Below are 70,573 nucleotides of genomic sequence, written 5' to 3' on the forward strand. Positions count from 1 at the left end.
ATACCACATACATCCTAACATTTGTGGAAATTGACTTGGTTAACACAGTTGCATGTCTTTATTGTCTGTAAGCACCTGGAGGTCTATTCTTTTTTGTTTGTTTTGGGACCACACCCAGTGGTACTTAAGGGTCTCTCCTGGTGGGGCTCGGGGGACCATATGTAGTGGGGGAGGGGTGGATAGAACTGCCCGTTGGCCACGTAGAAGACAACCTGCTGCACAATCTCTTCATTCCTCAGAGGGCTATTTGAACCTTTTTGCTTGTTTGTTTTGCTTTTGGACCACACCTGGCTTTGTTCAGAGTTGCTGCTGCTGAAGGAACGGGCTTGGAGAAGCCAGGTGACAGCCTGGCTTCTGTACTGCTGGTTTTGTACTCAGAAATTATCTGTGGCAGTGCTTGGGAGACTCTAAGGGATGCTCAAGATCAAACCACGGTTGGCCGCATGCAAGGCAAATTTCCTACCCACTATACTATTGCTCTGGTCACCCAAAGAGGACTCTTTTTTTTTTTTCCCCTGTCTTGATTGAATTTAAGTTTTAAATTTATTGGATCACTGTTAAAGTTACATAGTTAGAAAGTTGTTCGTGATTGAGTTTCAGTCATACAATGCTCCCAGTTTTCCTCCTGCCCAGCCCACCTTTATGGCAGACACTTTTCTTCTCTCTCTCTAAGAGGGCTATTCTTTCTTTTTTTAAACTATGGAGTTTATTTTTTAATTTTTTTTTTTTGGCTTTTTGGGTCACACTTGGCAATACACAGGGGTTACTCCTGGCTCATGCACTCAGGAATTACTTCTGGTGGTGCTCAGGGGACCATATGGGATGCTGGGAATTGAACCCGGGTCTGCCGCGTGCAAGGAAAACACCCTACTTGCCGTGCTATGGCTCCAGCCCCAATCTCGAAGATCAGTTGACGCAGAGCAGGCCCTCCAAAGCTACTCTAAATAAATGTTCATCTCTTCTGGTACCTCTGGGGCAGCCAGAGACCCTCTGGGGACCCTGCCTGGGTCAGGAGTGGTTATAGCTGCTGAGTGGGGCCTGGGAAAGGAGGGAGGCCAGTCCTATGCTGGGGAGGCCGGCCAGCCCATCGTGCCCAGAACCTCCTTGTCTGAGACCGGTGGAATTTCCTTGGCAAAGGCCTGCCTGCCTGCGTTTGGTCTCCTGAACAAGGCAGTGCTCTGTGAAGTCCACGGTGTGAATTAGCGCTTTGACAGCCCTCTGGCCCCTCTCCTGGGCACCAAGGAATGTTTCCTTCAGGGAGGCCTTGACTCTGTAGGGTCCACTTTAGTCCTGCGGGGGAACACTCCCCCCTGCCTCCCCCCTCCCCCCCGGCCGCTCAGACTCAGCAGTTGGCCCTGCCTGATGGTAAGGCTGCCCTTGCCTGATTGGGGGCCCCCACCCCATAGGCAAGGGTGAGGTTGGGCTGGGCCCCCAATGCAGCACTCCCAGCCCTCATCAAGTCTCTGTGTCCTCAGAGGGGACCAAGGTCAACCTGGCCCCACAGCTCAGCAGGGCTTCACCTCTGGGGTCTGTCAACCTAAAGCTCTTTCAACCCACATCTAGAAAATCTATACTAATTTTCCTCTGGAAAAAAGCAACATTGAGAACTAACAGGAAAAGTTCTGAAAAGGGGAAGGACCGGTCTCACACCAAACTCAGAAGTCTTTAAAGTAGAAGGTCGATGATCAAATGGGAGAGTGGAAAATGTAAAAATCCAGGGGCCAGGGCTGATCCTGGGTTGATCCTGGCACCAAGAAGTCAGAAAAGAGCAAAGACATACCTGAATGGAGAAAATCAGCAAAAACCAAAATGAAACCCTACAAAAAACGAAATCTCAGCTATACACTGGGAAAATGATTCATGTCAAATTTAGATAAAGAATCAAGCTCTATTATCTTCACATTTGAGAAATCAGTACTTTTATTAAAAGGATAATTAAATGGGGCCAGAGAGATAGTATAGTGGTAAGGCACTGTATACGCCTTGCATGCTGCTCACCCAGGTTTTATCCCTTGGCAATACATGTGGTCTATAGGCGCACCAAGAGAGAGACCTGAACTCAGAGCCAGGAATAAGCCTGGATTACTGTTGGGTATATCCTCCAAAAGAAAAAAAAAAACACTAAAAAAGACTATTGAATGGGCAAGCAAGTAGAAAATACATAGGGAAAGAACTTTTTTTCCTCCCCCCTTGGGGAATCACACCTAGTTGTGCTCAGGGCTTGCTCCTGGCTCTGTATGCTCAGGGATCACTCCTGGCAAGCTTGGGGGACCATGTGGGGTTCTGGAAGTCAAATCCGGGTCATTCCCATGCAAGAGAAATAAATGTCTTGCCTACTATACTATTTCTCCTTCCCAGTAAAGAAAACATTTTTATAAGAATAGTAAGTATGGGGCTGAAGTAATAGTACAGCGGGTAGGGTGTTTGCCTTGCAGCAGCCAACCCGGATTCAATCCCTGGCATTCCATATGGTACCATGAGCACCCACCAGGAATAATTCCTAAATGCAGAGTCTGAGTATCACTGGGTATGACACCCCCCCCAAAAAAAAAAAAACCCAAAATAGTAAGTACATAAAAAAAAGCTCAACTTCACCTTTTTTTTCCTTTTTGGGTCACACCTGGCGTTGCACAGGAGTTACTTCCAGCTCTGCACCCAGGAATTACTCCTGGTGGTGCTCGGGGGAGCATATGGGATCCTGGGAATCGAACCTGGGTTGGCCGCGTGCAAGGCAAACGCCCTACCGGCTGCACTATTGGTCCAGCCCCTCAGTTTCAGTTTTTTAAAAAATTTTATTTTATTTTTTGCTTTTTGGGTCACACTCAGCAATGCTCAGGGGCTACTCTTGGCTCTGCACTAAAGAATTACCCCTGGCAGGGCTTGGAGGACCATATGGGATGCTGGGGATTGAACCCGGGTCAGCTGTATGCAATGCAAACGCCCTCCCCCCTGGACTATCGCTCCGGTCCCTCAGCTTCACTTATAAAGGCACACAACAGGGGTCGGTGCAATGATACAGTGGGAAGGACACTTTACCTTGCATGAAACCAACCTGGGTTTTATCCCTGGCATCCCATATGGTCAGGAATAGTTTCTGAGCTCAGAACCCGGAGGAACCTCTGACCATGGCAGGCTGTGCTGCCCCAAAATGAATACAAAGAAAATAATTAAAAAAAAAAAAAACAAAATAACAGTGAAATAACATTTTTTAATGGCTTGATCAGAAACAATGACAGTGTTTTACAATGTTTGTCTTTGGTGAAGATGGAAAGAAAGATGGACCCACAAACTCTCCTGACCCACAAAATCATGAGTTAAAGAATGGTCCAGGGGTCTGAGCAATAGTACAGTTGATAGGGCACTTGCAGGTTTCACTTCTGAGCAGGTTTCAACCCCCGGCACCATATACAGTCCTCCGAGTCCACCAGGAGTGATCCCTGACCTCAGAGCCGGGTATAAGCCCTGAGCACCCCTGGGTGTGGCACCCCAACAGAACAAAACAAAACAAAACAAAGCACTGAGTTTCAAGGTGGTTTGGAATCCTGCAGTAAGTATCCAGATCAATTGTCCAAATGTAAGTCCCTTCCTGGAGTCAGCCACTGCACTAATGCGACTCTATCCTACTGAAATAAATACTTGCAAAGTCCTAATATCCAGACAAAGACGCCAACCTAGCATTGCTTTGTTTGGGGGTCATGCTGGGCAGTGCTTAGGAGCGATTCCCACGTTGCTGCTCTGGGATTGCTCCCAGAGGAGTATCGGATACCCTCTGCAATACAGGTACTTGAACCCGGGACTCCTGCATGTAAAGCATGTGCTATAGCCTCACAAAACCGGGGACCGTCTAGCGCCTTCATCCAGGGAATTGTCACTGTCACTGTTACTGCCCTCCCGTTGTTCATCAATTTGCTTGAACAGGCCCAGTAACATTGTGAGACTTGTTACTGTGTTTGGCATATTGAATATGTCACGGGTATCTTGCTAGGCTTTGCCGTGGGGAAGAGATACTCTCAGTAGCTTGCTGGGCTCTCTGAGAGGGGCAGAGGAATCGAACTCAGGTCGGCCATGTTGGCTGCGTGCAAGGCAAATGCCCTACCCACTGTGCTATAGCTCCAGCCCATCCAGGGAATAGTGAAACAAATCCACTACATCAGACTGAATTAATTAGAATATATTAATCTGTTTATTTAACATATTAGCACTGTATCACTGTCCTCCCCGTTGTTCATTGATTTGCTTGAGCGGGCACCAGTAACATCTCCACTGTGAGATGTGTTGTTACTGTTTTTGGTTTATTGAATATACCACAGGGAGCTTGCCAGGTTCTGCCATGTGGGTGGGATACTCTCGGTAGCTTGCCGGGTTCTCCGAGAGGGGCAGAGGAATTGAACCTGGGTCAGCTGCGTGCAAGGCAAATGCCCTTCCTGCTGTGCTATTGCTCTAGCCCAACATATTAATTAATATTAATATATTAATGATTCAGATAGCATCGGCTGAAAATCCACGACAAGAAAAAAGTCCATTGGCAGGTCCTGAGAGCCTGAAGGAGCAGTCAAGAGCAGGTAGTAAAGCATGGGCTTGACCATGGATCCCTGTGTGACTCTGAAGAACTGTTTGACTTCTCTGCTGGACTGTTTTTTTTTTCTTTTTGGGTCACACCCAGTGATGCTCAGGGGTTACTCCTGGCTTTGCACTCAGGAATTACTCCTGGCGGTGCTCGGGGGACCATATGGGATGCTGGGAATTGAACCCGGGTCGGCCGCGTGCAAGGCAAACGCCCTACCCGCTGTGCTATCGCTCCAGCCCCTCTCTGCTGGATCCTGGAGCCTAGGTGACAAGGGCTGAGGTGAGAAATAAGTATCCAGATGCCAAGTCTGTGATGCAGCATTGGATTGAAGCTGCAGGAGTTTGGAGTTTGATTGGATCAGCCCGGAGGTTTAGTATTTGGATGGGATTACAAAAGCCCAGGGTTGGCCAGAGGTCGGATGTGACAAGGGTTTGAAGGCAGTGAAAATGGGTGCAACACTTTTTTTTAAAAAAAGAAATGGACTCAGACCAGTGACTTCCTGTCCTGCCTCTTGCTATCTTTTAAGCAGCTGGGCAGGCACAGACTCATTGCTTTTCTAACCGCAGTTCAGCTCTACTCATTGTCTGCTGGACTCCTTTTCTTTCACCTCCCCTACTGAGAGATTCTTGGCTGGGGGCCAGGTCTTAGTGCAATTAGAAACAAACAACCGGGAGCCAAACGTCCTTGGGCATTTATCTTTGCCCCATCTCTGCCATCACTTCTGCGAATGAATTCCTAGAAATGGGTTTGCTGAGAAGAAAGTGTAAGAACATTTGAAACATCTGATAACTCTGCTCAATTTATTTCAAATGGTTCGAATGGTCCTCTTCCACCCTTTCACTGCTCTTATTTTTATAACTTTGCGGTCTGTGCATGCTTATTTGTTCCAAATGAACTCGAATGTCCTTGTACCGAGTCTTATCAGGCCTGGTATTCGAATGAACTCAGTTATCAGGTCTGCCCTGTACGCTTCGGTCTTCTGGCAAGACGGGCTGAGTGTGGGGGAGACAGGAGTACCTGCTGATACTGGGGATCTGCCACCCCCTGAAAGCAGCAGCATTTGGGGCCTGGGGCAGTCAGGGAGGCCTCCTCAGAGGGGGTTTCTTGCCAAGTCTTTGCCTGGTCACTAGAACATGAATTCTCACAACAGCCCTTCTCATTAGGGAGCATTATCTCCACCTTCCCGATGAGGAAAACTGAAGTCTGGGGAATGAAGACCTTGCCCAGCCTCCCAGCTCTGAATTCTTCTTTTCCCTTCTCTCTGCTCCGGTTCCAGTTTATCTCCCCTCCCTGCCCCTCACCCCCTTCCTGTGGGCTCACTCCTTGCTCTGCACTCAGGGGTCACTACTGGCAGGGCTCAGGGGACTACATGGGGTGCTGGGGACTGAACCCAGATCAGCGGGATGCGGGATGCGAGGCGAGTGTTTTCACCCTGCGCTACCCTTCCTCTCTCTCCCTGCAGGGCTACTCTGACAGAGCAGGGTACTGGCCCACGTGACCGGGCCCTGGCTTCACTGCAGAAAGGACAGCGTGTGCTCCCGCCTCCATCTCAGGAAGACACTGTTCCCCAGCCGGTTCCTGCAGCCCTTCTCCAACAAGCGCCTCTTGACGAGGGGCCGTGGAGCATTCTCCACCTTTAAAGCCTGAACATGGTTCCAACAGGAACTCAGAGTGCTTAGGGAGACCTGATGTCCTCAGTGAATGAAGTGAAGGGGTCAAGGACCTCAGCCCCCAGTGACTCAGTTTCCCACTGCAGTGTTCCCTTCCTGGGCTCACCTGACCTTCAGGAGATGGTTAAGACTATCAGTCTCTGGGGCTGGAGCGACAGTACAGCGAGTAGGGCAATTGCTTTGTTCGTGCTGACCCAGGTTCGATCCCCAGCATCCCATATAGTCCCCCAAGCACCGCCAGGACTAATTCCTGAGTGCAGAGCCAGGCGACACCCTTGAGCATTGCCGAGTGTAACCCCCCAAAAAAGAAAAAAAGACTCTCAGTCCGGAGGACATCTGGGATCAGACCGTCAGGAGGCGGTATGCCAAGGATCTGACTGGGCGAACCCCCACCTCGCGCCCGACTGGCCTTCCCAGAGGAGGGACAACGCAGCTTCCCGAAGGCCGCCTTGCATCTGGCGCTCTCGCGCGGCCACAATCGGAACTGCAGACGCGCCGCAGCGGCTGCGCTGCCGCCCCCAGAAGCAGGCGTCCCCATCCGCCTGCAAGTGGCTGGTGACCCTGAGTAGCGACTACTGTGGTCACTTGAGAGAGACACATTGGAGGCCATTCATAGCTGTCTCCTGCCGCTGTGTGTCCCTGGGCGAGTCACGAACCTCTCTGAGCTTCACATGACATCTTTTGTAAAGTGGAGCTTGGACTTAAGAACATTTGCCGCCCTGCTAACATAATGGCACATTCACTGCGTGTCAGGGATACTCTGGACATTCTGAAACGCCCCCATTAAAATAAGTATCTTCCACAGATGAAGAATTGAGCCTGGGCCTGGAACAATAGTACAGCAGGGAGGGCACTTGCTTTGCACAGGGCCAACCTGGGTGCTATCCCAGGTACCTCAGAAGGTCCAACAAGCACTATACCAGGAGTAGCCCCTGAGCATCACTGGGTGTGTTCCAAGACCAAAATAAATAATAAAGGATTGAGGCTGAGGGATGGGTTGCCCAGGGCCACACAGAGGGCAAGGCTTGGGACTGGACTCAGAAGGACACAGCGCTAAGGAAGTGCCATGAAGGGCCAACATTTGCCAGTTTGGAGTTTGTCCAGTGGCCTGAAAATACCCGTTAGGTCATTAATCAGAGCTTGCTTTCTTCAGTGAATATAAGATTCTAGAATTAGCTAATTAATTCTATAATTAGATAATTATATGATGCTTTTGTGACCAGCACTTGAAAGATCATCCAGATGTGCAAACTCCATTGATGTGCTAACAAAGAGAAAGGGAGGCTCCGTCCCAGTTTCTCCTTCCATTACATATTGGGAGGAGGGCCACACCTGGCTGTCCAGAGGGCTGACTCCTGACTACACTCAGGGTTCACTTTTCTTAAGGCTTGGCAGTCCATATGTAGTGCCGGAGATTGAATCCTGGTTGGCTGCATGCAAATCTCTTTTTTTTTTTTAATTTTTGGGTCACACCCAGCGATGGCCAGGGTTACTCCTGGCTCTGCACTCAGGAATTACTCCTAGCAGTGCTTGGGGACCATATGGGATGCTGGGAATCGAACTCGGGTCAGCTGCGTGCAAGGAAAATGCCCTACTTGCTCTACTATCGCTCTGGCCTCCTGCAAGCAAGTCTTATACCCTGTACTATCTCTGTGGCCTCTGGTGAAAATACCTTAAAATTAAGTGGTAATGATTCTGCAATTGGACAGTACTAAAAATATTAGAATTGTAGACTTAACTGAGTTTTGTATGGCCTATGACTTATACCATAAAAAGACAAGGTGAGGGGCTGGAGCGATAGTACAGTGAGCAGGGCGTTTGCCTTGCATGCAGCTGACCCGAGTTTGATTTCCAGCATTCCATACGGTCGCCCAAGCACTACCAGGAGTAATTCCTGAGCGCAAAGCCAGGAGTAACCCCTGAGCATCGATGGGTGTGACCCAAAAAGGAGAAAAAAAAAGACAAGGTGAGAAAATTGTGTACAGTATGTGACTATAAAAAGGGGTGAAGAAATTTGATATGGGCCAGGGAGATAGCTCAAAGGGCACATGCTTTGCAGTCAGGAAGCCTACGTTCGATTCTCTGTATACCAATTGGGAAAAACTCTGGAACATCACTTACTGTGGCCCAGAAATCAAAAAGAAAATACAAACAGAGAGCCTGAGAGATAGTGTAGGGGTTAAGGCAGTCACCAGGCTGGCTGCCAACCCCAGCTGGAATCCCTGCACTGCTCCATGTGGCCCTGCCACTGAACTACTGCTCTGACCCTGCGAGGAAAGAAGTTCTTTTATTTTTCTTTTCTTTGGGGGTCACCCCTGGCAATACACAGGGGTTACTACTGGCTCTTCACTCAGGAATTACTCCTGGCAGTGCTTGGGGGACCATATGGAATGCTGGGAATCAAACCCAGCACGTGCAAGGCAAACGCCCTACCTGCTATGCTATTGCTCCAGCCCTGAAGAGAGAAGTTCTTAAAATAAAAGGAAAGAGGCCAGAGAGTTGGTAAGTGGGTAGGCACTGACCATGTGTGTAGTGGACCTGAGTTCAGTCCCCAGCACCATGTATGTTCCCTTCTGAGCCCCGACAGGAGCGATACCTGAGTGCAGAGCCAGGAGGCAGTCCAGAAATAAAGCCAGATGTGGGAGAAAAGCAGAAATTAAAGGAAAATCTAAATAGACCTACACAAATATGAAAGTGTGTTTTATCCTAAACATTAGCTTGTGTTTATGAATTTGCTTTTAAAAAATATTCAGGGGGCTAGAAAGAGAATATCCGGATAAGGTTCTTGCCTTGAATGTGGCAGACTTGGGTTTTATTTCTGATGTTCTGTATGGTATCCGGTACCCCTTGCCAAGGGTAAACCCTGAGCATAGCTGGGGTGGCTCAAAAACAAATATGCAGGAGGGCCAGAGATAGGGCTCAGCACTTGCTGTGCATATGTGAGGCCATGGGTCCCAACCTCAGCACAGCAAAACAATTCAGGAGGGGGAGGAAGTGAGCCTTCCATGGGTCACTTGTGCACTTTTTCTCCCTCTGTCTCTCTCTGGATTGGTTGGTTGATTTATTGGGGGCTGAAGATTGAAGCCCTCGGATCACAGAATTTAATACAAGTTGATGCTATCAACTGAGCCACATCCTGATCACCTTCCTGGAACTGAACAGTGAACAAAAGTCCCTCGAGGGAAGTGGAGGCAATAGATAAGAAGCAATAAGCCACAAAATAGATAATTCTTTGCCTGCTCAAAAGGATTAAGCTGTGTTGGTCAGGCAGGACCTTGGAAGGAGGTGATGAGCTGGCTGGGGGCATTCCTTAGAGCCTGTGTGGAAGTGGGGCAGATTCTGCTGGGTTGTGAACCCACAGAATATTCTCTGGAGCTGGGAGAGACTCAAGAGGCTGGAGGCTTTGCCTTCAATCCTGAATCTCAGGGTCTTTTGAGCACTGCCTGGAGCCACCTCTGATCATGTCTGGGAGTGTCCCAATCCCTCTCCCAATAACTTAAAAAAAAAAAAGATGGGAAGAGGGTGTTAGGGTTTAGAGGGAGCAGGAAACAGGGTGCTGTAAGGTGGGTTGACCCTGAAGGAAAGAGAAGCTGAAGTCAATATTTCTGTTTGGTTTTATTTTCATTGGGTGATTGTTGGGAGATTCTGGGGTCCCCAGGACCACACCCAGAGGTGCTCAGGCAGCAGATACAGTCAGAGCTTGCACCCAAGGCATTGTTCATGCCAGTGTTCTGGGTGATTGTGGATACCCGGTTTGAGACACAAAGACTAGGACATCTCAGAAGGGGAAGTGGACTGAGAGGCTGCATGCCCCACTTTTTTGAGGCCCAATGCCAGTGTTGTTCTGGAGAAAGTGCATGGTATGCAGCTGCCTCTGAGGGCCCCAGGGCCATCAGGACTGAGCTGGAGGCAGGTCTGTGCGGCTCCTCTGCAGATGCTCAGAGACACACAGAAACCCAGAGACACACAGCCTTGTCTTCACTGAGAGCCGCTGTGTGGCCAACATCTGAGGCAGGAACAGGGTCACCAGGTCTGTGTCCGACCAGGAAAACAGCTGGTCTCTGTGTGTGTCCATAATGACAACAGATCTCTGTGTCTGTCCAGGGCGATGGGGGTCAGGGGGTTGGCTCTGTAATGGTCCACAGTTCCAGGTTCTTCAATATTTCCAAGAAGAATAAAAAATATCGAGTATAAAGATGCTCAAGCTTAACTTTTCAGTATCTGTATTGCAAACCACAATGCCCAAAAGGGGAGGGGAGGATAGGGAAGGAGAGAGAGAGGAGAGAGAGATACGTAATAACGCCTGCCATAGGGGCTGGATTGATAGTACAGTGGGTAGGGCGTTTTTTGCCTTGCACGCAGCCAACCTGGGTTCGATCCCTGGCATCCCATGTGGTCTCCCAAGCACCACTAGGAGTAATTCCTGAGTGCAGAGCCAGGAGGAACCCTGCAGCATTGCTGGGTGTGACCCAAAAATCAAAAATGGAGGGATGGGCGTTGAAACACTGTATGACTGAAACCTAATCATGAACATCTCTGTAAAGGTCTATCTCACAGTGATTCAATTAAAAAAAAACTTTAGAAAAAAAAAGATGCTCAAATTCAGAATTAGATAATAGGGGTAAGGACAATAATACAAGGGGAAGGCACTAACATGGTGCCCCAAGCACTACCAGGAGTGATTCCTGAGTGCAGTCAGGAGTAAGCCCTGAGTACGGCCAGGTGGGGCCCAAAGGCCAAAGAAAGAAAGAGAAAGAGAGGAAGAGAACTAGAGGAAGGAAGCAAGGAAGTGAGGGTGGGAGGGAGGGAAAGAAAAATAAAGAAAAAAGAGAAAGAAGGAAGGAAGGAAGGAAGGAAAGAAAGAAAGAAAGAAAGAAAGAAAGAAAGAAAGAAAGAATTTTTTTTTCTTGGAAAGTAGATGATAAAAAAAACTCCTCAGCCTGGGAATACTTAACTTTGTCCAACACTGTCTTTTAGTATAGGATTAAGTTAAGTATGGCTCAGTTTGTGGGTTTTTATAGGAAAACTGGGTCTTTGTGTGACTTGTCATGTGACAAGAATGTTAAGGAGGATACCAGGATTTCACAGGATGTTTGACTAGTTCAGGCCCTGTCCACTTATCTGTGACCATTTGCCTGGCATTGACCCTGTCTCTTAGTTTCCTGGAGCTTCAGGTCTCCTCTGGGGCAGAATCTAGGATATTGGGAAATTATTAATGTGTGGTTCTCAGAGAAAGCCCAGGAACTTTCAGGAACCTTTTAAACAGAGATGGCCAAAATGGAGCCACTGGCAGCAGCTGGCATGGGGAAACTGAGGCTTTCTCTTTCAAGGATGGACACACTGGGATGCAGGTGGGTACTCAGCTTGGGACCTCTCAGGCTGTGCACCCATTTTCTCCCTTGAAAGGAAGATGTACCCAGAGGGAAGGAGGCTGGGAGAGAAACCTCACAGCTGGTGTTCAACCCCCAGCAGCAGCTCAGAGAGATGGAAGAAAAGGACTGGCTTGAGAGGTGAGAAGTGGCCTGCCTTTTCTTTTCTTTTTTTCTTTATTTATTTTTGTTTGTTTTTGAGTCACACCCAGGGATGCACAAGGGCCACTGCTGGCTCATGCACTCAGGAATTACTCCTGGCGGTGCTCAGGGGACCACATGGAATGCTGGGAATCGAACCCGGGTCAACCACGTGCAAGTCAAACACCCTCCCTGCTGTGCTATTGCTCCCGCCCCTCTTTTCTTTTTTTAATTTTTATTAGTGTAACACCATGAGGTGCAGTTGTGGACATTACAAGTTTTTGTGCTTGGGTTTCAGTTATACAATGATCGAGTACCCATCCATCCACCAGTGCCCATTCTTCTCTACCAATGCATCAATGATCCCAGTATCCCTCCCCCTCCCCAACCCCCCTGCCCCCATACCATGCCGCCTCTGTGGCAGGGCATTCCCTTTTGTTCTCTCTCTCCTTTTGGGTGCTGAGGTTTGCAAAAGAGGCATTGACTGGCAATCATGTTCGGTCTATAGTCTACTTTCAGCATGCATCTCCCATCCTGGGAGGATCCTCACAACACCCTTTACTTGGTGTTCCCTTCTCTATCTGAGCTACCTTTCCCCCTAGCAGGTGCAGCTGGCCTTCAAGCCATGGAGTGAACCTCCTGGTACTTATCTCGACTATTCTTGGATGTTAGTCTCCTACTTTGCTACTTTTTATTCCCCAGATGAACGCAATATTTCTATGTCTGTCCCTCTCTTTCTGACTCATTTCACTTAGCATGATACTTTCCATGTAGTACCACTTTATGTAAATTTCATGACTTCATCTTTTCTAACAGCTGCATAGTACTCCATTGTATAGATGTACCAAAGTTTCTTTAACCAGTCATCTGTTCTCGGGCACTCAGGTTTTTTCCAGATTTTGGCTATTGTGAACAGTGCAGCAATGAACATCGAAGTGCAGATGTCATTTTGACTATACTTTTTTTTTGCCTCTCCAGGATATATTCCCAGAAGTGGTATTGCTGTGTCAAATGGGAGCTCAATTTCTAATTTTTTGAGTATCGCCCATACTGTTTTCCAAAAGGGCTGAACCAGTCAGCATTCCCACCAACAGTGAAGGAGAGTCCCTTTCTCGCCACATCCGCGCCAGCACCGGTTGCTTTTGTTCTTTTGGATGTGGGCCAGTCTCTGTGGTGTGAGATGATGTTTCATTGTTGTTTTGATCTGCAGCTCCCCAATGATTAGTGATGTAGAGCATTTTCTCAGTGCTTTTTAGCCATTTGGACTTCTTCTTTGAGAAAGTTTCTATTCATTTCATCACTCCATTTTTAGATGGGGTTGGATGTTTTCTTCTTATGGAGTTCAACCAGTGCTTTGTATATCCTTGATATCAACCCCTTATCAGATGGGTATTGGGTGACTATCCTTTCCCATTCTGTAGATTGTCTTTGTATTCTGGTCACTGTATCTTTGCCTTTTTGACAAATCCACCCATCAGCAAGGAAGGTGGTAAGCAGGAGCCCCAATCCTGATGTGCAAGACGGGGAGGCTGGAGAGAAAATTGCAACCTCAGCCAGGAGCACAGAGCTGTTACAGGAAGAAAGATGGTGGTGGTGGTGATGGAATTCCAGGATTGGAGATGTGGCGAGACCCCCAGGGAGAGAGGCTGGACCGGAAGCCAGGAGAATATCAAAGGAAATCCATCAACCACTTCCCCTTGGCAACCAGCCTAGCAATGGAATATGGGTAAGACATTTAAAGGAAACTGCATATAAATTAATGTGGTTGAGGCTGAGGACAAGGCACTCACATGCTAGCATCTCCTCTTGAGATGTGCATTTAGCCTTTGCCTTGCCTGCATCTGCCTGAGTGCATTTCTTTAGGGTGCATTTCCCTGCTTGGGCTGTGCTGACTTTAGGGTGCATTTCTCTGCTTGGGATGTGTATTTGCTTCTTCCACTTTGGAGAAGTCCTTGTCTCTCTTGATTACTTTCTTGATTAATCACATAACTTCATCAACCTCTCTCCTTCCCTCCTTTTATGTCCTGGGTAAATTTTTTATACGGAAATTCTTTTCTGTGAGGGAAAGGAGATGGATCCAAAAAGCCTTGCCTTTCCTTTCCTGCAAAGAGAAATTTCCCTGTGACAACCTGAGTCCATGGGCCCCTGAGAAATCTAGTGGGAGGATCATTTCCCATGCTGTGCAGAACCAGTGGACCCTAGGTGCAGCTGAAAGACTGGTCATGAGGCTGGTGAGACATGAAGTCGGTACCTTGCGGGGGCTCATCACAGATGCTCATCAGTTCTAGATTCCCCAGCCACTTCCCTGGGGTAATCAAGGTAGGGAGAGAGGGAAGCAGATTTCCTTCTGAAGTCTGCCACCTCTCTTCCTCTTCCTCTTCCTCTTCCTCTTCCTCTTCCTCTTCCTTTTCCTCTTCCTCCTCCTCCTCCTCCTCTTCTTCTTCTTCTTCTTCTTCTTCTTCTTCTTCTTCTTCTTCTTCTTCTTCTTCTTCTTCTTCTTCGTCTCCTTTCTGCTTTTTGGGTCACACCCAGCAATGCTTGGGGTTACTTCTGGCTCTGCTCTCAGGAATTACTCCTGGCAGTGCTCGGGGGACCATATGGGATGCTGGGAATCGAACCCAGGTCGGCCGCATACAAGGCAAACGCCCTACCGCTGTGCTATTGCTCCAGCCCCATCTCTTCTCCCTATTTGACATAACCCCCCTGGGGAATCCTACTCCACTGCTGGTGGGGGGGTCAGTGTCTCCCACCTGCAGCAAAACCACCAAACCCAGATAGCCCACCTCTGATGGCGCCATCTCACAGAGGAGAAGACTGAGGCCCCCCGCTGGCTAGAGCTAGTTCAGGCCACCAGTAGCCTGAACTACTGTGCCCTCCTGGGAAATCCTTCCGACAGGCCATGGTTAAAGGAATGCTGTCAAGTTATGCCTGACGTCAAGGAGAGACAAGGCTGATGGCATCCAAAGATCTGAGGCTCCACCCGCTTTCCCAGGTTTAAGGTGTCTCTGCAGATGTTTGGGCATCTGTTGCTTGTGGTTCTCTCCCCGCTATAGATCTTAGAAATGGGGAGGGAGGCCTGAGTGACAGTACAATGAGTAAGGAACTTGCCTTGCACGTGGCCGACCAGGCTTTGATTCCCCAACATCCTGCATGGTCCCCTGAGCATAGCCAGGAGTAACCCCTGAGCACTATCAGGTGTGGCCCAAAAAACAAAACAAAACAAAACAAAAAAAATAGAAAGAAATGGGTGAGGAATTGCCCTCATTTAGTCATGATGCTTGTGCAAACCAGTTATGGTGTTCATACACGTGAGCACTTGTGTGTGTGTGTGTGTGTGTGTGTGTGTGTGTGTGAGAGAGAGAGAGAGAGAGAGAGAGAGATCAGTTTACAGATCTGATCTTGTGATCTGATTGGGTTTCATGCTTCTCTTTCAGGCCTGGGTGCTAAATCAATGCTCGTCATCCCCCTCCAATCCCCATATTTTTAGATTTTTTTGTTTGTTTGTTTGATTTTTTGTTTGGTTTTGGGTGAACCTGGCTGTTCTCCGAGGTTATTCCTGGATCTGAACTCAGGAATTGTTCCTGGTCGGGCTCAGGGGACCATAAGGATGCTAGGAATCAAAGGTTGGCAGTATGCAAGGCAAGTGCCCTCCCACTGTACTATGCCTCCAGCCCCTCTGTTGTTCGTTTTTGGACCACACTCCAAACCTCGCTCTAGTTCTGTACTCAAGGAACACCCCCTGGTGGGGCTCAGGGAATCATCGGTTGGTGCAGGGTGTCAAACCTGTGTTTCAGGCAAGGCAAGTGTCAAGAGTACCAGCTCTATCATCTCCCTGCCCCGCTTGCTTCAGGGATGCACGCGGTCCCTTTCTTCCCATGACACAGCACCCCATTTTATCTGTCCCACACTGAAGCTGCTTCAATCCCCCAGGTACCACAGGGCCACACAGTCAAGCATCCTCTCTATGGCCCCAAGCCTGAGGAAGGTCCTGGCTGCAGGGTACTTGGCTCTGTTACTGAGGGCGGGGTCCCAGCTGCAGGGTCCCTTATTGCCAGGGTGTGTTCCAGAAAGCTCATCACAGCATGCTCTGGCTGAGAGCGCCCCCATTCACAATCAGCATCCAATTGGCTCTTTGTAATTGTTGTCTTTTTGGGGTTGTTTTATTGGCCATGTGTAGGAATTACTCCTGGCAGGGCTCCAGGGGACCATATGGGATGCCAGGGTTCAACCAGGGTCTCCCTGAGCAAGGGAAACACCCTACCCGCGCTACTATCGCTCCTGCCCCTCACAGTAGATTTTATATTTTATTTATGCAACTAATCAAAAAAAATAAAGAAAAATTGACCTGTTTCAAACTACTCTTTTTGCCTTGTCCAATTTATCAGTAAATCTTAATCTATGGTCACCCAGAAGCGTTTCAACAGAAACAGAAACTGACACTCAGTTTCTTGTTTGTTTGGGGGCCGCATCTAGTTGGGGGCTCAGGGGCGACTCCAGCGTCTGAGCTCAGAGGTCACCCGAGGTGGCGGAGAGGAGAGGCGGGGCCGAGGGCGGGTCGGGCTCGCGCGCAGGAACGTGCGGTGGGTCTGGCTGGCTGGAGGCGGCGCCCGCGGGGAGCCGAGCCTGGAGCTGCGGCCGCTGGTACCCGCGACCCTGGTACCCGCGACCCGAATCGTCAGGGAGGATGGGGGAGACGTCGCGGACCGCGGGCGCCAGCGGCCGTGAGTGAGGGCGGGCGCGGGTGGACGCGGTGGGCCCGGGGGCGGGGTGGACGCGGTGGGTCGGGGCGCGGGGTGGACGTGGTGGGCCCGGGGCGCGGAATGGACGCGGTGGGCCCGGGGGCGGGGTGGACGCGGTGGGCCGGGGCGCGGGATGGACCCGGGGGGCGGGGTGGATGCAGTGGGGGCGGGATGAACGCTGTGGGCCTGGGCGCGGGATGGACGTGGTGGGCCCGGGGCGCGGGGTTGACGCGGTGGGCCCGGGGGCGGGGTGGACGCGGTGGGCCCGGGGGCGGGATGGACGTGGTGGGCCCAGGGCGCGGGGTGAACCCGGTGGGCCAAGGGGCGGGGTGGACGCAGGGGGCCCGGGGTGCGAGATGGACCCGGTGGGCCCGGGCACAGGGTGGACGCAGGGGGCTCGGGGCACAGGATGGACGCGGTGGGCCCGGGGGCGGGGTAGACCCGGTGGGCCCGGGGGCAGGGTGGGCCCGTTGTCGCACCGCGCGGCTCCGGGGTCCCTGCGCGTCTGTCCCTAAGAGCCCCTTTGAACCGGGGAAGAATATCACGAGGGCTCATGTGGGGGTGCTCCGGTAACTCTGGGGTGCTGAGACTGAGCCCGTGCTGGGCCCTGCAGCCTCCTTTGGCCCCTGAGCTGCCTTCAGAGAATGAACGGATTGGGGGAGAGGGATGAGGGAAACGAATCCCGGCCAGGAACCCCCGAGACCACAAAGCCATGCAGGGCTGAGGAAGGGGAGACAGGTCACTTGAGACCGCTGGTGTCTGGGCCTGCACCCCACTAGGACTCTGGCTGTGCCCCTTCTAGGTCAGGGAAGACTGAGGGGTCAGTGCTGGGCAGGATCTGGGCTGCCTACTTGATTCTCCTGGTCATTTAGAAACATTGTTGCGGGAGGGGGGCTGGAGCTATAGCTCGCAGATACGGCGTTTGCTTTGCACTTGACTTCGATTCCCAACATCCCATATGGCATATGGTCCCCCAAATACGGCCAGGAGTAATTATTAAGTGCATGAGCCAGGAGTAACCCCTGTGCAACGCTGGTGTGACCCAAAAAGCAAAAAAAAAAAAAAAGAAAAGAAACATTGTTGGGGAACCCCGGGCTATTCCTGGGGGTGCTCAGGGCCCACCTGGCAGTACTGGGACCCGGTGCTGTTTCTGAGGATCTGCCAGGCCTGTGACCCACCACTTGAACCAAAACTGAGCCCTCCCTGCTCAGTTTTACAGTGAGATCCGGGACCTAGCCCCAGACTCTGTTGCCAGGAGGGGCCTGAGTGGGAGACAGGAGGCCTTCTTCTCTAAGATCACCTCAAAACACCCCCCTCTCAGAAACTACTTACCAGGGTCTAGACACAAGATTCAGGAAGGGAAGGTGTGGGGGGTCATAGTGGTGCCTGGAGAAGTTGGGGTTCTAAGTAGCTCTCAGGTAGCGTGTGTTAGCTTGGAGAGAGAGCAGACCTTTGGGGCTCAGTGGGGCTGGTGTTCCCTTGTCCCCTGAGTATCATATGAAGCCTCTTCCAGGAGCCTTTTTCCTGCTTTTGAGCATATGTTTCAGTTTTTGGAGAAATAAGAATTTTTTTTCTTTTTTCTTTCTTTCTTTTTTGTTTTTTCCTTTCTGGGTCACATCTGGCGATGCTCAGGGATTACTCCTGGCTCTGCACTCAGGAATTACTCCTGGCGGTGCTTGGGGGTCTATATGAGATGCCGGGGATTGAACCCAGGTCGGCTGCGTGCAAGGCAAACACCCTACCTGCTGTGCTATCGCTCCGGCCCCAGAGCTAAGAGTTTTAACTGGGGCTGAATCTTTCTTTCTTTCTTTCTTTCTTTCTTTCTTTCTTTCTTCCTTCCTTCCTTTCTTTCTTTCTTTCTTTCTCTCTTTCTTTCTTGGCGGAGGACAGTTGAGACCACACCCAGCTGTGCTTAGGGATTACTCTGGCTCTGTGCTCCAGGGACTCTGGAATAAAGGGATGGAAGGAACTGCGGTTGGCTGTACAAGGCAAGCACCTTAGCCCCAGACTATCTCTCTAGCCTCAAGATAATTTGCTTTGGGCACCGGGATGGTTCGGTGACAGAGGACCTGCTCTGTATGCCATGAGGCTGCGAGTTAGACCCCTGACACACCCTGCATGAGCAGCAGTGTAACCCTGGCTCTGCTGCTGTGACCCTTGACCCCACACCTAAGAGTGTTCTACTCACAGTGAGCACCACTGTGAGTGGTGCGTTGTGAGGGCCCAGCACACACCACCACACTGGCAACTGAGGGAAGAGGCACATGAAACCAAAGCTCCTGGGGCTGGAGCGACAGCACAGCGGGGAGTTACCTTGCATACAGCTGTCCTGGGTTTAATCCCTAGCATCTCACATGGTTCCCAGAGCCCTGCTAGGCGTGATTCCTGAGTGCGGAGCTGGGAGTAAGCCCTGAATACCACTGGGTTTGATGCAAAAACCAGAAGAAGAAAAAAGAAAAAACGAGAGAAAAGTGGAAGTGAATCCCTAAGGGCAGTCCTGGGGTCCCAAGAAGGGGGTGACTTGCCTGGCTCCCCAGGTAGGTCTGGCTGGTGTCCACCCATCTTTTGGGTTTATCAGATCTTACTCATTTGAACACATCATGAGCTTAGGGAAAATCACTCTTTCCTGGAGGGAGGAGGTGCAGCCTCTCGCTGCTTCCCGGAGGGGAGGCCCTGGCCTGAGGAAGGCTCCAGGCTGGGGAGTTCCTTATTCCTCATTTTTTGGAAGTGGGGGAGCACAGCCAGTGATGTTCAGGGGTTGCTCCTGGCTCTGCACTCAGGAATTACTCCTGGGTGGTGCTCGAGGAAATCATATGGAGTGCCGGGATCAGTAGTTTTGTTTTGTTTTGTTTTGGTTTGATTTTTGGTTTGGGGGCAACATCCAGCGATGCTCAGAGGTTACTCCTGGCTTTGCACTCAGGAAGTACTCCTGGCTTGGGGGACCGTGTGGAATACAGGGGATCGAATCCGGGTTGGCTTCATGCAAGGCAAACACTCTCCCCATTGTGCTATCACTCCCACCCCTTTTACCCCTCATGATGTGAGCAGGGCTTTTGGTCACATTTCTCCCCACAGTGCTCCCTCTGGAGAGGCAGCTGCATGAGGCTGCCAGGCAGAACAACGTGTGCAGGATGAAGGAGCTGGTGGCCAGGAAAGTGAACGTCAGGGCCAGAAACCACGTGAGTGACTAGCTCCTCCAGTGGGGTACCAGGGAGGGGAGTGCAGTGTGGAGGTGCCCCACAGAAGGGACCTTGCAGGGGTCCACACTTGGCATGTGTCTTATGGACTCGGGCAGCTCCAGAGACCTGTAACCCCAGTCCCCACCCCAAATGTGCCCAAGAAACCTGGGCTGGAATTGAGAGGGCAGGGGTCAGAGGTGAGGGGTCAGAGCTGTCAGGAGGATAGACTCAGGCTCATCCCAGCATTGAGAGAGATTGCACAGTTAGGGGGCAGCTCCCGGCCTGCTAGGGGGACAAACCACTGGTCAGGCCTCAGGGAAGCCTGTAGGTGGCAACCCCGTCCGTGCGGGGGAGAAGAGAAAAGCCTTTCCTTCTGGTGGGGACACCCAGGAGGGACCTGATGTCTCCTGAGGTGGCTCCTTTCTGCCTGGGCAGCAGCTGGCAGGAGTTTCTTGAGAAGATGCTGAAGCTTGGGGTGGCAGCAAGGCCAGAGACATAACTACAGCACCCTCCCTCTGGGCGATGGGGGAGTCAGGCTGAATCTCCAGAAATCACTCCTGGTGGGGCTGGGGAGACTTTCTGGGGTGTCAGGGATTGGACCCGAGTCTCCCGCATGGAAAGCATGAGCACTAGCCCTTTAACATGTCTCCCGATGCTGGAGTTCTCTCTTTCCCTCACTTTTCCCTCGCTCTCACTCGCTCACTCTCCTGCTGCCTCTCTCACACTCTCCCTCACCATCACACTCACTCTCACACTCTCACTCTCAGAGCGCTCTCTCTCTCACATGCATACACACACACCACACCGCACACACACATCACACACACCACATACGCACACACCACACCACACACACACACAGTCACACACACACCACGCCATCACACACACAGGCCACACACGCACACACACACGCACATACACACCATACACCACACATACGCACACACACACATGCACGCACACCACACATCACATATACGTACACACACACACACCCTCGCTTTCTCTCTCTCTCTCTCTCACACACACCACACACACGCGCACACACATACACACACATGCACATACATACATACTCTCTCTCTCTCTCTCACACACACACACACACACACACACACACACACACACACACACTGTGGGCCCCATCCTCTCAGCTCACAGTCATCGGGAGACCGGCAGGGCGGCTCATTCCTGCTGGGCCGGGTGAAGGTGTGCGGGACTGTTGGGGTGCAGGGAGCAGGGATGGCTCCCCAAGGAAGTGGCATTTTGACTAAGGGGTGGTGACCCAGACAGAGGGTACATTATGGACCCAAGGATGGAAAAAAGTGTTGATTCCCAGAGGACCACAGAGAGAACCCATTTGAGATTTTTCCAGAAACCATGGGGGTCAGAGTCCAACATCCCCGGGGTGTCCTGAGGGTCGAGAGCATGAGACCTACCAGAGTGGGCAGCCACTGAGGTGGGGGTCAGTCACCTCCATCCTTGGGGAAGGGAGAGTTATCCTGGGGCCCCCTGGCACAGGACAGAGATGAGGGAGGCCAGTCACAGGGAGTGAGGACGCCCTGCCACCGTCCCCAGGGTTCCTAAATTTCCTCTGCTAGTTCTGGGCAGGGGTGAGTGGGCCCTGCGGTCTTATGGTTGTCCATCCTCTGGCAGGAGGGCAGGGTAGCCCTGCACTGGGCCGTGGCCGCTGGACACGAGGAGGCGGTGCAGCTGCTACTGGAACGAGCGGCAGCCGTGGACGACGAAGATGTGGTAGGAACCATCATGAGGCGTTCTGTCTGTCTCTGTCTGTCTGTCCATCCTTGGCACCGTGAACCAGCGTTGTTGCTGCTTAGCAGAAGTGGGGAAGCAGGTGAAGAAGGTGGTCACAGTGCCAGGGGCCAGGGATACCTCCTGACTCCATTCTCCCTGGCACCGTCACGAAGGGCAACAAAGAGAAAGAATGTTCCTGCCCCTGCCAAGAGGTGAACATGAGGATACTGAGTCTGGGACCCTTTGGGTTTAAAATTAAACACTGGATGGGACCAGAGAGATCAACCTGGGGAGGCCTTGCCTTGCACCCTGCCAACTTAGGTTTGATCCCCGGCACCACTCTGGGTCCCCTGGGCCTTGCCAGGAGCGATGAATAAGCCCTGAGCACTGCTTGGAGTGCCCCCAACCAAACAAACCCCAATAAAACACTGGAAACTCTTACATCAGTTTTTTACCCCCAAGACCCCAAAATCACCTTGTGTTTTTCCAGAGGAACTGAGTGAAAAATATCTAGAGGCCCCAAGGTGTGACTTATATGGCAGGCGGTTCCGGGTTCAATTCTGGCCCCAGTGGCCCCCATTCCCAGCAGCGTAGTGGGGCCTGGTGCAGGTGTGGCCCTTCCTAAATCCTTTTGTTGTTGTTGTTGTTGTTGTTCTTCTTCTTCTTCTTCTTCTTCTCCTTTTTTTTTTTTTTGGCTTTTTGAGTCACATCCGGCGATGCTCAGGGGTTATTCCTGGCTCTGCACTCAGGAATTACTCCTGGCGGTGCTCAGGGCACCATCATATAAGATGCTGGGAATAGAACCCGTATCGGCTGGGTGCAAGGCAAATGCCCTACCGACTGTGCTATCACTCTAGCCCCAATCCTGTTTCCTCTGCAGCCAGCACTCTGCAGCCTTGGGAGACAAAGGCAGGCTTGGGGATGACCTATAGCCATGGGGCGGGGGCACCTCCAACCCAAAGCCTCCGCCTTTGCTCTCCCACCCTGTGGGGCTTCCTGTGCTCAGCTTCTCTCCTCCCCTCCTAGGCTGGGTTCTCTCTGGGCTGGGTTCTGAGCCTGTCCATCTCCTGCAGCTTTGCTGTGGCCCAGGCCAGCACCTGCCTCTGAGATGCCATGACAGGTCCCGCTCTTTCCCCAAGATTCCAGATTATGAGCACACTTTTTTTTTTTTTTTGGCTTTTTTGGGCACACCCAGCAATACACAGGTGTTGCTCCTGGCTCATGCACTCAGGAATTACCCCTGGCGGTGCTCAGGGGACTATATGGGATGCTGGGAATCGAACCCCAGTCGGCCGCATGCAAGGCAAACGTCCTACCTGCTGTGCTATTGCTCTAGCCCCACATTTTTTCTTGTCTTACTTTTTTTTGGGGGGTTGGGGGGAGGGCATACCTGGCAGTGCTCAGAGCTGACTCCTGGGTCTGCACTCGGGGATCAGTCCCAGCGTGGCTTGGGTAACCCTACAGGGTGCTGGGGATCAAACCTGGGCGAGTTGTGTCTGAGACAAGTGCACCACCTGTTGAACTGTTTCCTGGACTGGGTTTTATCTTTTACCCAAACCACTTTTACCCCAACACGTTTCGGTCCTGAAGGGGAACTCTGGAGGTTTCTTTTCGTGGTTTCTCTCAGAAGAGTCTTGGTGAACCCGGGGGCCGTGAACTCCATGCCAGGGTACTTCAGGCAGCTGCCAGGGCAGCCAGCTCCAGCTCTCCCAGCTCTGGGACCTTCCATGAATGCTGAGTGGTTATTTTCTTAAAACTCCAGGGTGAGGGGCTGGAGCAATAGCACAGTGGATACGGCGTTTGCCTCGCACACACGCAGCCAACATGGCCGACCCGAGTTCGATTCCTCCGCCCCTCTCAGAGAACCTGGCAAGCTACTGAGAGTATCTCGCCTGCATGGCAAAGCCTGGCAAGCTACCTGTGATGATATGCCAAACACAGTAACAACAAAGTCTCATGATGGAGACGTTACTGGGCCCGCTCGAGCAAATTGATGAACAATGGGAGGACAGTGACAACAACAGTGACAGTGATTTGTTTTTCTGTAGGGTCATATCTCGGAGAGCCTGGCAAGCTACCCGTGACATACTCGATATGCCAAACACAGTAACAACAAAGTCTCCAATGGAGACGTTACTGGGCCTGCTCGAGCAAATCGATGAACAACGGGAGGACAGTGACAGTGACAGGGTCATATCCAGATGTGCTGCCGGGAAGGAGCAGGAGTACAATGGAGAGGGCGCTCACCTCGGGCACTTGGCTGACCCGGGTTCAATCCTCAGGACCCCACATATCCCCTAAGCACCACCAGAAGTAATTCAGATGTTTCTGAAATAATGCTGAATATAGTGGCAACTGATTCATCTTTAATGATCATGTAACAAAAAGCAAGAACAAAATTGGCATTGTATAATTTGTGTGTGGATTTAAATACCTAAAACCGAGCTCCCTAGAATGGGGGTCCTGATGCTCCTATGCTCTAGGATTCTATATGCCTCACTCTCACCCCCCTCACCCGTGTCCTCTCCCCAGTTCGGAATGAATGCGTTGCTTTTGGCTGCCTGCTATGGCCACTTGCATATCCTGCAGATCCTGGTCAGTTCTGGAGCCAACATCCACTGTGAGAACAAGGTAAGTCCCCCAGGCTCATTTTGTTGTTTTGCTTCTGGTTTTTGGTCCACACCCAGCGATGCTCAGGGCTTACTCCTGGCTCTTCCTGCCGGAATTTCTCCTGGTGAGGCTCAGGAGACCTATGGGATGCTGGGGATTAAACCCAGGTTGGCCACATGCAAAGCAAGCCCTCTGCCCGCTGTACTATTCCCTGCCCTCTCCACTTTTTAAAATGGAAGATTCTATGACCGGTTTGATGAAATCCTGGGCCTTTGGTGACTGATTCAACCTCCATCTCTTCCTCCCCTGCGTGGGTGGTTAAGTGGGTGATGCTGTAAACGCCAATTGAATCCACAGCTGGTTTCCATAGCAACCAGCCTCTCTCCTAGAGCTACCTGGGGGTGTCCAAGTCACCTCGTTAGCATAACAAATGACACCTTTCTCCCAGGATTCCTGTGCCAGGGATGAGCCCTAACCTGTGACACTGTCGCTGGGTTACCTGGTGTGGATCAGGCTTGGCCTTTGGCATTTCCAGTTTTAGAATCTCTTCCTGGTTTTATTTTGCTTTTCAATAGAGGTTAATGTCAGAGATCATTTCATATGCTTTTCTCCCCCCACCTGAAAAACATCTTATTTGGGTGTCCAAATTAGTTCCTAAACATGCTGTTTAATTGATCAGTTTTTAGTCTCCCATATATTTGGGTAGGCTTAATTGTTTATTTATTTAGGTTTGGGGGTCACTTGGGGCCATATTCAAGGATTACTCCTGGCTCTACACCCAGGAACTAATCCTGTGATGCTGGGGGACCATATGGGATGCTGGGGGATCGAATCCGGGTTGGCCTCATGCAAAGCTAATGTCCCACCTGCTATACTCTATCTCTCCGGTCCTTGGATGTATTTGAAAATAGTGGGTTTTTTGGTTGTTGTTGTTGTTGTTTGTTTTGTTTTATGGGCCACACCCAGCAGTTCTCAGGGCTTACTCCTGGCTCTGTTCTGAAGGATCACCCTATGGGGGTGTGGGGGAACATATGGGGTGCTGAGAACCAAACCCCATCAGCCATGTGCAAGGCAAATGCCCTACCTGCTAAACTATCGCTCTGGCCCCATTGGTCTTTGTTTTGGTTGGGGGTCATATCTGAGTTGTTGAAGGCTCCTAGGAGGTGACCCCTGAAAGTGCTCAGGGTACCTTGTGCTGTCAGGGGTCAAACTGGGGCTTCAGTCAGAGAGCTCCAACCCCTGGCCCTGGAATGCACACAGCTTCCGTGTTTATTTGGATTTGGTAGGTGGGCAGCATAGATGACAGTCAGGAGGGGCAGAGCCACTCTATTCTTTTATAGCCTACTCACGGGCATGATCTTTTTTATTTTATTTATTTTTTTTATTGAATCACCGTGAGATTACAAAGCTTTCATATTTGAGTTTTGGTCATACAATGAATGATCAAACACCCATCCCTTCACCAGTGCACATTTTCTACCACCAAAGTCCTCAGTATCCCTCTGCCCCCATTACAACCCTTCTCCTGACTGTGTGGTAGACAGTTTCCACAATATTCTCTCTTTACTTTGATTACATTCAATATTTTAACACTAGTCCCACCATTATTTGGAATTTTCCTGCCACCACTCAAACCTGCCGAAAAGGCAATGCTAGACAATTTATTTTGTATTGCTTGTTGTGAATAGCATATGAGCAAGACCTGCTAAGACCTTTGTGGCCGCGCACTCCGGAAATTCTAAAATTTTAATAGTTAAGATCTGGAGAGATCTCTGCAGCAAGTTTCGTTTGTGTGTCTCTGGATCATGGCAGTTTAGGAGCTTAAGAAGTAGCCAGAGACAGTTCATGGGCATCATCTCAGAGTCCCATTGGGGCGGGAGTGGTGGGGGAAAGGAGAGGGACCAGCTCCTCCCCTGTCCCGTGAGGCTTGGCGTTTGCCGCTACTGCTCCTGCATACCTGGACTTTTCGTTGAGTTCTGGAAGATGGTGGCCACTGGGATTCCTAGGGGGGCAGGCAGAGGGACAGCACCTGATCCCATCTGGAGTGGCCCGGCAAAAGTGGCCTATTGCGAGGTCTGGAGGCATCTCTGCAGCAAGCTGCTTGGTTCTGAAATCCATTTGTGTGTCTGAAGAAGGTCTTAGCAGGTCTTGCTTTCTGTATCCACAAAGAGGGTTAGACTTAGGACTTTATTTCACTGTAAACCCAGGGGGCTTTATTTCCCAGAAATTTCATTGCCCCGGTCCGTTTCCCTGTCTCTCTGCCTACAGCATTGTCACCTCCAGTGACAGACGCTGAGCACAGCACTGCTTCCCCTGCTGTGGTTGGCCCGGACAAGCAGGTGCAGCCATGCCTTGGAACTGCTCTTGGCTGTCAGTGCTCTCCTGCCTCACCTCCCTCCCCAAACACTGCCAGTTATCAGAGACTCTTCCCATCAGGGATGCCGCTTATTCCTTCCAGCCAGCTCCCAGGCAGGCGGGATCCTTATTCCAACCTGACCCATCAGGAAACAGAGCTCAGGAGCTACAGGCTTGGGGCTGAAGAGAGTTGAGGGGATGGGGAGCCTGTGTCCTGGGTGCCCCACGCTCGCTGTTGAGGACCTGGGATGCAGTCGGCACTCAGCCGAGACTGTCTGGCTCTGCCGTAGGACGGCCTGGGCCTGCTGCACTGTGCCGCGCAGAAGGGCAACCTGCCGGTGCTGACCTTCCTCATGGAGGACCTGGGGGGGCTGCCCCTGGACGCCACTGACAAGGTGAGGGGCCCGCGGGAGGGAGCAGGGCTCTGAGGCTCTGTGAGGGGGAACTCCTGCAGGGAGCATCTGTGAATGGAGACTATTTGGGGGTGCGGTTGGGGAACAGGGGAGTAGCTGATGGAGGGCACAGCCTAGGGGGGCTGGAGCCCCTGGAGTAGCCTCACCTCAGGAGCTTCAGGGGGGCTTGGGGGTCAGAGAACCCCACTGTGGTTCTGCTCTGGACTCTCCAGGGTGGGGGTGGGGGCAGGGGCAGGAGCAGGGCCCAGAGGTGTTGGGGAGCAGAGGCGGGAGGCTTCTGTCTGTCCCCAGCTCGGCAGGACCCCGTTCCAGCTGGCGGCGGAAGCTGGCCACCTGCAGGCATTGAATTTCCTCGTGGACCTGGGCTGCGACCACAATGTCAAGGACAAGGTGCTGGGGTGTGGCCAGGGCTGGGGTGGCTGCTAGGGTGGGTGGGGGGGGGGCGGCAGAAATCAGCAGGAGGTTGGCACCCTCTGGGCACTTCCAGACACCTGCTCTGGGCCTCCATGAACACAGAAGTCCATGACGGTGTCAGCCGGTGGGCTCTGTGTCTTGCGCTGCTGGTCCCTGCGAGCAAAGCACTGCATGGAGTGGGGGTGATGTTGGTGGGCCCCCACGGGTGCTTATGGGAGGCGGGGAGGAGAGAGACGGCCACTTTCTCCCGATCCGCCTCTGTCACCCCGAGACCCAGCTGGAAAAAACTAGGACTAATAAAGTCTGTGATGAGCCCCTGCTTGGCATGGGCCAGAGTCCGGCCAACCCACCCCTGATGCCCATTTGGCCTTCTTGGCGTGGGAGTTGATCCCCACCACCTGATTTCTCAGGGAGCCACAAACTCATGTTGGGACGAGAATTTGCTCTTTGCAGGAAAGGAGAGTCAGTCCCAGGCCTTACCCAGGGCTACTGGGTTCTTGTTTCACCTCGCAGAAAAGAATTTCAGGTGTAGACAAGCAGGGAAGTAAAACAGATTTCACTGGAAGTTTTTGGAAGGGGAGAAGAGAGGGAAAGTGAGAGAGAGAGAAACACGTTCAAGAGGAAACATGGGCTTCTCCCAAGGGGAGAGAGTCCCTACACACACCCAGCATTGGACATGGACGCTGAGAGTGCACAGCTCACGAGGGGAGATGCGGGCAACACAGATGCTTGGCACGGCCACACATGCAGCACATGGGCTCGGGCAGCATATCGGACACAGATATCTCTAAATCAAGAGGATGATCCCTGCGCTCATCTCTGACACAACGTGGCGTCCCCTGCCCACAGCCCCACTCACAGGCAGTCACTGGGCAGCTCTGAGGGAGACAGAAACGACTGTGGAAGGTCCTGGGGTGCTCAGGGCTGACTCATGGCTCTGCATTCAGGGCTCATTCCTGAGAGGGGGTGGAGGGACTCTATTGGTTGCTGGAGATCGAACCCGGTCAGCCACATTCAAGACAAGTGTCTTTCCCACTGTACTCTTGGCCCAAGGTGTTGTTGTTGTTGTTGTTGTTTTGTTTCACCACACCCAGCTGTGCTCAGGGCATAGTCCTGGCTCTGTGCTTAGGGATTGCTCTTGGTGGTGCTCAGGGGACCGCAGGGGATGCCCAGGATAGAACCCACATTGGCAACATTCAAAGGCAAGTCCCCCTAACCTGCTGTACTGTCTGTCTCTTAGGCCCCAGAGGTCGAACTTGAGGCTTCATGTATGGGCACTCACCATTGGACCACCTTCCTGGCCCTCCCCCACACTGCCTATTTACTGAACCTTTCCATGCATCCCGGGCCCAATTCAGTATTTCCTGTTTGAATTTGGGGCCATGTGCAACGGTTCTGAGGGCTGCTTCTGGCTCAGTGCTTGTTGATTGTTCATGGCAGTGCTCCAGGGACTGTGTGGGAATTGCTGGGCTCCTAAGCTCAGACCATCAATCTGTCCAGCCCTCTGCTAGGTATTTAGGGAAACCTCAGGGGCTCCAAAAGGTGCCTGTCTTGTGGCTGGACATCTGGCAGCTAGATGGCTGATCGGCAGAGTGGCAGTTGTTTGTTAGGTGGTTGGTGGTTTGGAGCAGCACCAGGTTGTCGGCAGAGTTTTCACCTTCACGGGCCCCTGGGCTGGGCCTCCTTGTCTGTGAGAAGCTGCTTCACTGACAGAGCCAAGCTGTCGGAGCCAGAGTCACAGGAGTCTGGAGCGGCTGCAGGCAGGAGCATGCAGAGGGAGCTTCTCCTTTTCACTTTTCCTCTTAGAAGTAACGTTCATCCTGGGCCGAAACCATAGGACAGCGGGGAGGCACTTGCCTTATACACAGCCCACCCGTGTTTGATCGCTGGTACCACATACACTCCCCCAAGCCCCTCCAGTAGGATCCCTGAGTGCAGAGCCAGGAGTCAACCCTGATCACTGCTGGGTGTGGCCCCCTAAACAAACAAACAAACAAACAAACAAAAGAAATATCCTTTATTTTAAAGTAGGAGAGACTGGGCCGCAGAGCACTGTTGTGAAGTCCTGGGTTAGAGTTCTGTGTGAGGGTTAGAGTCTTGGCATCACCATGAAAACAAAATAAAATGAGGGACTGGAGCGATAGCAAAGCAGGAAGGGCTCTTGCCTTGCGCACATGGCTAACCCAGGTGTGATTCCCGGCATCCCATATGGTCCCCTGAGCACTGCCAAGAGCGATCACAGAATGCAGAACCAGGAGTAACAACTGAGCATCGCCAGGTATGGCCCCAAAAGAAAAGAGAGAGAGAGAGACAGAGACAGAGACACAGACAGAGACAGACACAGAGAGACACAGAGAGACACAAAGAGACAGACAGAGAGACAGACAGAAAGATGAGAGACAGAGACAGAGAGAAAGACAGACAGACAGAGAGACAGAGAGAGATGCACAGAAAGATGAGAGACAGAGACCGAGAGACAGAGACAGAGAGATAGAGACAGAGACAGAGACAGAGAGTGCCACCCTGTACCTGTTTCCCTGACCTCAGTTCAGGTGGCGCATGCGAGTGCCTGGGGCCTGTGGTCCTTTCCTCCCTGTCCCTGCAGGAGGGGAATACGGCCCTGCACCTGGCTGCCGGCCGGGGCCACACGGCTGTGGTGCAGAGACTTGTGAACCTTGGGCTGGGGCTGGAGGAGTGTAATCAGGTGAGTGGGCAGCGGGGGCGGGGGGAGGGGGGAGGGAGGCAGGAGGTGCCGGTGAAGCACAGCCCCAGGACACGGAAGCTCCGTGGTCATCCCAAGGCTGGGGGCTGGGGTGGGGTGGGGGGGGTGTTGGTGGTTGGCTGCAATTCCCCACGTGGGGCTTGTATAAAGGAGTTGAGGACAGACAGAGCAGGGGGTCAGGGGCTTGGGGGGCGAAGAGAGCCTGGAGTGTGGCTGATGGTAGCACGTGACCCCCGAAGAGAGATTCAGGGGGCTCAGGAATCCCTGGCTTACGCCCGCCCGTTTCAGGATGGCATGACAGCCCTGCACATGGCCGTGGAAGGGGTGCATCTGCTGTGCGTGCGTCTCCTTCTCCGCGCGGGGAGCAGCGCCAACGCCCTCACTCAGGTAGCCCCTGTCCATTCATGCTGCCCCAGGGGTGCCAGGCTGACTCGGGGTGTGGCGGGAACTGAGGCAGTGGGGCAGCTCCCCTGGGTTCTGGGTCCCCCACTGTTGAACTCTGAGCCGGGAAAGCCACTTACCTCTTCTCTCCATCTGTATTGACCAGTCCTAGCAGTGCTCAGGGGCTGTTCCTGGCTCTGTGCTCGAGGGTCACTCCTGGCTCTGTGCTTGGGGATCACTCTTGGCTCTGTGCTCGGGGCTCACTCCTGGCTCTGGAGACCACTTGAGGTGCTGAGACTCAAAGCAGGGTCACCTGTGTGCTAAGCAAAAGCCTTAATCCCTGTCCCTTCTTTCTGGTCTCTGCCTCCCTTCTCTGAGTCTTATTTCCCAGTAAAACATGGGGCTGGTACACGCAGAGCTGAGGACTGTAGCCATTGAGACACTGCTGCCTGAATCCTCGTGGGAGACCTCGCTGGGCACAGAGCAAGGCCTGCGTGGGCCCCGCCACTTCCGTCCTTCACTACAATCCCCTTCCATGGCCTTGGGACCGTCTCCAGGTGCTGGTCAGGCCCGGAGCATACTTCAGGCCGAGCTCAGTGTTTCACTGTTGCTATGGTGACTGCTGGGGGCACAAGGGGTCAGGGATGGGAGCTGGCGCCTTGCCTAGCCTCCACACAGGGCTGCAGTTCCAGTGCCCTTTGTGACTTTATATTTTCATTCTCTTTCTGGGATTCAGAAATCTGAATATTATAGCCAAAAAGAACAATAAATAATAAAATACAATTAATATCAAATTAGAGTTCAGAAGGGGGAATGAAAGTTATAAGACCCAGGGGCTGGAGCGATAGCACAGCGGGTAGGGCATTTGCCTTACATGCGGCCAACCCGGGTTTGGTTCCCAGCATCCCAGATGGTCCCCTGAGCACCACCAGGAATAATTCCTGAGAGCTGAGCCAGGAGTAACACCTGTGCATTGCCGGGTGTGATCCAAAAAGCAATAAATAAATAAATAAATAAAAGTTATACAGTTATAAGACCCTCTCCCCCCCCCCCCCCCCAGTAAAAAATAAAACCCATCACATGTTTAATACAAAGGTACTAGTCAAAGAAAATCAGAAGGCTGGAGCGATAGCACAACGGGTAGGGCATTTGCCTTGCATGCCGTTGACCCATCCTCAGCATGTCATCTGGTCCCCCAAGCACTGCCAGGAGGAATTCCTGAGTGCAAAGCCAGGAGTAACCCCTGAACATTGCCGGATATGACCCAAAAAGAAAAAAAAGAGAGAGAATCGGAGCAACAAAGAGTCAGAGACAGAGAAAATGAATAGCAAAATGGCAAATGGACGTGAAATGTAGAACCCTGTCAAGGCCGAACCCTTCTGAATGTGCACGATGCCATTTAAGCCTGACTTTTCAGAACAGCTCTGGTCCCGTGGCAACCTTCCCCAGGCCAGGCGGGGACAGCAGCGCCCCAAGGGGAAGCAGCCTCCCAGCATTGCTGGGGACTCTTGGGTCCCCAAACCCTCTGCTCCTGCATGCCAAGTGGGTTGCCTGTGGCTGAGTCTGCCAGTGTCTGCAAACCTTTGAGTCTATTCCAGGGAGCCCAGCCATTGGCCCACAGCGGGGACAGGTCCCTGCAGGCTGGATGGTCACTGACTTCTCCAGCCTCAGGCTGCACAGGGATGGTAGCCACTGGGGTGCCCATGGGGTGATCGAGGCCCAAGAGCTTTGCAAGCCTGTGGATGGGTCCTCAGGCCTGGCGCTGCCATCTCCGCTCTTCTAGAAGCAGTGCAGCTGCCTCCACTACGCAGCCCTTTGCGGCTCCAAAGACGTGGTCCGTGCCCTCATCCAGGCGGGAGCCTGCACCAACCTGGCTGATCACGTGAGTGTGGGACCTGGGTGGGGCAGCTGGGTGATACCGGAGCTTTGGGGTTCTGGGGTGGGGTGGGGCTGGAGAGGTCCGGGAAGCTAGAAGTCCAGGAAGCTAGAAGCCACTAGAAGTCCCTTTCTAGTGGCTCAGGACTAGAGACCCTGCCCATGCTTCCTCCCGCAGGGATTATCTGCTCTGGTTTTCTTTCCCTGGTTTTGGGGGCCACGCCTGTGAGGTAGCTTCTCTGTAAGAAGTAAGGATCCAGAGCAGTTTTATGGCTTTGCACTGTATATAAGAAGGATATATATACATATATATGTATATATATGTATATATATATGTATATATATACATATATATATATATCACTCGGAGAGCCTGGCAAGCTACTGAGAGTATTCCGCCCTCACAGCAGAGCCTGGCAAGCTCCCTGTGGCGTATTCAATATGCCAAAAACAGTAACAATAACAGGTCTCGTTCCCCTGACCCTGAAAGAGCCTCCAATCGTTGGGAAGGACGAGTAAGGAGAGACTGCTAAAATCTCAGGGCTGGTACGAATGGAAACGTTACTGGCACCCTCTGGATTAATCGATGAACAACTGGGATGACAGTGATACAGTGATACAGTGGTAACTGTCCTGTCATGTGTTGCGGAGACCCCTAGAGGGCGCTGCTGAGATGGCCCTGGCCAGGTCCACCTCCAGGGACCTCCAATTCCACAAGGGCAGGACTTGGACTCAGTGTGCTATTCCTGTTTGGGCCAGTTTATCCCTGTTCGTTCGTGAACAATGACCAGGCCTTGGTCTGGGGTCTAGGGCACAGCAGTCCACACAAGAGGCCGCAGCCACACGTCTTAAGTTTCCTGAGCATCAGTTTTTCCATTTGAGAGATGAAACTAGGAAGGTGAAGAGCAGGGCATTGTGTCCTGGTCCATGTGTGGTTCGAGTGAATTGGATCAGGGAGCAGAAAGTTACTTACTGAACATTGCTTTTGTTCTTTTTTTGGTTTGGGGGCCACGCCTTGTGGTGTCCGGGGTTTACTCCTTACTCTGCACTCAGGAATCACTCCTGGTGGGCTCAGGGCACCACAGCAGGTGCTGGGGATCAAACCCAGTGCCCTCCCCACTGTGCGTTGGCTCCGGCCCCTGCTGTGCTCAGTCCTCTTTTGCTTTCCTTTTATCATTTTTTCCCCCTGCCGAGTGCTGATTAAGCCCAGTGTCTGTCTCCCATAACTTTCAGAGAAACTTTGTTAAGTCCTGCCTTGATTCTGCCTTGGCTCTGAGTCCCACAGGACACCCTGCAATGGTTTTCTGCCACCTTATGCCCCCTTCCCAGAGGCAGCAGACGCCCCTCCATGTTGCTGTGGAACACGCCAGGCACGATATCGCGGAGATGCTCCTCCTCGCTGGAGTGGACTTAGACCTGCGAGATAAGGTACCTCTACTCCTATGTAAACTCCTGTTGGAGCTTCCTGGGCTCCCGTGTTGCCAAGACCAAAGACCTGTTGCAAATGTCTCCTGCTCTCAAAGTATTCAAGCCCCCTCTGTCTTTCATCAGTCAGCACAAAGGTCACCACCTCCAGGAAGTCTTCCTAGCCTTCCACCACCTTCCCTGCCTCCTACGAGGCCTTTCCTATGATGGCTGTTGGGTTTCATGATCTTTAGCAAACTTTGAGCCTGTCACTTGGCGGGTCAGTTGGAGAGAGAGTCCCTCACTCCCTGGCCCCCTCCATGGGGAAGAAGCTCGGTTGCATCCTGCCCTGTGCAGTTTCTTAGTGAGTCTCCTCCTTGGGCTGAAGGAGTGAAGGCTGCGGGTGCTGCTGAGGGAGTCCTGGCTGGTACCTGTCCGCAGGACTCAGCAAGACCAGCCATGGGGAGTGGGTGGAGAAGATTTAAGGTGCAGGGAACAGACCTAGAGGCTAGTGCTGGGTGGCTTCTTTGCTGTAAGCTGAGTCCTAGGGCCACTGCTGGAGTTTCTTGTTCTGGGGGGAGGGGTTTGATCCCACACTGGATGGTGGGGGGGGCGGCTACTCCTGGCTCTGTGCTCAGGGCTCATTGCTGGTGGTGCTGGGGATGAAGCCGGGGTTGACCACATTCAAGGTGAGCGCCTTCCCTCCTGTACTTCCCATCAGCTCTAAGCGGCTTTCTCAATTGCTTTTTTTGTTTGTTTGTTTGTTTTGGGCCAACCCTGACAGTGTTCACGACCCTCAGGGATGGGGTTCGGGGGACCCTCTGGCATGCTGGAGATTGAACCTGGCTCAGTTGAGTGCAAGACGAGCCCTCTAACCTCTCTCTGGTCATGTAGGCCCCACTTCTTCAATGGTAAAGAAGCAGGGGCTGGAGCAATAGCACAGCCAGTAGGGCGTTTGCCTTGCACGCGGCCAACCCAGGTTTGATTCCCAGCATCCCATGTGGTCCCTTGAGCACCACCAGGAGTGATTCCTGAGTGCAGAGCCAGGAGTAAGCCCTGAGCATCACCGGGTGTGGCCCAAAAGCAAAACAGAAGGAGGAGGGGAAGAAGGAGAGGAAAGAAGGGCGGAAGGGAGAGAGGAAGGATGGGAGAAGGTGATGATGACTGCCTTATTCTGTTGGACTTTTCCACATCCCTCATTGAGCCTCCCCCAGTCCCCCTGCCCCCCGCAAGTCTGTTGTTCCCCAGTTTAGACAGCTGGAAACCACTTTCTCTGGGTGGGAGGGTTTGGTCGGTGTTGGATGCCCTCGATGGCCCCGTAGAAACTTGATTTCTCTTCTCGTAGCAAGGGAAGACTGCCCTGGCTGCGGCCGCTCGCAGCAACCACGTCAGCCTGGTGGACATGATCATCAAAGCTGAACGATTCTACAGGCGGGAACAGGTATGGCACTCAGACCCCCTGTGTGTGTGTGTGGGGGGGGGATGGGGAGCACTTGGCTCCAGGCAGAGCTTGCTCTAAACCCCAGTCCTGGCCTCAGCTTCCAGAAGGGTGTGGCAACCTGGAGATGGTACTGTCCAAACACACTGCATCCGGGGCCCAATGAACACACAGACCCTCAGGCACTGGCTTTGTCAACCTAAGCCAACCCCGGTTCCCACCCCATCACCACATACGATCTTCAGAGCACCTCTGGGTGATCCCTGAACACAGAGCCAAGAGCAAGCCCTGAGCACTGCCCCCCCCTTCCAAAACAAAACCAGATTGAAAGTCTGGCAAAGTACACTGAATCAGCCGAGTGAGGGAGATCAGGTCGTGTGGAGATTAGGACGCTTTTGTCGCTCCTGAGTGATGAACAAGTGTGCGCAGGTATGAGTAGAGATGGCACGAGGTGGATGAGAGGGCACAAAGGACGGGAGTGTGTACTCTGCACGGAGGATCCCCTGGTTCCATCCCTGGCACCGCACAATCTCCCTTCAGTACCACCAGGTGCGACCACCAGAGAGACGGCCAGGGGGCTCAGCTCTCTGCTCATATCTCCAGGTTTGCTGTGTTCAGGCGACTCCCTAAGAGCCTGAGAGCCCAGCAAGAAAGGGTGCTGGGATCGACTGGTGATGTCTGCTGTAGGCCGGCAGATCCAGGCAGCCCAGAGGCAGCTTCACTAACCCAGATGTGGGGGGCAGGTGAAAAGATTTTTTTCAGTGTCTTCAATGCTGTTTATTTAGTTTTAGGGTCACACTCCAAGGTCCTCAGGAGCTGCTTCTGGTTCAATTACAGAGGGACTCCAGCCTGGGCACTCAGCCCTTCCTCTCTAGCCCTCTGGGTTCTTAGAACTGTAAGAACTTGATGTTGTCAGGTGCTTTCGTACTTTTCTCAAAGTACAGGGGCTGGAGCGATAGTACAGCAGATAGGACACTTGCCTTGCATGCGGCCTACCTGGGATCGGTCCCCAGCATCCTAAGTGGTTTCCTGAGCACGCCAGGAATGATTCTTTTTTATTTTATTTTATTTTATTTTTATTAGTGAGACATATGAGGTACAGTTGTAGACTTACAGATTTTTGTGCTTGGGTTTCAATTACACAATGATCAAACGCCCATCCCTCCACCAGTGCCCACTTCCCACCACCACGGATCCCAGCATCCCTCCCAGCCCCCATCCCCCCATCCCATCTTGCCTCTGTGGCAGGGCATTCCCCTCTGTTCTCTCTTATTGGGTGTTGTGGTTTGCAAAAGAGGCAATGGGTGACAATATAATGTCTGGTCTATAGTCTACTTTCAGCATGCTTCTCCCATCCTGGAAGGATCCTCCCAACACCTTTATTTGGTGCTCCCTTCTCTATCTGAGCTCCCTTTTCCCCTAGCATGTGTGGCTGGCCTCCAAACCATGGAGCAAAACTCTTGGTACTAATCTCGGCCATTCTTGAGTGTTAGTCTCCTATTTTGTTACTTTATGTTTCCCAGATGAATGCAATCTTTCTATGTCTATCCCTTTCTTTCTGAGTCATTTCGCTTAACATGATACTTTCCATGTAGTACCACTTGTATGTAAATTTCATGATTTCGTCTTTTCTAACAGCTACATAGTAGTCCATTGTGTAGATGTACCAAAGTTTCTTTAACCAGTCGTCTGTTCTCGGGCACTCAGGTTTTTTCCAGATTCTGGCTATTGTAAAGAGTGCTGCAATGAACAAACAAGTGCAGATGTCACTTCGACTATACTTTTTTGCCTCTCTGGAATAAATTCCCAGGAGTGGTATTGCTGGGTCAAATGGGAGCTCAATTTCTAATTTTTTGAAACAGTCAGACAGATATCCACTAAATTGAAAGAGGACATGAAAGAAACAATCGATCGTACAATCGAGAAAATACAGGAAGAAATGAGCTCAGGAGTGATTCTTGAACAGAGTAAAGAGTAAGCTCCCCCAGCACCAAATAAAGGGTGTTTGGAGGATCCTCCCAGGAGGGGAGATGCATGTCGAAAGTAGACTATGGACTGAACATGTTTGCCACTCAATGCCTCTTTTGCAGACCACAACACCCAAAAGGAGAGAGAGAACACAGGGGATTGCCCTGCCACAGAGACAGGGGGGGATGGGGGGATGGGGGTGGGGGGATATTATCCATGGTGGTGGAAAATGGGCACTGGTGGAGGGATGGGTATCTGATCATTGTATAATCAAAACCCAAGCACAAAAAAATAGTAAATCTACAACTGTACCTCATGGTGTTTCACTAATAAAAAAAAAAAAGAGTAAGCTCCCCCAAAACAAACAAACCGCCCCTCGCTGCAAAAAAAAAAAAAATCAAAGAACAGACGGCACTATTCTAGAGAACTTTTGGTAATGTGTGTGGGTTGAGTCATACCTGGTGGTGCTCAGGGCTTACTCCTGGCTCTGTGTTCATAGATCATTCCTAGTGGTGCTGGGGGACCATATGTGTTGCTGGAGATTAAATTTGGGGTCAGCTGTGTGCAAGGCAAGTACCCTATGCACCATACTCTCTCCAGCACTGATTTTTTTAAGAATAGGAATGCCCCTCAAATGACCCCTGAGTGCAAAACCAGTAGTAGTCCCCAACAGTGCTGGATGTGGTCCTGCCCCACCTCCCAAGTAGGGACCAATGCCAGAGGTGCTGGGAGTAGGTCATTTGTGGCCTGATGCTTTGTGCTGGGGACCTCTGGGGACTCTGAAACCACAGTGCTCGGGGGCTCTGCAGAGCTGGGGACTAAACACGGGGCCTGTCCATGCTGGCATGTGCTGTGCCCCTTGAGCTCATTCAATGACTCGAGATCTGGTTTTTCTGCCCCAGATGAAAGTCAGCCCGTTAGGCTTTCATACACAGGACCGACTGGACATGGTCATACTCAGGGATCACTCCTGGTGGCGCTTGGGAAATCATGTGTGGTGCTGGGGATTGAACCGGGATCAGCTGCATGTAGGGCAAAGGCCTTAACCCTTATCTTCCTCCTGGCTTTACCCTCACCTCGCGCTCAGTAATGGCCAACACTCTGCATCCCTCCCAGGGGCTTGTGGGCCTGGATGGGTTTCATCAGTACAGTGGACAGTGCTTTAGCGCCTCACCACTTGCAACTTGCTTTGGGCAGAAAAAATCCTGCCAGCAGACCTCACAGGAGCTGGGTCTGTGAGCCTGGTCTGGTGTCCAGCCTGCCTGCTTGGAACCACAGCTGAAGGGTCATTCTGATTTCCACCATCTGGTCACAGAAGGAGGAGAGCTTCCACGGCTCCCTGGGACGGGGGCTCTGGGGGTGGCAAGAGGCTGGATGCACAGGGAAGAAAGAAAAGGAATCTTGGGGCGAACAGCTCCTATTTCAGCCAAGCAGGTCAGAGGGTTGGGAACCCGGGTGGATGGGCTGGAGTGATAGTACAGTGGGTAGGGTGTTTGCCTTGCACACGGCCCACCCAGTGCGATCCTAGGTCCCATATGGCTTGCTGAGCCCCTCCAGGAGTTATTCTGGAGCAGACTCAGGAGTAACCCCTGAGCATTGCCAGGTGTGGCCCCCATACAGAAAAAAAAGAAAAGAAAGAAAAGGAAGAGGGGCTGGAGCCATAGCACAGAGGGTAGGACGTTTGCCTTGCATGCGGCTGACCCGGGTTTGATTCGCAGCATCCCATATGGTCCCCTGAGCACTGCCAGGGGTAATTCCTGAGTGCAGAGCCAGGAGTAAACCCTGTGCATTGCCGGGTGTGACCCAAAAAGCAAAAAAAAAAAAAAAAAAAAAAAGGAAAAGAAACCCAGCTGGAGAGATAGCATAGTGGGTCAGGCTCTTGCCTTACATGTGGCCAAGCTGGGTTCAATCTCCAGCACCCCATATGATTCTCCAGGCACTGCTAGGAATGATCTCTATGTGCAGAGCCAGGAATCACCCTGAGCTCAGCCAGGTGTGGGCCAAAAACTGCACTGCACTGCACTGTCCTCCTGTTGTTCAGCGATTTGCTCGAGTGGGCCTAGTAACGTCTCCATTGTGAGACTTGTTACTGTGTTTGGCATATCGAATGTGTCACGGGTAGCTTGTCAGGCTTTGCCATGCAGGCGAGATACTCTCAGTACCTTGCCGGGCTCTCCGAGAGGGGCGGAGGAATCGAACTCGACTCGGCTGCGTGCAAGGCAAACACCCTACCTGCTGTGCTATCGCTCCAGCCCGGGCCAAAAACAAAAAAGAAAGAAATAATAATAATAAATCCGGGTAGTAACAAAGCCCCAGACCCTCCACAGCTTCCCTACTTTGGGGATCTGCCCCCCAGGATCGCCTCTCGTGCAAGGACCCTGCCGACCCCGCTGAGAAGACTGTGACCTTTAAGTCAGACTTTCGGCCGGAAATGCGCCCGCTTCGCTTTGTGCTGTGGCAGCTGGCCTCCAAACACCTACAGCCAAACGAATGGAAGCAGCTTGCGGACTGGTGGGGGTTCACGGAGCCCCAGATTCATGCCATTGAGCAGCAGTGGACAGGTACCGCTGGTGGCAGGGGGTCGGGGCCCAGGAGGGATGCTTAGATTTCTGTGCTTCAGGGAATAAAGCTTGTGTGGTCCCCTGCCCCACACCACCCCCACCACCGCCCATACACACTTGATGCTTCCAGGCCTCTGTGTCCGCTATGTGCTCCCCAGCCCTCCCGTGGCCCTTGAACTTGAATCCTTAGTGAAGTCAGTGACCGCTTAAACAAACTAAGCCCAAAGCACTCCTGGGAAAGTGGGGCAGCTGGAGCCAGCCTAACATCCCTTGAGAACATCCCTGGCCCCTTATGAAGGCAGGACACAGAAACAGAAACAGAGTAAATATTTAGAAAAAGGGCTGGAGAGGTAGTACAGAGGGGAGGGCGCTTGCCCTGTAGGCAGCCGATCTGGATTTGATTTCTGGCACTCCATATGGTCACCCGAGCCCACCAGGAGTAGTTCCTGAGTGCAGTCAGGAGTAAGCACTGTCGGGGGCCCCAACACACACACACACACACACACACACACACACACACACACACACACACACGGAGAAATTTGTAAATGACAGATTTACATTTAAATAGGGCTGGAGTGATAGCACAGCGGGTAGGGTAGGGCGTTTGCCTTGCATGTGGCCAACCCGGCTGACCTGGGTTCGATTCCTCTGCTCCTCTCGGAGAACTACCGAGAGTATCTCGCCTGCACGGCAAAGCCTGGCAAGCTCCCCGTGACGTATTCAATATGCCAAACACAGTAACAACAAGTCTCACAATGGAGACGTTACTGGGCCCACTCGAGCAAATTGATGAACAACAGGAGGACAGTGCTACAGTGCTACATTTAAATAAAAGAAGTCCAGAAGAATAAACTTGAAAACTCTGAGGATAAAACAATCAGTGAAATGACTAAATGTAAGATATGCAAACATCATGGTTGGGTTGAGAGTTGGATTACTTTCGTCTGTTCCCTTGCTTTCCCTCATCCTACACATACACACACCTGGCCGTGCTCAGGAGTCACTCCTGGCTCTGCAGTCAGGAATCTCTCCTGGCAGTGCATGAGGGACCATATGGGATGCCGGGGATCGAACCCAGGTCAGTCATGTGCAAGGCAAGAGCCCTCCATGTTGTATTATCTCTCTGGCCCATTATTCCTCCCTTAAAAATATATTTCTTGTGTGAACGGTGACTTTGTCTTCTTAAAACAATTTATCATTTTGGGCACCCGCATCTCCTCCTCACCTGAGGCTCCTCCAGGCAGGTGTGAGTAGCTCCTGCATGTGGTTTGGCCAAACTGGTGTCAGCTGGGTGGGCGCCTCCTCTCTCCCTCTCTCCCTGCGTCATCCACAGGCACCAAGAGCTACCATGAGCATGGCCACCGGATGCTGCTCATCTGGCTGCACGGGGTGAGCACCGCCAACGAGAACCCCTGCAAAGCGCTGTTCGAAGGCCTTATGGCCATTGGCAGGAAGGAGCTGGCAGGTAAGCAAGTCCCCGGCCCCAGGTCTTTGTGGCCCCCTCTGGAATACAGGACCCTCCAAATGCCCTCAGACCCCTTTGCTCTGGTGTTGGCTCCAGACCCTCCAAATTCCTTCCTTGCAGCCCTGGCCAAATGACCGTGCCCTGTGGCCTTGGCCTTTGCCATCTGGTGGGCCCTGATGACCCCTGATCTTTCAGGCCCAAAGCCACGGAGCCCAGCATTTCTTACTCTCTCCATTATGTTTTCATTTTTTTTTAAACCCCTCTAGCTTGGAATAAGGCTAGAACTGTCTGCTGACTTTTTTCACCAGCACCAGGATAGGCCAGAGACTGGGGGGTGCAGGTCAGAGGTAAAACTCAGTGTGAGGCTTGGGAGTCCCATCTCTGGTGACAACAAGGAAGACTAAATGGCTGGTTCATGCGGAGACGAATCGGATAGATTTATTTTTATTTATTTTTTTGTGTGTGGGGCACATCCAGTGATACTCCTGGCTCTGCACTCAAGAATCACTCCTGGTGGGTTCATGGGGTCATACAGGATGCTGGGGATTGAACTGAGGTTGGCCACATTGAACTCAGTCAGGCATCTTCCCCTCTATACTATTGCCGTGGCCCTGAATGTTTAATTTTGACTAGGGACTGTGTCCACGAGGGCCTGGGGAATCTTGGCAGTGCTGGGGCCACCAGTCTCAGGGGCCAGCCGGACCACAGCACAGTACCGAGGACTGAACCAAGGTGTCACCTGTGCTCACAAACTGCTCTGCCACTGCCCAGATGCTACAAGCCTATGGCAGCCTGAATCGTTTCTTTTCTCAAATTGCTCACACGGGAGAACCGGTCCTCCAAGGAAGAGGAGAGGAGCAGCTGCTTGTTTGGGGGCTGGGGACAATGCTCAGTGGTTTGCGTGTCTGAGTCCTTGGGTCTGACCCCCAGTGCATGCACACACACACACACACGCACACACTCACAATACTCATATATACACACTCAGACATACACACACTCACACATATACACACACATTCACAATACTCATATACACACTCAGACATACACACATTCACACATACACACACTCACACTCATATACACCCTCACACACTTACACACTTAGACACACAATGACACACACTCATAATCTCATATACACACAAACTTAGACAATCACACACTCACACTCATACACACACTCAAGTACACACACACACACACACACGAGCTATGGGGCCAGAGATATAGTACAGCAATTACTGTGTCTCCTTTCAGTACACGCTCTGGAAGACAGTCAGAATATGGCCTTGTGTGGCCAGACCCTGGGCACGGAGTGACACTTCCCGTCGTCTTTGGCAGAAAACATCCGGAAGAAAGTGAACGCAGAGCCACGGGCCCCCAGGAGATGCTTGGCCATGTGACCCGGAGCACTGACCAGGGCACAGAAGAGGACAAACACTTAGGGGCTTTTCAGTATCATAACTGGACAGCCTCCAGCTGCTTCCTGTGAAGCCCAGCAGACCCTGTGACGTGCCCTGACACTGGTCCCTCAAATGCTGTGTGATATGCTGTGACACTAGTCTCTCAGATATTGTGTGACGTGCCCTGACACTGACTGGTCCTTCAGACGTACTGCAATGTGCTTTGACATTGGTCCTGCAGACTCTGTGATGTGTGACATTGATCAAGCCCAACTTCACTTCTGAACTCCTCCCAGTCCTACTGTCCCAAGTCTCACTTCTGTCCCCAGGACTTTGGGCTTGCCCACTCAAGTGCCAGCTACTCTAGAGACAAGGGTTGGTGGAAGAAGAGTTTTTCTTCAGGCACGAGCACCCTGAGAAGGGGGTGGAGTTCTTGTCCTAACATGACCCAACCTCTGGGCTTGGGGCTAAAGATTCACGAAGAGTTGGTGGGAAAGTCAGAATAAACTCTGGTTGTGGGCAGGGGAGTGGGAGGCCTTTCTGGAAGCAAGATGGCACTTCTGATGCTTGCTCACTTGTCCCCTGAGGTGAAACTGAATCTACTCAGACAGACTCTGGGGCTCAGGGTGGAAAAGCAGGTAAGTGCTGGCAAGACTCAAGTCCAATGTTACTATTTACTGTCTACCCAGGCTGGCCATTTCCTGACAAATCGGATACCACTGCTTCCCTGGCTCTGACAGGGGAGGCTGGGGGCGGGGGTGGGGGTGGGACGCCTCAGCTATTTCTTTGCCCTGTCTGTGATTGATTTCAAATGTAACTCAACTATTTCTGTTATAGCACAACACATAGACTTGAAGTGGACATAATCATATGATCATTTTCAGTCTCTTCAGCTAAAATGTCTCTGGGACTTTCCCTGTCAGCATTGATGTCTACACTGTGCCTCTAGAGAATTTGCTACTGCTTAAATGGCTTGAGAGAAAGGTCTGTGGTGTTTTTCTTGATTCGCAGTGCTGGTGTGGAACCCGGGGCCTCGGGCAGCTAAGGCATGTGGACACGGGACAAGGGACAAGGCTCTACCACTAAACCACATCCAGAGCCCCTGTGGATTTTCTTTTTTTTTTTCCTTGAGGGCTGAGGGGGTGGTGCTTGAGGGACCAGGAGCAGACTCAAGACTCTGGCCTGCAAAGTCAGCCCGCCGAGCCAGCTCCCAGCCGCCCTTATTTTTCTTCTTGCGATTTGTGGGCTCAGAGGCCCGCACTGTGTCATTTTGCTGGAGTGAGTGGCTCTCTGGTAGCCATTTACTCCACTCATATTACAAACCTTGTAAAAGGGGCTGAATCTTTGAAAATAGGTATTTTGAAATTGCTGCAGACTTACAAAAATATTGCAGAAATAGTGCTGAGACTTCCTGGATACGCTCTACTCAGCTTCCCCAAGCCTGGAGGAAGCAGCATGGGGCCAGTGACAGCACAGTGGTGAGGGTGGTTTCCTTACACAGGGTTGAGCCATCATCCCATATGGTCCCCCAAGCCCTCCAGGACTGATTCCCAAGCACAGAGCTAAGAGTGAACTGAGTACCTCCAGTGTGACCCCAAAACAAACAAACAAACAAACAAAAAAACCCTAGGATGGTAACTTTAGTACAATACTATGACTTCATTTTCAGACACTCTTTAATTTCTGGTAGTTGAGGCCTTTGTGTATTTTTTTCTGGACCAGGATCCAACCTGGCATCATACGTTGCATTTAGTTGTAATTTTCTCATTTTTCAAAATTTATTGCCATTCTCTTTAAAATTTCAAAATGACTTTCACATGCCATGGCATATAATTTTCTTGCTTGATGGGGTTCTAGGGGAATACCTAGTGATGCTCAGGGCTTACTCCTGGCTCTGTGTTTAGGGATCACTCCTGGTGATACTTAGGAAACCATATGAGGTGTTGGAGATTGAACCTGGGTCAGTCACTTGCAAGGCAAGAACCAGCTGTACCAATGCTCCCATCCCCATGTTATACAATTTAAATCAAGTATATAAAAACCAAAATCCAATTAGAATGTAATACAACAGTGGAAATCTAGCTGCATACAAGAGGCTGGGGAGATAGTACAGTGGGAAGGGCACTTTCCTTGCATGTGGCCGCCCAGGATTGATTCCGGTCACCACATATGGTTCCCTGAGACCTTCCAGGAGTGAGGCAGTACAGAGGCAGAAGAAAGCCCTAAGCTGCCAGATGTGGGCCCCACCCCTTCAAAAAAGCACATGAAAAAATATAATAGTGAATGACTTCAGAAGTCTCTTTTCAGACATAAAGTTCTGAAGCTAATACTCCTATCACTTAGAAATCCATATATACAGGAATCAGAGAGACAGTACAGCAGGTAAGGTACTTATCTGGCATCTTGCAGACTGAAACAAGTTCAGTCTCTGGCACTGCATATGTTCACCAGAGCACCATCAGGAGTGATTCCTGATTGTTGCCAGGTATGATCCCAAACTAGAGTTAGCGAGATAGTACAATGGATAGGGCCTTGCACATCTGCCTTGCATGTGTCTAACCCAGGTTAGATCCCCAGCATCCCATGTGGTCCCACAAACACTGCCAGGAGAAACCAACCCCTGAGCATTGCCAGGTGTGGTCTAAAACACAACCCAAAAAACTACCAAAACCCAAAACTAAAACAAAAATTTGTAACAGCAGAGTATCCCTCTTAGACATGTGGAGCTCTGGCTTTGATTCCCCTGCACCCCCCCCCCCAAAAAAAATCCTAAAACAAATCTATATATAATGCAACAAAAATACTTGTAACACATGCCTTCAGTTGCACATTGACTCAACAAGACCCCTGGTTGGGCATCACTTGAGATGCTCTTCCCTGAGAACCAACCACATTTTGACACTGGGTGAGAGACACAAGGTAAGTCCAGAAAGCTCATGAAGTCGGCAGAAGGACCTACAAGGTGGGCAACTCCGAGCTTTCACTGAGTTACCAACCGACATTTTGGATAAGCACCTGACTCCAAAAAAAAGCTTTGCTGCCTGCCGGGCTGGGAAGGGGCCCCCCGCCACCCCCTTGATGTGGGAGATGCTGGAGGGAGCGGCCATTTCTCCCCAGGCCCTTTCCTTCCACTGGGCTCTGCTCAGCATCTGGGTAACTTGGGGCCTTTCCCAACCCCCTCATCCCTCCAGCCTGTGGCCCTCACTCCCCTCCTTGCTTCTAGTGATGGTGGAAACCCGAGTTCAGAATCTCTGGAACTGGGCTCTGAGCTCGTACAGCAGATAGGGCTCGTGCCTTGCACACGGCCAACCCAGGTTCGATTCCCAGCAGCACTGGGGGTAGCCTCTAGAGCAACCAATTTCTAGCACCTTGGTCTCATTCCCATGGACAGATCCCTGAAGCTGTCACAACTTGGTGAATGACCTGGTCAGTCAGCCCTTTGTAAGGTACACAGAGCTGGTACATTGAGGATGACCGGTGTCCATGAGACATTCCCACAGTCTAGGTGGAGCTGGCCCACAGTAGGAAGGCTCGTTGGCAGGAACCTCAGATTTCCATAAGGGTGTGACGTGTGGCAGACATGGAAATGTGCAGCCTGGCCCCTCAAGGAAGGCCAGGCTGCAGTGCATGGGGTATGACCGCACCCCTTGTCTAGCTGTCAGACCCTCTGGTGGGTTCCAGATTGCCCATGGCTATGTGCTCCCCAAGGCAGCTACATCTGGACACTGAGAGAGGTGCATGACCTGTTCCCTCAACCCTTTCCATGGCAGATCAATACCCCCCTTACCACCAGTGGCTCTGAGTTCCCCAGCCCACTGGCTACTTCCTTTCTCCCAGCATCTCCCTCTACCCCAAAACATCTCCTGTCCAAAACTTCCTTCTCATTTGAGGGTGGACAGAGCTTTTATAAATACAGTTACAACTGAGATGGGGAAGGAATCAGAACTTTGTGTCATGCAAAAGTGAGAGTCGTGCAGAGTTAGCATTCAAATTAACATATGGTGTTGTTCCCTTCTGCAGTCATGGACACTAGACACCATTGTACACCTATCCTGTAACGCTGGTCCCCTTTCATCTCTGCTCTTTTTCCACAGTTGACCAGGTCTTTGCTGCAAGCCCACACACAATGCCCAGAGGCCTGGCATGTTTCTACCAGTGGTTAATTATTTATTTTGATTCCCTGTGAGAGTGAGCCTGGCAAGCTCCCCATGGCGTATTCGATATACCAAAAACAGTAACAATAACAGGTCTCATTCCCCTGACCCTGAAAGAGCCTCCAATATGGCAGCATTGGGAAAGACAAGTAAGGAGAAGCTGCTAAAATCTCAGGGCTGGGATGAATGGAGACGTTGCTGGCACCCGCTCAAGTGAATCGATGAACAACGGGATAACAGTGATACAGTTTTACAGTGATTCCCTGTACCCTCCTCCCAAAAATCCTAAAATATGCATCCTACCATATGCAGTTAATTGATTAACCTGGGCACCTATGGGGAAAGCAACGAGGTCTAAGACCAAGTGACCAAGTGAAAGAGCCAAGTGAATGTCAGATTATATTTCATTTATAATGGAGCTTGACTCCATTATGGTACATACATGGTGAACATCGCAAGCAATCAAATATGATTAGGATCTGGGCGGCACTTTGACCGGGGGAAATCACATTCCCCACCTCCTATCCTGCTCCTCCCTCTTATCAGAGCCTCCATTCATGTTCCATCCCTTATTAACTTAGCCCATTCCTTGGCCACTCCATGTTGACCAGGCCTGCATGCTGACCTCTTGCTCTTAGAGACAATGCTCTCGTCTCATGCCCATCTCTGATTCTGTTTTATGGGAGTAGGGAGCTGGGGCCCACACCTGGCTGTGCTCATGGATCACTCCTTGGGGGACCACAGGGAATGTCAGGCATCAAATCTGGGTCAGCTGTGTACAAGGCAAGGCTGTGATCTACAGTGCTCTCTCTCCAGCCAGAGCATTCTGATTCTTTTGTTTTTGGTGCCACACCCAGTGATGCTCAGGGCTTACTTCTGGCTCTGCACTCAGGAATCACTCCTGGAAGTGTTCAGGGGACCCTGGGGGGTGCCAGGGATCAAACCTGGGTTGGCAGCTTGCCAGGCAAATGCCCTCCCTGCTGTACTATGGCTCCGACCCCCTGCACTCTGATTCCTGTGTCTATTTTAATGAGCTCCTTCTGTGGAATCAAGAGCCGGGACTCCCAGGCCAGGGCTAACTAGGTGCTGCCAAAGGTCTTTCCTAGACACTGACCCACAATAAACATGTCGCACTCAGAGCTTCATCTTGGCATTTGTGTTGGCTTCACACATGGAGGTAGAAGAGTGGGCAATTTCTGGGGAATCCAATCTGCTAGAACTGAGATGAGGGGTCTAGGAAGGAAGCAGCAGGTTTGGGCAGAATCATTCCAAGCAGGGACAGGCTTGGCCAGGAGTCTGGGGTGCGTGTAGAAAGTGAGAATGGGAGTCTTATAGAGGCTTTCAAGATCGGTCTGCAGACTTGGAGCTGGGCAGGTCCACGTGCACACAAGACACAAGTAGGATGTCCCACACCACCCTGTGTAAGTTCATCTACCAGCCCTGCTCCAGAGATTCGTAAGTCAATCTCGAATCAGATCAAGTAGCCACAAAAATCTCTCAAGACACCCGTTCCCAGCTGAGACCTCTGGGGTGATCTCAGAGGGGGGTGGAGGGGCAGCTAATATTGGCAGCTCAGTTAAATATTGTGGATTTTCTGGAGCGACATCTCCAAACTCTACAATAACAACACCCCAGTAGCAGCTCTGACTGGATGGGATGTAACGTAGAAGCGAACCAATACTAACAAGAACATTAACACAGAAGACTTAACTTGCAACTACAGCTCAGTAAACCTTCAGACAAGGAGGGTTATCTCCATGTCTCTAGGATGAAATACAAACATTTTCATAAATATTCTTCTATGGAAATATTTTTTGGTCATTCTGTTAACCAGTGGTTAACAAGCAATATAAAATAAATTATTGGGGGCTGGAGTGATAGCACAGTGGGTAGGGCGTTTGCCTTGCATGCGGCCGACCCGGGTTTGATTCCCAGCATCCCATATGGTCCCCTGAGCACCGCCAGGAGTAATTCTTGAGTGCAGAGCCAGGAGTAATCCCTGTGCATTGCTGGGTGTGACCCAAAAAGCAAAATAAATAAATAAATAATTATGGGCCTGCCATTGGGGGGGCAGGCTTGGGGGGTGGTTGGGAACATGGAGACAACAGTGGAGGAAGGTGACAGTGGTGGTGGGATTGGTGTTGGAACACTGAATGCCTGTAACAAATCATCATGAATAACTTTGTAAACCACGCTGTTTAAATAAAGTGGGGGAAAAAAACAAATAGGATAGAATATAAACAATCAGAATGAGAATACTGTTTTATGAAATTGTTGCTATACATATCTTAACATCTGTATCCAGTAATATGTGGAAGATTTAAAATATATTCCCATACAAATGTGAACAAACAAATACAAGAAGTCGAGGCACCAAGTGCCCCCCCCACCCCCCGGCCCAGCTCTGCCAGTGACAGACACTTGGCCACAGGGAGCTCTGCAGTTACAGAACCAAGTTACAGCGAAACTACAGCAGCCTCGAGGAAGTCTCATGTGGAAGAGTCAAAATTGTCAAGCCCGGGGCCAGGGAGCTGGTTCAAAAAGCTGAGCTTGGCAGGTGTGGTCCTCACACTGGAGCACTGGCATAATCCCTGAGCACTACTGGAAGTGAGCTCCGAGCACTGGACCTGGAGCAGCTGCCAGCACTACACTGCTGGGTGGGGTCCAAACTCAAAAAAGAAAAAGTCAAGTCCTGCCCTCACGGTCCCCTAGTACTTCTGGAGATGGGAACAGGCTGGCTCCGGCTTCCAGATTTTTTTTTTTTCCTTTTTGGGTGATGCACAGGGGTTACGACTGGCTCTGCACTCAGGAATCACTCCTGGTGGTGCTCAGGGGACCATATGGAATGTTGGGAATCGAACCTGGGTTGGCCGCTTGCAAGGCAAATGCCCTACCCGCTATGCTATCCTCCAGCCCCCGGCTTCCAGATTCTTATCGAGATACTTGGGAGGGGGGCTAGAGAAACAGTACAGTGGGGAGGGCGCTTGCCTTACACACAGCTGACCAGGGTTCAATCCCCAGCATTCCATATGGTACCCTGAGCACTTCCAGGAATAATTCCTGCAGTGTGCAGAGTGTAGAGCCAGGAGTAACCCCTGAGCACTGCCAGGTGTGGCCCAAAACACACAAAAAAATTAAAAAATTTTAAAAAAGACACATAGGAGAGAAGATAATGTGTTCTCGTGAAAAGAGCTGGCTCTAGGGACAGACCCCAGATGTCGTGCAGCTCTGGGCAAGTCTCCTCCCCGCTCCTGACCTCACCTGTGAAATTAGCTTCATCAGGTCCTGGTGAGGATGAAATTAGGAAAGCATGGTGACGTGATATTCTGAAAACTCAAAGGGAAAGAAATGTTAAGGCTGACCCTTGTGTCCCGATGGCAGTTCGAGAGCAAGAAGCCCGAAGAAGTGATAGTACAGAGGGGAGGATGTTTGCCTTGCATGTCACCAACCCAGGTTGGATCCCTGGCACCCCATATGGTCGCTCGAGCACTGCAGGAGTAATTCCTGAGCGCAGAACCAGGAGTAATCCCTGAGGACAGTGTGTGTGGTCCAAAAACCAGAAGGAAAGAGAAAAAGAGAGAGAACGGAAGAAAGGAAGGAAGGTGGGGGGTGGGGGTGAGTGGGGTGGTGGTGGTGTGGAAAGAGTTAAAGTGTTTTCCACTGAGGAGAAAAAGGGAATAAAAAGGTATGACACAGGTGTGACACAGCAGTAGCTTAGCAAATACTAACCACTGTTAGCTGACAAGCAGGCCATGCTTTGGAGTAAGCAACTGAGTTTGAGTCCCACACACTCAGGAAACAACAGTCTAAGTTATTTAGTCAGGAAGTCCTGGCACTGCTGGACGTCTGGGGGACAGAAATTCCCACAGCAAATGGGCTGGCTAGGAACAACTCGAATTCCTTTGCTCTGGGACCAGCGGGGGGGCTTCCTGAGTTCGGGGGAGTGGCTTGGGAGGAAGGAGCAGAGGGGCCTCAGGGATGGGATGTTGGCAGTGGCGCAATGACACAAAAGGCAGATGAAGCTATAATACAGTAAATCAATTATACGTCAATAAAAAATTATTATTTTTTTGGGCCACACCTGGCAAAGCTCAGGGCTCTGCATTCAGGGATGACTTCTGGTGGTGCTCAGGGGACCCTAGGGGATCGCTGAGAATTGAAGCCGGGATGGCTGCATGCAAGACAAACACCTTCCCCGGCCCGAATTTTTGAAAACCGGTCCTGTGTCTACTGTAGCCCAGCCAGGAGGACTGCAGAATCATCACAGAAACCAGCTGCTGAAATTGAATATTTATTCCAAATGAGCAGAATGGTTGGGAAACAACAGCTCACCGGGAGAGCACTTGCTCGACAGGACATGAGAAGAAGCCGATTTATGGGACAGCGGGGGCGGCCCTGGCAGTCTGAGGTTACCGCCAGGAGCACGTGGACACGGCCACAACGTGTAGCACTGACAGAGAGTGATGGGAAGACAATGACGAGGACAATGACAGGAAAAAAGGGGAACATCAACATTCACTTCCGGACAGAGTGCTGAAGACTTTGGTAGCAAAATTGATGCGATTCTTAAAACGGGAATCTGCAACAGTACCTCTTCAGATTCAAAAGCTAAAAAAGACAGAGAGGAGGCAGGTCCCCTGACTCAGAAGAGCTGTCGCCTGTCGCCGAGACTCCGCCAGCTTCTGCTTTGGGGCCAGGCCGGGGCCCTGAGGCCGCAGGGCATGAGATCACGATGGTGCTCGCCAGGCTCATCCTTGGCTACTGCTCCTCGGGGCCACCCAGGCTGCCCTTCTGCACTTCCAGTTCCTCTGCGCTTACCATCGACGGGTCGATGGCTGCGTATTTGGTTCCGTGGAATTGTAGTAAATGTATCTGCAGAAAGGCAGCACCACCAGGGCAAATGTCATGCCTCGGAAACCACGGAGTGAAGGCACCAGAGAAAGACTTAGAGAACGGGCAAGTCACTGTGCGAGTGCCCCTGCAGATGCCCCAGGAGAGAGAAGAACTTGCCCAGTCCCTCGCCATCTACCCATCCCCCTGCTGTTCGGGGTGAGGGTCCCCCCTGGCCTCGGCTGTCTTAACACCCTCACATGGGACCATTTCTCTATTCAGGGTGCTTAGACCCACAGCCACTGCTCATGACGGGGTCAAGGGATGGGACAGGGAGCTCTTGGGGCTTCTTGCCAAAGGCCAAGGCAATTGTTTCTCACACCATTTTCCAATATTCATGACCCAGAGGATAAAGAGGCTGTCTCTGGGAGCTGGGAATATGTATGTCTTGAAAGGCTGGCACACAAGCTCTGCTTTGCATGCGGGAGGCTGGGGTTTGAGTCATGGCACTGCAATACCCCAGGAAGGGCTGGCCTACAGCACTGCCAGTTAAAAAAAAAACCCCAAAACACAAAAAAGACTGTGTGTGTGTGTGTGTGTGTGTGTGTGTGATGCATTAGAATTAGTTAAAGAAGTCATTCATGGGCTCTGACTGACCTCACCAACAGGATAGGGGTCAAGGTCCTTCGCAGCTACTGGGGTGTGGTTACCTGCCGCTGTGCAGTTCTGGGGTGTCTCCAATAAATCTGAAGTCTCAAAAACTGATCACTGTGTTTTTTGCTTTTTAATTTTTGGGTGGGATTTTGGGGTTACCCCTGGCTGTGCTCTGGCCTTCCTCCTAGCTCTGAGCTCAGGGATCATCCTGGCAATGCTTGGGGAACCATATGGGGTGACAGGGATTGAACCAGGGTTCACCTTATGCAAGTGGTGCCTGTTGTCCTGTCACTCCAGCTCCAGAAACAATCACAGTAAACACTTATCAAGCCAATGTTTCACTTGGACAGAAAATTCTACAGCTTTCTTACTCTCTGATTTTCCCATAACAACCTATACAATAATCTGTTTCCAATCCCAGAAGGTGTTCCCCCCCGTGCCCCCCCTTTAAGGGTCTGCAGGCCCGAGCTTGAACTTACCTGCACGTACAGGTTCACCTCCGCGCTCCTGCACAGGTATGGGAAGTTGCCCCCCGTCTTCAGGTGTGCCCTCCGAGCGTTAGGGTACAGCTTGTACATCTCTTCCTTAGCTTCTGTGGACAGCGCGCTCTGGTCAAACACCTGTGGAGAACACACAAGGCAAGGGGAGGCCTCCTGCCACTCTCCCAGGGTCCTTTCACAGTAGGCCAAGTGTCCCCCCCAAAGCCACCATTCTAGTGAACCCCTGTGTACTGGTCAGCTCCAACGCCAACCTACAACATTAGCTATAGGTTTAAAAAAAATTGGGGCCTGAGGTGGGGGTTTGAGCTACTCCTGGCAGTGCTCAGGGGAAAATGTAGTGACAGGGATGAAACTGGGGTTGGTCACTTGGAAGGCAAGAGCCCCAATCCCTGCACTTTCTCTCTGGCTCCCAGATACATATGTATATGTATGTATGTATATATATATATATATATGTGTGTGTGTGTGTGTGTGTGTGTGTATATATATAATTGCTGTCAAATATCTATAATTTCCTTTTTCTTTTCTTCTGTTTGTGGCCCCCAAACAAATAAACAAATGAAAGTTCAAATAGGGCTGGAGAGACACTCTAGGGGCTAAGGCACTTTCCCTGCAGGTGGACAGGCCAGGTTGGTCCCTGGCTTAGGGCAGGCCTGAGCAGCATAACATCCTCGGACCCACGGTGCAATTGGCCAAGACAGACCAATCTGGAAGTACCCCCCTCTATAAAACAAACAAACAAACAAACAAAAAACACTAAACTAAACACAACACAAAACCCAAGCAAACAAAGAAAGAGAAAGCTTACATCCATAATAGTTACAGGGATGTCCCGAATTTTATGAGGCTCCACGTAAGAATTCTGACAGTTCAGGGTAAGTCTTGATGCTAATTCACTCTGACCCAAACTTTCCAACTGCAGGAGGAGACAGGAAAAGTGTCAAAATTGATTTGGGTTTGCACAATGACATTCAACCCACTGATTTTATATATGCCAGTCCTGCTAGCTCAGACTCACTTGGGAGAGTAGAAAAGGGAAAGTACAGTAAAAACACAGGTTCCCAGGGCAAGAACAACACCAGTGCACAGGCTCCAGAGGGCACTCGCCTTGCAGGCACCCGAACTGGGTTTGATCCCCAGCATCCCACATGGTTTCCTGACCCCACCAGGAGTGAGCTCTGAGTGCTATCAGGAGGAAGTCCTGAGCACTGCCAGGTCTGACCCCACCCCCAACCCCCAAAACACAAAACCCAGGTTCCCAGCACAAGGTTTTGAAATTTAGAGCTCTAAAAACTCTGCCAGTTGGTTTTGATGGGTAGCTATCTGGGGAAGCCAGCCCCGTACCAGCCATTTGTCTGTCGGGACACATTCAAGTGAATGTGGGATACCGCTGACCAGCGCCGCTAACACATCCACAGTAGGGCAGAGAGGAATGTTCCCAGCACACGCATCCCTGGCCCAAAGGCATGACCCACACTCACCCTGTCCACCATGAAGTCAATGGCATTAGCCATCATAGGGTCCACGGGGCCAGATGCAAAGTTTCCAAGAACTATTTTTTTAAGCATAAATGATGGCATGAGCCAGAAGCTGTGGAACAAAGAATTGATCAGTTACATGTCCAATACTACATACGAAAGGCAGATCATACATTCAACAATGAAGTTTTATTACCTCAGGACTTGGGATCTTGATATAAAAAGACCTCCATTCTTCCTTCAGAAAGCTAGTTCCGAAGTACCTAATTTTTCTGTACACTTTTCCAAGTTCCCGAAATGTTAAGAATGAACATGATTTAACTTTTATTTGATCATTAGGAATAATTTTACACTATATTTCATATTTTGATAATGCCAAGATTTCCCCCCTCCTAATTAGAACTTATTTCCAATTGTTAAACAATTTCCTTTGGAAAATAAACACTTAAGAAATAAGCCTTCGGGGCCAGAGATAGTACAGAGGGTAAGGTGCTTGCTTTGTCTGTGGCCAACGGGTTCAACCTCTGGTATCCCATACAGTCCCCTGGGCACTGCTCGGCTCCAAAACAAAACTAAACAAAGCATGAGCCCTCATAGGGGCCAGAGAGATAGTACAGGGTCGGGGGATTATCTTGCATGTGGCTGACCCAGGTTTATTCCGGCATCCCACATGGTCCCCCGAATTCTGCCAGGAGTGATCCCTGAGCACAGAGTCAGGAGAAAGCCCTGAGCACTGCTCACCTGCTGAGCTCTCTCGGGCTCTACTTTTCTAGTTCTCATGCCCACAACAACTCCTCCTCCTCCTCTTCTGGCTTCTTGGGCCACAAACAGTAGTGCTCAGGGCTTACTCCTGACTCTACACTCAGGAGTTACTCCTGGCAGGATCAAAGGACCATATGGGACGCTGGAGCTTGAACCTGGGCCAGCTGTGTGCAGGGCAAGTGCCCTCCCCATTGTACTGTGTCTCCGTCCCAACTTTCCCTTCTTATTTTTAAAGGAAACAACAGTTTTTCTGTTTTGAGGCCACACCTGGCAGTGCTCAAGGCGGTGCTTGGAGGCCCATGTGGGATGACAGATATTGAATGCAGGTCAATCTCGTGGAAGGCAAATGCCCTCCCCACAGTGTTATCGCTCAGATCCCATCAACCTTCTCTTCTAAAGACCAAGGTTGGCCTTGTGAGTGGTGGCCCTTGTGTCTGTTCCCCAGTGTAGGAATCCCAGCCCCGCCTGTGTGCGCTCTCAGATTCAGAAAGTAGCTCAAGGGCAGAGTACATGGCCATCGGCAGAGTGCAGGAGTAAGCCCAGAGCATGGCTCGATGTGGTCCCAAAACCAAAACCAAAAAACCAAAAACCAAACAGACACAATGGGTCAAGAAAGATAGTCCCCATGCTGACCCTGGAGCAGAGCCAGGAGTAAGCCCCAAGAGCCACTGGGTGTGGCAAAAAAACCCAAATCAATTAATTAAACAGTTGGTAGCATATAAAAGTGCAGCTGAGGGAAAGATGAGCTAGACTGAGACAGACACAGGGACTGAGGGTCCAGGCGTTTGGGAGAGCAGATATCCAAACCAAGCTGTGACACTGAAAACAAGACCCAAACTCCAATGACCAAACATCAAAATGGGCCTGTCCAGGTGGCAGGCTGGGCATGGGGTGTGAGTGGGGAGCCCCGAATCCTGGTGAGGGAAGATACTGGTGGGAGATTGGTGCTGAAACGTTGTATGTCTAAAACCCAACTATAACTTTGTAAATCATAGTGCTTTAAAAAAAAAGTTTTTAAAAATTAAGAATGAAATTAAAATACAGTAGATTGCTGTGTATTAATCTTTATAATTCAATGTTCTTAAATTCACTATTCATTATATACGTGTGTGTGTGTGTGTGTGTGTGTGTGTGTGTGTGTGTGTATGTTGGGGGTCATACCCAGTGGTGCCCAGCACTTACTCCTTGCTCTGTATTTAGGAATTACTCCTGATGGTGCTTAGGGGACCATCTGGGGTATTGGGGATAGAATCCAGGCTGGCTACATGCAAGGCAAATGCCCTACCCGCTGTGCTATTGTTTCAGCCCTTGATACAGCTTTTTAAATGTTTCTGGTACTATCTCAGCAGACTTGGCATTTACACAGAAATCTCTCAGACACGTCAGCTACAAATAGCTTAAGTCCACATGATGTATTAAGGCTCAATGATCACGTTTCCTGGTCTTGAATGTTGTTTTGATTGTGAGAAGCCAGGACTGCCTCGCTCCTGGCGGTGATCAGATCATCAGGGTGCCAAGGCTGGAACCCAGGTTGGCCTTGTGCAAGGCTAGCATTCTACCTGCTGAGCCAACACTCCGGCCCCTCTGTTTCTCACAGGGTGGGACTGAAGACACAGCGGAGCGAATCTCCCCATCTCTACTGCACGCAAACCCCCCAATCAACATTCTCAAACCCCATGAAGCAAAACTGCTGAAGACTGGCTGAAGGTCTCTGGTCTCACCTGTTCGCGGTCCAGGTCTGGTTGAAGATGGAGGTATCGCTGAAAGAGTTGCACAGGATGAGGGAATGGACTCTGGGAGATTTGTGAGTATATTCTGCAAATTTCTGGGCCAAAAAGCCTCCCAAAGATGCCCCAAAAAGATGAACCTAATTGCAAACAAATGTAAGAGGTGCTGAAGCAATGATCATTCCTTGTTTAATAATTAATCATCACGGGGCTGGACGATAGTACAGTGGGTAGGGCGTTTGTCTTAGTCCAGTCGGAAATACAAGGCTAAACACACAAAACATCAGTCAAGAAATAAAATTAAATGTTCAACTGTCTTGGTAATAACACAATGATGTTAACAATTTAATATGATATTTCCATGACAACAAACCAACGCGTTATATATTTTTATTTTACATACTAATTTTTTGATGGGGGGGGGCCTATACCTGGCGGTGCTCAGGGGTGACTCATGGCTCTACACTCAGAAATTATGCCTAGGGCCAGAGTGATAGTACAGTGGGTAGGGCATTTGCCTTGCACGCTGCCAACCTGGGTTTGATCCCTGGCATCCCATATGGTCCCCTGAGCACCACCAGGCGTGATTCCTAAGTGCAGAGCCAGGAGTAACCCCTGAGCATTGCTGGTGTGACCCCCAAAATTAAAAAAAAATTTAAAAAATTTATTATCACAAGTGTTGTTTTTTGAGTATCATGTCACCACTAGAGACTAGCTAAGCTGAACTTTATCTACTACAGTTAGAAATGTCAAAAACCCACACTTCACTGCAGCTTAGCTACCCTGTCAAGCAGAACAACTGCACACAAATTATACCACATTAAAAAATATGACTCAGGGGCGAGAGAGATAGCACGGCAGGGAGGGCGGTTGACTTGCACACTGCTGACCGAAGTTCAAGCCCCAACACCACATATGGTCCCCAAGCACTGCCAGGAGTGATCCCTGAGCACTGCCGGGTGCGGTGCCAAGTTAAAAACTATTTAATTAAAAATTAATTTTAAATGAGATTCATATTTTATTCGGAAAAAAAAAACACTGTTTAAGAAACTCTGATCTACCACTTTCACTCCCAGATATCTACCGAAGTGAATCACATAAAGACTTGAACAAGAAGGTTTATTATCAGCATTATTTGTAACAGCCGGACAGTGGAAACAATTCAGACATGCAGAACTGATGGACAGATGATCATACAATTGGCTATTGCTTATCAATAGAAGAAAAAGAAGTGCTGATCCCAGATGAGGCTTGTAAACAATATATGACAAAAGCTGGTCACCAGAGGACTACTCCATAAAATAGAAAGTGGATAGGTTACCTGGGTGAGGGGAAGAGAGACATTGGGAGGAAAAACTCCTAAGATAGTTTTTTCTGGGAGTTCATTTAGAAAAATGTTCTAAAATTAGTCAGGGATGTAGCTCAGCAATAGAGGACTTGCCTGGCCTGGGTGAGGCAAATGCCACTTATCTGGGTTCAACCCCTGGCAACACACCCTCAGAAAAGTTTCTTGAAAAAATTAATTTTGTGGCATTCATGCAAAATTCAATCAGCCTAATCAGTGGCTGAATAAATAGCAGTACTCCTACATAAAAATTTTTTTAAAAATTAATTTTATTATTATTTGGTTTTTGGACCACACCCAGTGGTGCTCAGGGCTTACTCTTGGCTCTGAGCTCAGAGATCACTCCTAGTGGTGTTTGTGGAAACATACGGGGTGGTGGGGACCAAATGTGGGTCAGATACACGCAAGACAAGCGCCCTACCCACTGTACTACTGTTCTGGTCTTCAAAAAGTTTCTAGAGTTGACTCTACCATGTGATGATGGTATGTTACTGAGAATATATCAGAAACCATTAAATTATATACTCTATAAGGCTAAATTGTGAGGGGTATGATTGTATCTCACAGAAGACATTATTAAAGCAAAATGCCACAAGAGCTTTCTAATGTAACTCTTGCAGCAAAGTCAATGGGTGGCCAGAGAGGACAGGGACTAAGGCACTTGCCTCGTATCCTGTCAACCCCACTTCCAATCCCTGGTTCCACATACGGTCCCCCTGAGTACCACCAGGGGACACTCCTGAGCACAGAGCAGAAATAGCAGAAATAGCCACTAAGAACCACTGGATGTGGCCAAACAAATAAATAAATATAAGCTGAAAATGTAGCTCAGAGGCAGAGTGCTTGCCTTGCATGAGCAGCCCTGGGTTTGACACCTGATGGGGCGGGGGAAGGGAAGAAAGGGGGGGGAGGGAAGGGCGAGAGAAAGAGAGAGAAAGAGAAAGACAGAGGGACAGAGAGACAGAGAAAGGTGGGGGAAGAAATGCAAGAAATTAGTTTCAGGGTACTCACTTTATCCAATTGTAAATGGTCTAAAAGTTTTCTGAATCCATCACAGAATTCAAGATGGTCCCAATAAACTGGATACTGCAACTGAAATTTCAATTTTAGAATTCATTAAAAAAATTTAAAGGTAAATTGTAACTCACATATCAGAAATATTTATGATTCACATAATAGTAGTTCTCAATTGCTCAAGCTCTGCTTTTGATAAAAAAAAAATGTAAAAATAAACTCTTGATTGTCTCCTAACTTCATAAATCCACATTCTGCATAACAGACCAACTGAAAAAGAATTAAAAGGCACACTCCAGTAGTGTTATAGGAACAATTTAATTTTTAATTCACCCCATTTCCCCTTCAAAATAGTTAAGACAATTTGAGATCAAGGATGAACAGAGCAGAACCTAACTAAGAAAACAAGTTTCCCTTAAATTCAATTCCAGGACTCAGGAATGAATCCCAGAAGACAGCAGCTTGCTGGAGATTTCTCCAGACCCTATGTGGGGCCAATTTCACTGGGGAATCTCATATGGAGCAGGTGTCCTCTCTCCGCCTACTCCAAATTAACCCCTGGCAGTCACAAACTTCCAAAAGAAAAGTCCAGGTACGCGGGACAGGGACTGAAGACTCCAGGCCACATGGCCACATGTCCCTCCCTGTATCCCTACCCCTTCGGGGTCCTGGCTGTCATACCCACAAACTACCTCTGGGTTCCACTTAAGCACATCAACGGTCTTGATCCCGAGACTCACAAATGAACCTCGGAACAGATTAGCTTGCTGCAGAGATATCTCCAGACCTCAACCATTTACAACCTTAGAATTCTAGGAGCACATGGCCGCTTTCGCGGCTGCGTGACACCTCATGATATCCATAACAAGCAATAGAAAATAATTTATCTAGCATCTACCTGTAGCAGGCAGGCTTGAGTGATGGTGGGAAAAATCAAAATAATGGTGGTGGGAAGGTGTAATGGTGGTGGGATAGGTGTTGAAATATTGAATGTAATCAATTAAAGTGAACAACCTAATAAAATAAAATTTTAAAATTAAAAAAAAAATACATCCAATTCCACCCAGAGTTAATGGCTTAAGAGAACTAGAAATAAAATCTTTTCTAAGGAGGGGCTGGAGAGATAGTGCATGAGGGAAATGCTCTCCTTGCATGCAGTTGAATCCCCATCTGGCACCCAGGACTGCACAGGGTCTCCCACTAAGCACTACCTGGGAGCTATCTCTGGGCCAGGAGTAAGCTCTGAGTGCCATTGGGTACCGTTCAAATTAGCCTCCCCCCACAATTCATTCTAAGGAGAGATCCTCTTCTTCCCTCCCTCCAACTCTCTTATTTTTGGGTCACATCTGACAGTGCTCAGGGATTACTCCTGGCTCTGCAATCAGGAATTACTCCTGGCAGTGCTCAGGGGACCATATAGGGTGCTGGAGATTGAATCAGGGTAGATCACATGCAAGACAAACTCTTTACCCACTGCACAGTCTCTCCGGCCCCAAGATCCTCCCTTTACTACCATTTTTAAAGGAGGTATTCAATAAAATTGTGACTGGGTCATTTTGATTTTTTTTTTTCACCTTTCCAAGAATGCCCGAGATGCCTGGGGACCCTTCCGGGTGATTTGAACAGTGGTTCAACACTTGGGGCTGAGGAGATGGTGTTGCTTGGCCCCTGCAGTGCTGGGGATAACCCAGACTTTGGACAGTTCTGAGGGCCCCTAGGGCTGCACCCAGTAATGCTTGGGACCATGTGGGGCCGGGGAGCAACCGCTGGGTCAGTGGCACGCAAGGCACACACACTAACCTCTATGTTATCTTTCTGGCCCCTCTGTCTGATTTCCTGTCTGTATTTGTGATCCCAAAGGTGGGATGCTTAATCTACAACAGTCTGGACATCGGTGTTAACTAAGATGAGAAGAAATAATCATGGGCCACTCATTTGTCTCTGGGGACTCAGGCTTGTCACCAAAGTATCCCCCCTCTGAGGCTGGGAAGATGGCTTGGAAGGCTGGGATACACGCCCTGCATGCAGGAGGCCTGAGTTCAACCTCTGGCACTGCACAGCCCCCCAGCACGGCTGAGTGAGGGAAGCCCCTCACCTCTGAGCACTGTGCCGGGTGCCGGGGCTGGCGGGGAGAGCACCCTGGGGTGGGCCCACTCTTAAGACAACACAGCTACCAACAGGTTTATCTGAAGCACTTAGATTCATCCTGCTGTTACAGTCATCGGACTGGATTCTGAAATGTAGAGGGGACTTTCAAGTCTGTTGTAATCCTACTGATTTGGGGAAGTCTCAGCTCGGCAATGTCAGGCGCTGACTTCCAGGCACCAGTATGCAAAAATCCCTCCAAACCCCCTGAACCACTATCCTGGCCCCTAATATGTCACTTTGAATCTTAAAGTTCCATTTGTAGATTCCATTTCATAATTCTGAGACAGGGTGGAGACAGGCTCTCCTAAACAGGAAATCTGAGAATCTGTGTCAGCTAACAGATAGGAGGTGGACTTTATAAAGTCTTTAGCTTTATTTTTTTTTTAATTTTGTTTTGGGGGTCACACCCGGCCATGCTCAGAGCTTACTCCTGGCTCTGCACTCAGGAATTACTCCTGGCAGTACTCAGGGGATCATATGGGATTCTGGGAATCAAACTCAGGTCAGTTGCATGCAAGGCAAGCACCCTACCTGCTGTACTATCACTCCAGCCCTAGGAAGCCTTTAATTTAAAAATACTGTGCCAGGTCTTAGAAAGAGTTCAAGGCGCTCAAGCGCAGGCTTTGCTCGTAGGAAGCCCAGGTTCCATACCCAGCACAGCATGGATACCCCAGAGCACCTCTGGGTTAGGTGCCAAAACATAAAAACAACCCTCCTTCAAGTCCCCCCTTCCTGAAACATCTTCCATTCAAGACTATTTTCACCAGAGAAATTTTTATGCAATCCTGGGTCTGCAGGTATATGAAATAAGCATACAAATCAAACATCCTGTAACAATTCAAATTTATTTTAAAGTAAATTTGTTATGACCCCCATATCCAGTTACATGACAGGGCTGAGACCCACAGTTTATGTTCTAAGAAGCTTTCAAAGAAACGGTACAGTGGGGAGGGAGACTGTACTGCATGCCACTGACTTCATTCAATGCCCAGTACCACATAGGGTCCCTTGAACACTGCCAGGAGTGATGGCTGAGCAAGAAGCACAGGGTCTCACTGAGTATGGGCAGTCACAGTCAGGTATGCCTCCTCCACCCCCCCCCCCCAAAAGTATGTTCTAGAGAGGTGATAAAATTAGATGCGACTCAATACACAGAACTGACTCCAAGTCAAACAGGGAACTACAGAAACATGTGGGTTGTGGCTGTCTTTTGTCACTGAAGTTTTGCAAAATGTTGCCATGGGGAGGAGCTGTGCTAAGTGTGTCAAAGCCATGTCTCTTGAAGTCCTTCCTCACAACTGCATGTGAGTCTAGAATCAAACTTAACTGGGAAAAGAATTGTGCCTCTTCACTGCTAGATTATCAGTAAATACCTAACAAGCTTGAAACTTCTCCACGGGTTGAGGTACCTGGTGGTCAAACTCCCACCCCCTTTGTTTCTGTCACTGCTGCAATGACCAGGAGGTCCACACCTAGTTGTGAAGCTAGTACACTTGGTGGCCCTGACCACGGGGTGGCATATTTCGGTCTGGCACTTGGAGACACGTGGCCGTGGTGCTCAGGAGAGTCTGTGTAGTGTGGCGGGGATCATTCCACAGACATGTGAGCACTCTGTCCTGGAGCCTCTTTCCCTCCTGGGCTGATCATTAGTGGCCCTGGAGAGACAATGCCATTCTCAAGGCGGGGTGAGGTCTGGGCTGAGGTCTGCTCCCATCTGCTCTTCTGGCCTCTGTGAGTGAGCAGAGGTTCCTGGAAACCTAGAACAGAGGCTCAATGAGCCCTCTGAGGAATTTTGTTTTGTTTTGTTTTTTTGTTAGTTTGTTTTTGGGCCACACCTGGAGATGCTCAGGTGTACTCCTGGCTCTATGCTCAGAAAATATTCCTGGCAGTGCTCGGGGAGCCATATGGGTGGGGTGCCAAGGATCAAGCCAGGGTCTGATGATTGCATGGCAAGGGCTTTATCCGCTATGCAAACTCTCCAGCCTCATCTTCTGAGGAATTCCACGAAGAAAAAGGTGGAGGAGGCAACAGGAAGTGTCGGCAATGAGTTCCCAAGAAAGAGGGCAGGAGGAAGAGGAACTGAATTTGGCTTATGTGGGCCCTACTTGCTGGTAAGAGATTTGTCCTTTTTTTTTTTTTGGAGATTTGTCCTTGAGGCAGGAAATAAAATCAGCAATAAGAGGAGTACTCTGATGGAGAGTAGCATTTCCATGTCCATATTCTATGCCCCTAAAACAGCTGCCAGCTCCAAGGCCAAAGACACCAAATTTCTAGGGACATTAGGAGACCAAGGCCAGAAAGTCACTCACAAGCATGGTGCCTTCCCTAGTGACACCTTCCTTCTGCGGGAGAAGCGAGAAAGACCACGCCACACTGAATTTTGAGAAACTCAGTGATAAAGTAAAAATCAGAAACGAAAAGAAAAAAACAAAAACAAAACCAAAAAAACCCTCCTTGACCAAACACAAAGGACCTCGGAGCTTGCCCTCACCTGTACTGTAAGGGGGTTTTCCCAAGCATTAAGGGTCTTAGGGCTCGCCTTTACCTCCACCGTAAGGGTTTTCCACAGGAGGCAGCTTAGTTCCTTGGACCTGAGTGGGCCCCTCTGTGTGCTGGGAACGCCCCCTCAGTGCCTCAGAAGCAGGGCTGCAGAAACGAGGTGGCTGAGCGCTCTCCCCCTGCTGCTGACAGGTGTGGCCTTGCAGCTGCACACAGAGACGAAGCTTCCTGCCTTTGCTTTGGACCTGAGCTGAGTCCCGGGAGAGAAGCATGATAAATGCAGAGGCACACTCGGGCACTGTGCCATGCTCACACACCACCTTCCTCCAAAGGCTTCCATTCACATTTGCATTTCTGGGGGAGGGAGCACCCAAGCTCAGGAGGTCTGGAGACCCCATGACAATTTCTGGCCAACCAGCTCATTGATTCAGCAGAATAGCTCATGGATGAGAAGCTGCAAAGGCCTGCAAGTATTGGGCAAACCTGGGCCCCACCTGGCAGTACCTACAAGACCAAATGGTACCAGGAATCAGACCTGAGTCAGGGAGCAGGTGCGGCTTGACTTCTAGGTGTTCCACTATCTCCCATCCCCCATTTCACATTTTTGTTTGGGGGCCATACCCAGTGGTACTCAGGAATCACTCCTGGAGAGCATGGGGGACCACACGGGGATCAAACCCAGGCTGGCTGCATACAGGGCATGTGTACTTGCCTCTGTACTATCTCTCCAGCCTCTCAATTCACATTTTTTAAAGGGAAACTTCTAACCTCAGTGAAAGGCTAGAAGTTTCTATGCTCCAGCACAGTCGTTCAGAAGCAAAAGCATAGAAACAAAAGCTGTGGGCCTGGGCATGGCCGCTGACTTGGCCGTACTTACAGCAATGACCCGGTAACCCCATCCAGTCAAAGTCAGAATCTGCTGGAAGAACACATCTGCGGTTCCGCTGACTGGAGGCAGGAATATGAGCGGGCACCGGATGTTTCTGGGGCCTGCGTCGTAGAGTGACCATATCTTACTGTCGTCGTCATCCACAATAATCTGGGGTAAAGGTTTAGGGGAAGAAACAGCATATAGATCTGGCTTCACAACACACTGCTTTACACCGTGATTCCGCTGACAATTCTCACCAAACTGCCTTCTGCGGTCAACACAGACCAGTGTGTACGATGAGTCTTTCTTCAGTGCGGAGAAAACGTTCCACAGAGCCACTTTCTACCAAAGAATGCCTTGTTATTAGTTGAAATGTTTCCTCCCCATTCATCAATAGATGAAGTTGGTCTTGTTTGCCCATAGCCAGATTTGGTCTCTCTCTGGGACCTTCCTTCTTCCACGCATGTGTGTGTGCATGTATCTATGTGTATGCATATGTATGTTCACATCTGTATGAGTGTATGTGAATGTCTGTGTACAGTATCTACATGTATACTCATGCACTTGTGTATCTGTAATATGCATTTATCTGTATCTGGATACGTGGATCAGTGTATGTGTATGCATTTGCACATGTGTGCACCCTGGGTATGTGCACCCTGGGTATACATACCCTATGCATGAATGTATGTATATGTTACCTGTGTGTGTGTGTATATATGAACTTGTATATGTGTGCATGTGTGTGTATGTATGCTGGTGTATGTGTATGTATGCTGGTGTGTGTGTGTGTGTGTGTGTGTGTGTGTGTGTGTACAGGCTGGCTGAGACAATAGGATCAGAATGGAAGAAGGAGGAAGTCAGGACTTGAAGCTCTCAGCAGACACTGAGTAGACAGTACCACTCGGGTGATGCTTCAAAACCTGACAAAGACCAATGGCAAGACTGAGGCCAGAGGCAGAGAGATGCACTGTCCCAAACTGCTCAGTCAGGGGTGGGGGACTGCATGGGAGAACATGGGCTTTGTTGGGTCATGGAAGGAGGGGGAGGAGATGAGCATTCATCAGCTGCCCTGCAGCCTAGGCTCAGTGTGGAGTCAGCTCTTGGGAGTTCGGTGTTAGTTTGTCGTATCTCACTCTATGATGGTTGCATTGTAGTTTCTGTGGACTTGTGGTGATATCAGGAAAAGTACATTAACCGCTTGAGCTTATTTAATTCATTTGTTAAGTGTGCTCAGGGCTTCATATGTACATTGTGAACTAGAAGCCCGGGTTCGATTCCTATACCACATGGTCCTCTGAGCACTGCTGAGTGAGGGGGATTAGAACCTGGGTCAATGTGTAAGATTATGTGCAAGGCAAATATGCTACCAGCTATACTATCTCCCGGGCCCCTGTGTGGCCTTTGGCCGATGCAAATCAGTACTTGTCTTACGTGTACATTAAAAAGTTCAGGGCCTGCAGGTGCTATTTTCTGAGAGTACCTGCTGGTGTCACTGAGGGAGGCACCAGGGCACAGATGTCACTGGGATCCTAGAACAGATGTGGTGCAGGGACTACCAATTTCCTCTCGACTTCCCCAGGCTATGCATGCTCCTGTATTGCCCTTTGTATTTTGCTACTCACAGTTTTGTATTTCCTGTTTCTTTTTGGTTATGAATATGACACCCTCCCCCCAAATTTCATAATGACCTTTCACAGTTCATACAGTATACACTAATCTTATAAAATCCCAGAGTAATCAAAATAGTATTTTCTAAATAGTTAAAACTTGCTTACCATTTCCATTTTTTGGTTTGTTTCTGGCCACGCCTAGCAGTGCTCAGGGCTTACTCCTGGTGGGACTCAGGAGACCACATGTGCTGCTGGGCACTGGACCCATGCCAGCAGCGTGCAAGGCAAGAACCCCTAAATGCTATGCAATCTCTCTAGTCCCACTTCCACAGTGACAATTTTGTCAGAGTTTCTTTAGGAGACACACTAAATATCTGATAATTTAAAACCCAACACTGGGCCAGAGAGATAGCCCAATGAGCTGGAGTTCATGCTTTGTGAACTAGAAGCCCGGGTTTGATTCCTATACCATGTGGTCCTCTGAGCACTGCTGAGTGAGGACCAAAAGAGAAAAGGAAAGGGGTGGGGGAAAATTTTATCGGGGTGCTTCCTATAGCTAAGCACCTCCAGGAGGTCCCATAAACACAGAGTTCAGAATAGCCCCTGAGCACCAATGGGTGTACCCCTCACTGCAAACAAAACAAAACAAAACAAAAAACCAAAAAACCCCCAAGCAATTAAGATCCAGCAAACTTCGGCAAACCTACGATGACTAGGTAGCTCAGGCTAATGGGACCACAGACATGGATGAAACTGCTCCCCTTAATCGCCTCTCAGAATCTGTACATAAATGGAGGTGTTGAGGTTTGCTCACTCCCCACATGCCACACGGGCAAATGCGTCAGGGAATCTCACATGGTCTAGGTTGGCAGGGTGGGCAGGCACGGGGTCCCAGGAACCAGCACAGGGCTACAGCTTCCTGGGTAGCATGAAATAAAGCGGGGCGATTTTTGGTAAGCAGCCAGATTAATTTTCAAGTTAATTTTATTCTTTTTCCAGAGGGCAGGTGGCCCCAACTGGTGTTTCTCAGGGCTTACTCCAAATTCAACACACAGAGATCACTCCTGGTGGAGTTCTGGGAACCATATGGGATTCCAGGGACTGAATCTGCTATACTACCTCTCCGGTTTCTAACAGCAAATGTCTTAAACCACTGCACATTTATACTTCTGAATAAACACCAAGACTCTAGGCTAACTGGAAGAGCCCCAATCATTTAGGATTACTGTAGACAATCCAGACAGATCAGGTTCCCAAGATGACTACAGCAATGAATCATGTGACCCAGGGTAAAACTTTAATCCGGGGCACAGATAAACACTGTGGCATAGACTCTGTGCACTTACTTCATAGCTGCTATTGCTCCATACATGCCACTGATCTACAGAGAGCAAGTCAGACGTTCCTGCTTGCTCAGAAATGTAAAGCAAAGGTAAAGTGAGTATCATTAAGCTCACTTTGACCTCGAATGCATCTCAAAAGCCCATTACACTGGTGACAGGTGACAGGGAGAGGTGAACTTTCAAGTTCAGCGCCCCAAAGTCCTGACACTGGCAGTAGCTTTTACTCGCCCACACTAAGGCAGACACATCTAGATTACACACAAAACAGTACTGGATTTTGCAAAGAAGAGGTGTAGGAAAAGTCATACATACCTTTTTAAGGGGAACTGTACTTCTAAACCAGTTATAATCAGGAGAGACTTTAATCTCTCCCATGATGAGGTGAAATGGAGGTTAACCCTGAAATAAAAGCAGGCGATGTTTCATGCCAAGAATTCAGGTTTACATCAAAACTAAACATACAGTCTGGAGCGAGAGCACAGAGGGTAGGGCGTTTGCCTTGTACATGGCTGACCTGGGTTCGATTCCTCCGTCCCTCTCGGAGAGCCTGGCAAGCTAATGAGAGTATCCTGCCCGTACTTAAGCTCCCTGTAAGAGCCTGGTAATCCTGGTAAGCTTCCCGTGGCGTATTCAATATGCCAAAAACAGTAACAACAAGTCTCACAATGGAGACGTTACTGGTGCCCACTCAAGCAAATCGATGCAAAATGGGAGGACAGTGCTACAGTGCTACAGTCTGGTCTAGTTATAGCGATATTTATAAAAGAGTAATGTCAAGGAAATTGGTTATTTTACCTTGTGGGTATACAGATTTAAATTCCAGAAAGCAATTTGCTATATCCTCACACTGCAGAGGAACATACGGCCTATGAGGTATTTACTCCACCCCCGCAAAATTCTTCCTGGAGAGAAATCTGATCTCTAACCCTGACATGACTTACCCAAGGTCCATGGCTTCTGCAGAGAGAGGGCCAGAGACAGGCCAATGTTTTCTTTTCTTTTCTTTTCCTTTTTGGTTTTTGTGCCACATCTGGAAATGCTCAGGACTTAGACCTGGTTCTGCACTCAGGGATCAGTTCTGGCAAGGTTCAGGGGACCATATGGGGTTCCAGTGATCAAACTCGGGTCGGCTGCATGCAAGGTAAATGCCCTGCCTGCTGTATTATCACTCCAGCCCAGGACAATGTTTTCGAATTCCATGATGCCCTATTCACAGGATCCCAAACCACAATGCCATCACCTGTCTCTGAATCACACTTCAAGAGCCTATTCTTAAGAAACCTTTGTTGAATATGGGGTGCTGGGATTGAACCCAGGTCAACCAAGTGCAAGGCAGGTGTCTTCCCTATTGTACTATCGCTCCAGGCCCTCAAGAACCTATTCTAATCAAGATTAAATTCTGTCTGACAGAATTTTGGTTTCTTTCCCACTTTCAATCTTCTTATTAGGACCCTAAAACACAGTTTTGCCCAAATGTTATAGACCAACACGCAGCTGCCCAACTCTGGACCACTGGTGACTTGGGTCCATCAATCACAGCTGTGGCCTCTGGCCCTGCTTTTCAGTCCCCGAGCCTTGTGGTCTTGTGTGACAGAATGTGAAGGCATGGTCCTCACTATATGCCCCCAGAAGATATTGCAGGCACTGTACTAGCAACTAACAAAACTTGTGCCGTCAGGGGAAAAAAAAAAAATGTGTGGGTTTCTGTTTTGCGATTGGCCATTTCTAGCTTTCATCAAATTGGAAAAAGTCACAGCTCATTTCCGACTCATTTTCCTCTCTATGACTGTTTCACCACACCTAGACTCGGGCATGGCACACAGCGGGTACCATGTGTGTAGATTACACAAATCATTGTGTTCAAGGCCAGCGTAGTAGCCCCACTGACCCAGGGGGGGATGGACCATGGCTGCCCCTTTCACTCAGGCCTTTATTCTGTCATAACAGGAACCTGAAATGATAGTTCTCTGTTGCAGATTCTACTGCTAAAGGAGGAACTTCTAATCCCAGCTGAAAAGATTCAGGACTGCTCTGTGCGAGGCTTCTAGTCCCATTCAGGACTTCCTATTAGGTCTGGGATGCAGGGCAGACTCCAGGGCACCCCTCTCGGGCTGGCTTGGTGCTGCACGGCCCCTGGACTGCAGGCATGGGGATTCTAGACTCGACCTACTAAACACTCTTCCTGGGGATGAGGAAAGAGCACAGCAGGAAGGGCGCTTGCCTGCACATGGCTGACCTGGGTTCAATCCCCAGCATCCCCTTGCTGTCCCCCAAGCACCAGCAGGAATAACTCCTGAGCGCAGAGGGAGGGTAAACCCTGAGTACTACCTAAAAACAAAGAAACAAAAGAACACTCTTCCTCAGCCTTCCTGATATATCTCACAGGCCATAAGCACTCAGCAGCACCCAGTTACCTCTAACTTTCCGAAACTCCAAGGAAATGGTAATTAAACTTGCTCCACACAGTGGTATTATTAGAAATGTTTGCTAAAAACCTAATGCTCTTAAGTAACACAGACGCAAAAAAAAAAAAAAATACCTCTCAGTCTAGCTGAAAATCAGTGTGCAGAGACATGACTTATAAATATTGAGATAAAGTTAATTCTTTGAACATCCATTTTCTCTTAAATATTAACAAGTTTAATAAAAAGTCATTTTAAACCTTACAAGTACTTTTTTCTAAATTAGTTATTTTTCATTGAAAGCAACGAGCACAAATAGCTCCTCCTGGAATTTTTTTTTTTTTACCTGAACAGACTTAAATTATTCCCATATAACTGAAATACTTTCTATTGGACTCATTTTCTAGGTTTGCATTTTCACAGGAAATTTTTCTACACGAGGAAATAGCATGAACTAGTTTTAGCAAGTAACATTTCAATAGGTATATAAAACACCCTAATGAAGTAAAGCCAGGAAGTTGTTGCTGGATTTTGCAATCTTGTGATAAAGTCACCGCTTTGGAATCATTTGCGAAGTATAAACCATACAAACCAACACTGCCACCCAAATCCACTTCACACACTCTCAGGCCCATCCACTTTTTCCCAAACAGGAAGTCGAAAGAAGTTCCTTACCAGAGTCCTCCGTAAGATCTACAACTACCTCAGCCCAGCAGTGCAACATTTTATAACAAATCTAGTTGGATGGAGACATTCCACCGAGCGCAGGAATTCTTTGCAGAGACAAGTGGC

The 70,573-nt window shown here is 50.1% G+C and overlaps 2 protein-coding genes across 4 annotated transcripts in view; one reads left to right on the plus strand and one right to left on the minus strand.

The window, feature by feature from the left end:
• The first annotated feature begins 16,431 nt into the window (after positions 1–16,431).
• On the plus strand, positions 16,432–42,494 carry ANKDD1A (ankyrin repeat and death domain containing 1A). Its single transcript, XM_056127440.1, has 14 exons — positions 16,432–16,468; positions 19,562–19,665; positions 21,325–21,423; positions 23,956–24,054; positions 26,679–26,783; positions 27,093–27,191; positions 29,821–29,919; positions 30,226–30,324; positions 32,102–32,200; positions 33,523–33,621; positions 34,943–35,038; positions 39,360–39,564; positions 40,901–41,032; positions 42,380–42,494. Exons 1-14 carry the CDS (start codon positions 16,432–16,434, stop codon positions 42,439–42,441), a joined length of 1,434 nt encoding a protein of 477 aa, XP_055983415.1. The 3' UTR covers positions 42,442–42,494.
• Positions 42,495–50,876: 8,382 nt separating this feature from the next.
• The window catches only part of SPG21 (SPG21 abhydrolase domain containing, maspardin), a 21,394-nt gene continuing 1,697 nt past the window's right edge, over positions 50,877–70,573 (minus strand). For 2 of the 3 annotated variants that reach the window (XM_056127480.1, XM_056127481.1), the window contains exons 2-9: positions 67,692–67,778; positions 64,430–64,591; positions 58,903–58,983; positions 56,541–56,686; positions 54,061–54,169; positions 53,388–53,495; positions 52,559–52,699; positions 50,877–51,467 (exon numbers count right to left, since the gene is read on the minus strand). In XM_056127480.1, coding sequence (XP_055983455.1) covers positions 51,354–51,467; positions 52,559–52,699; positions 53,388–53,495; positions 54,061–54,169; positions 56,541–56,686; positions 58,903–58,983; positions 64,430–64,591; positions 67,692–67,754 — 924 coding nt within the window. In that variant the 5' untranslated portion in view covers positions 67,755–67,778 and the 3' untranslated portion in view covers positions 50,877–51,353. Of the gene's footprint in view, positions 51,468–52,558; positions 52,700–53,387; positions 53,496–54,060; positions 54,170–56,540; positions 56,687–58,902; positions 58,984–64,429; positions 64,592–67,691; positions 67,779–70,456; positions 70,476–70,573 lie in introns of those variants that run through there. The other variant, XM_056127482.1, reaches the window with a different exon arrangement.

This window comes from Sorex fumeus, unplaced genomic scaffold (genome assembly GCF_029834395.1).
Source record: "Sorex fumeus unplaced genomic scaffold, SorFum_2.1 ptg000063l, whole genome shotgun sequence".
Lineage (NCBI taxonomy): Eukaryota > Metazoa > Chordata > Mammalia > Eulipotyphla > Soricidae > Sorex > Sorex fumeus.

Bases quoted from the DNA above. Each gene is read 5' to 3' on its own strand.
- ANKDD1A (XM_056127440.1), top strand. From the start codon at position 16,432: ATGGGGGAGACGTCGCGGACCGCGGGCGCCAGCGGCC. The intron at 29,920-30,225 runs GTGAGTGGGCAG...CGCCCGTTTCAG, and splicing joins GGCTGGAGGAGTGTAATCAG to GATGGCATGACAGCCCTGCA. The intron at 39,565-40,900 runs GTACCGCTGGTG...CGTCATCCACAG, and splicing joins CATTGAGCAGCAGTGGACAG to GCACCAAGAGCTACCATGAG.